The sequence below is a fragment of the Coptis chinensis genome, chromosome 9, assembly GCF_015680905.1.
Source record: "Coptis chinensis isolate HL-2020 chromosome 9, ASM1568090v1, whole genome shotgun sequence".
In the NCBI taxonomy this organism is placed as follows: domain Eukaryota; kingdom Viridiplantae; phylum Streptophyta; class Magnoliopsida; order Ranunculales; family Ranunculaceae; genus Coptis; species Coptis chinensis.
Window position 1 is genome coordinate 40,606,436 of NC_141464.1, and position 72,089 is coordinate 40,678,524.

At 37.9% G+C, this 72,089-nt stretch overlaps 1 protein-coding gene and 1 long non-coding RNA gene across 3 annotated transcripts; one reads left to right on the plus strand and one right to left on the minus strand.

The window, feature by feature from the left end:
• Window positions 1-26,185: 26,185 nt before the first annotated feature.
• Window positions 26,186-29,105, minus strand: LOC147475992 (uncharacterized). 2 transcript variants are annotated; one of them, XR_015208528.1, is made up of 4 exons: window positions 28,056-29,105; window positions 27,623-27,969; window positions 27,381-27,545; window positions 26,186-26,353 (listed from the first exon to the last, which is right to left on the minus strand). It is a non-coding gene; the product is annotated as an uncharacterized LOC147475992 (long non-coding RNA). The 2 variants fall into 2 exon arrangements; XR_015208527.1 differs by having other exon boundaries at window positions 27,623-27,979.
• Window positions 29,106-29,552: 447 nt separating this feature from the next.
• On the plus strand, window positions 29,553-30,008 carry LOC147475993 (uncharacterized). The gene is made up of 2 exons (XM_086585599.1): window positions 29,553-29,892; window positions 29,947-30,008. Exons 1-2 carry the CDS (start codon window positions 29,553-29,555, stop codon window positions 30,006-30,008), a joined length of 402 nt encoding a protein of 133 aa, XP_086441725.1.
• The last annotated feature ends 42,081 nt before the right edge of the window (window positions 30,009-72,089 follow it).

Below are 72,089 nucleotides of genomic sequence, written 5' to 3' on the forward strand. Positions count from 1 at the left end.
ATGTAACTTTATCAAATAATAAATACGAGAAATCGGAAACTGGATGCAAATGTATTAAACTAATCTAACATAATAATTAACGGGAAATCAGAAACTGGATGCAAATGCATTGAACTGACCTCAAAGAACAATTAATAAAAAATTGGGAATTTGATGCAAATGTATTGAACTAACCGGAAAGAATAATTAACGGAAAATCAGAAACTGGATGCAACTGCATTGAACTGATCTCAAAAAATAAATAACGAAAATTAAAAATTGGATGCAACTGCATTGAACTAACCTTAAAATATAAATAACGAAAAATCAGAAACTAGATGCAAATGCATTAAAGTAACCTCAAAATATAGTTGGGTTATATGTTATAGGAATGTCTCGATAAGTATAGTTTTGCATTTAAAATGATGTTTATCTTATCTCTCAAGTAGCTTCAATATATATGAACTTCGCCTTATTAGGCAATCTCACAAAACTTCAATCAAATTTCTATTATTAAACAAAAAAAATGAAGTTGAAGGATTTTATCAATGGTGAGTTTTTTTTTTTATGGAGAGTGAGGTTTTCATGTTATAAGAAATTTGGTTAAGTGATCAATATAATATTAATATATAATAGTTATGCATATTTGCAAATATTTTTTAGAATAATTAATATAACAACACCTGTTCGTAGATAATTTTGAAGATTCCACATAGTGAGTCATGCATAATTTAAAGAATAATTATCGAAAAATCAGAAACTGGATAATTTTCGATGATCCCACATAGTAAATTAAGCATAATTTACTTTTTATGTCATGTTTGCAAGGACACTACAAATGGATCAGTAGAAGTTGGTATTACACACCACATTGGATAATTATAAGGAAATCGGAAACTGGATTCAAATACATAACTGAGATCAAGGAGTAATTAACGGGAAATCATAAATTTTATGCAAATTGCATTAAACTAACGACAGAGAGTAACTAACGGAAAATTAGAAATTGAATGCAAATCCTTAAAAAATATTTAACGAAAAATCGGAAACGGTATGCAAATACATCAAACAAACCTCAAATAATAATTAATGGAAAACCGAAACCTGGATACAAATGCATTGAACTTAACTCAAAAAAATAATTAACATAAAATCAAAACCGAATGCAACCGCATTGAACTAACCTCATAGAATAATTGGTGGGAAATCGAAAACTAATTGCAAATGCATTGAAATAACCTCAAAGAATAGTTAACGGAAAATCGAAACCGATATAATTATATCGAACTAACCTCAAAGCATAAATAATCGAAACTAGATGCGGATGTATTAAACTAACCTTAAAGAGTTATTAACGGAAATCGAAACCGATCCAAATGCAATGAACTAATCTCAAAGACTAATTAATGAAACATTAAAAAATGGATGAAACTACACTGAACTAACATAAATGAATAATTAACGGGAAATTATAAATTTGATGTAACTGCATTGAACTGACCTCAAAAAATAATTAATGGAAAATCAGAAACTTGATGCAAATGCATTGAACTAACCTCAAAGAACAATTAACATAAAATCAAAAATTATATGCAACTGCATTGAACTAACCTCAAAGAATAATTAACGGAAAACCAAAAATTGGATGCAATTGTATTAAACTAAAATCAGAGATTAACTAACGGGAAATCAGAAATTGGATGCAAATGCATTGAAATAACATAAAAAAATGGTTAACTAGAAATCGGAAGTCAGATGTAATCGCATCATCGCGACCGACCTCAAAACATAAATATCCACTTTTTTAGCCTTCTCATATGAGTAATTACAAGTAATTAAGAACCCAAAACGAAAGTGAGTTTATACAAACAAACTCTTACATGTATACAAACTGTATAGAAATTGTAAACTATCGAACTAACCTAGAAAAATAATTAATGGAAAATCAAAAATTGGATGCAAATATATTGAACTAACCTCAAAGAGTAATTAACGGGAGATTGGAATCTGGATGCAAATGCAATGAACTAATCTCAAAGACTAATTAACAAAACATCGAAAACTGGGTGCAACTATACGTACTGAATTAACCTTAATGAATAACTAACGGGAAATCATAAAGTGGATGTAATTGCACTGAACTAACCTCAAATAATAATTAACGGGAAATCGGAAACTTGATGAAACTGCATTGTACTAACTTCAAAGAATAATTAATGAGAAATTGGAAACAGGATGCAACGTACTACATTAAACTAACCTCAAAGAATAATTAATGGAAAATCAGAAACTTGATGCAAATGCATTGAACTAATAACTCGAAAACATATTTGTATTTTATGTATGGGGAATAAATGTCTCGACAAATATAGTTTTACATTTTAAGTAGTGTTTATTATAATTCTTTTTATTGTGATTGGGAATACCTTGTTATTTAAGTAGCTTCAATATTATCTTCGCCACATTGGGCATTCTCACAAAACTTCAATCAAACTTCTATTATTAAACTTAACAATTAAAAAAAAAAAAAAGTCGATTAGTTTTATCAAGGTTTGGTGCTTCCTTTTTATAGAGAGTGGTGCAAGAAATTTAAATGAGTAATTAATATAATTTTCATATCTCATAACTATGCATAGTTGCTAATATTTTTTAGAATAATTTAATATAACGACACCCGTTTTTAGGACACGTGCATATGATAAATCTTTTCAAGTGGGAGTAGTGTATTCTTTGAGGATATAGAAACAATCAATCTGTTTTAGTGATTTGTACACATTAGTACGTAAGCCGAACGATGATGATTTACCGCTAAATCACCATAAATCTAATAAAACTATTATACAAGCTAGATCGAGTTTAAAATAATTCCATCTAAAAATTACAGATTAATATTCTAAACCACAAAGTGAATAGGCTATCTCAATTTGATCCCTTAGTTTCCAAGTACTTATGCACCATAATCGCTACTCATTAACGTATTTCGGTTTATTTTCAATAAAAATATATTCTGATTCAAAAATTTGCCGCTAAATCACCATAAATCTAATAAAACTATTATACAAGCTAGATCGAGTTTAATATAATTCTATTTGAAAATTATGGAGTAATATCCTAAACCACAAAGTGAATGGGCTATCTCAATTTGATCAATTAGTTTCCAAGTACTTATGCACCATAATCATTGCTCATTAACGATTTTTTAGTTTATTTTTAATAAAAATATATTCTGATTCGAAAATTTGCCGCTAAATCACCATAAATATAATAAAACTATTATATAAGCTAGATCGAGTTTAAGATAATTCTATTTGAAAATTACGGATTAATATCCTAAACCACAAAGTGAAGAGGCTATCCCAATTTGATTCCTTAATTAGTTTCCAAGTACTTATGTACCATAATCATTGGTTATTAACGTATTTCGGTTTATTTTCAATAAAAATATATTCTGATTCGAAAATTTGTGTGAGACATTTTGTAAAGCATTTTCAGCACACAAAATATTTAATAGATTTCGGGCCTATGTCCGGTCCAAAATCTAGTATATTACTGAAAGAAGAGTTGTTAAACTTCGAATCAATTAAGTGAGGCGTCTATAAGCCAAGTACAACGTGCAGCACGCCCAATAATTAATACGTACTAGATTGATGCACTCACAAAGTGCGATTTGCTTATACCATAGAAGAGTAATATCGTCAATTGACTAAAAAACAGGAAGAGATTTAGAATTACATTAAAAAAAAATACTATTTCTATAACTGTAGCTCAGGTCGCGATCTTTATAATAGTTTAGATTCTCACAACTACTTTTCCTACCCGAAAACGTAAGTATTATATATGTACTATTAATTCACGTGGCAACTTGAAGTTAATTATTTAAAACTCAATTCAGACCTGGGAAGACTTTTGTTTAAAATCGGAAAAGCTAGACTACGTCACTATATATTTACTCTTAGTTTCACAGTTTTTAGATGAATCTGATTTTGACAATGAGTTAAAGACATTTTATCCGATTTTGTTTTCCATAGTGTGTGCGGGTTCCAAAAACCGTATCAGCTGTCGATTTGCATTGGTCGATATAAGCATTTTGGTATATATATATATATATATGAATATGTAAATATGTAATTTTATTTTATGAAATTAATAAGACATTACACCAATAATTTAAGACTTAGCTCTAGTTTGGATAAAAGAAAGATATGGTTTTGGTTGGTGGAAATGGCTGCTCTTTGTGAATAAGAAGATGCATACGTATTCAGCACTGTATGTGAAAGTAAAATCAATAGTGTTGGAGTGAAGTCAACGTAGTTCTGAGGGTGGTTTTTATAGACATTGAAAGTGTACATCTAATATAACAAGTGTGATGGTCTGGATAGATGTGCGGTTAAAATGAGCCCGTGTGTAGTAGTTTTAGATGTTAGGTTGTTTGAATTGGCATAAAACGTAATGATAGTAAGAACATTGTAATTATGGTAAATGGTTGTAATAAATTGATTACGGCGGGTGGAGACCTAATGTTAATGCTAGCAATGATGAAAAAAGTAGGTCGGGTGATAATGTTACGAGATAGAGTCGAGTGACGAGTCATCAGTATAATCAATATTGATGTAATATCGATCGAGTCATTGATACTTCGAAGATTGAGCGAGTACGCGTGTTTTTGGAGTCCATTTTGTGGAAACGTTGTGTGTGGACCAGGTGCACATTACGTATTTGACAGGTCCTACATAATCCTTTTGGGATAGGTGGACATCAAATTTTGAGACAGTAAACCTGACTTGCATTTTAACAGGACTAAAAGTTCTTAAAACAAATAAATCCCAACTTTCAACACAGCTAGCCTAAATACTCATTGACATATAATTAGTCTTCTTTAGTGGCTCTACATGACCAACCGACAAAATATCAGAAGTCCGTGAGGCATGATCACTCAATAAATTAGTTAACCCATAAGAATATATTATTAAAACTAGCTGCAGTTAATTTTTTTCCAAAGGTAGGTGTAAATGCACATGCACTGATTTGGATACCACGCCAAATCGATATGGTGTATAATTTTTATTATATTCTGGAAACGTTTACGAGGATAGCCATAAGCGACGCGTACGGAGTCCACATGGTGACAGATTTGAAACATTATTTTTCTCGTACCTGTAAATCTGTAATGCAAATTGTCGATATTTAACTACTCTTTATTTTTTGAGATTGAATATAAATCGACTATGGTGTTACCTAAACAACTAGATGGCGAATATGTAATGCCAAGTTCATATGTAATCTCATATAGCATTTGTCAGTTGTTGCGTGAAGCAGTGTCTGTAGATGTTAGTTAGTTTACTGGACAACGACCTGATCATTTGTGTGATAGGGAATGGATGCACTCTTCTTAGGATAAGAGTTGCCTACGTATCAAGTTTCTTGGGATAAACTTGAATCAAGTCTTACGTAGTTTATCTCTCTCTATTTATAGATGTTTGAGCTGACCTTCCTTATTTGCTCCAGACCGTTATGAAGTGTAGATCCACCTTGTGTGATATCTTGGAGATTCGTCATTATTCTGATGTTACAAAGTAAATGTCTCATTGATTGTTGCATTGACTGAGCTCCAGGATTACACTAGCTAATTTGCTTCTATAAATGGCTGTAACTGATGTTGGGGACGTTCTGGGTTTGGGTTACTGGTACGCTCTGATGAATTGGTACGAGCTGATGGATTACGACCTGGTGTGTGGACACGTGTACTGTAGTGTAGAACGGAGGGTGTGTGGACACGTGTGCTTTTTCCACCATGTGTACTGTTGTAAAGCGACCTGGGTTTGGGTCGCTGGTACGCCCTTTATTTTATATGTTCTGTGTACAGTCGTGGTGGAAAAAGTATGGGTAAAATAAAACTTGTCAGACAGCTGGTTATTTTAATCGGGTTTTGAAAAATTTGCGGAAACTATTAAGCTAGATTTGTCGACCCAAAATCGTGGCGGTTTGTGGTCGAGTCATGATTGCAATTGTGGGAATACAAAAAGGTTTGTTTTTCTTCAAGGTTTTGCGCTGTCAAAGGGTTTTGTTGTGTTGGAAAGGTCATTTGTGTCTTCATTCTACCAGTTCAACGAAGAAAAGGCAGAGAGAAAGAAAAAAAAATACTCAACAACCCTTCTTTGCTCATTCATTTTCCAGGTGCGTTCTTTGAAAAAACTTGATCTTTGTTTCTTTTTGCTTTCATAATGTCTATGACCAGTGATAGTTTAAGTGGTGAAGTTGAGATAGATGAGTGGAGAGAGAGAACAGTAAGTGCTAAAGAAGTTGAAGCTATGGTTTGTAGTGGTGATGAGGCTTCATCGTCTTCATCGTTGGAGACGATGGTTGATGATGCGAGGAGGCCTAGGTCGGAGGATTGTTATGCTTCTTTGAGGGAGGAGTTTGGTTGGGTGGAGGCCGACCTGGCCATGTACGACCTGAGTAGGGAGAGGAACTTGTATAGTAGTGACTATGTTCCTTGGGGTGGAGGGGTAGTGGTTTGTTATGGAAAGTTGAAGGCTGAGATGAGATTGCCTTTTTCCCGTCTTACTGTGGAGGTATTGAATTTTTTGGGAAAAACCCCTTGTCAGTTCGTAGGGAACAGTTGGAGGATTTTTCAAGTGTTGGATTTGTTGAATGAGAGAGACTATAACATCTACTTATCAGATGTGTTGGAGCATTTCACTGTGAAGAGGTCGGTTGCTCTGAACTTCAGTTTTCAAGTCGGGAAGGGGAAGTCTCCTGTTATTGTGGGAGTGAGTAATGAGAATTGGGGGCGTAGGCCGTTGTTGGTTGTGGGTAGATATTGTCCTTCTCGTTGGGAGTTGAACACTCGTGTTGTATAGTTGGATGGTAGGTCGTTTGTTCTAGGTCGTATTGTGTGTATTATATTATACTTTGGACGTTCTGACTTATTTGTTTTGTTTGTGCAGTGGTTCATATTCTTGATCGTACTGAGACCGGTGCTATAAAAGGTTTGCTTGTTTGAGCTTAGAGGAGAAATGAGCTTTGTTGGGGGAGGTTGTGCATTATTTTAAGAGGAGTGGAGGATAGAAAATCAACCGTAAAAAACTGGAGCAAAAGAGGAGGGCTCACAAGGTTGTTGTTGATATCTCTGATTCTAGCTCGGATCCTACAATAGAGAGGGAGAGCCAAAGGAAGACACCTATTTCTGAAGGGAGAATGGCTGGAGGGGCAGCTAATAGCTATTCTGCTTCAATAGGGACGGCTGGAGGAGCTGCTGAAAGTCGTTCTGCATCCAAACGCTCTGAGGTGGGTTATGGAAGTGATGGTGGTAGTGTTGGTGGAAATGCTAGTAGAAGTGCTGGTGGTAGTGCTGGTGGAAATGCTGGTGGAAGTGCTAGTGGAAGTGCTGGTGGAGGTGGTGATGCTCCCACTTCGTTCCTGGGGCCTAATCTGAAGAGGCGCTCCGAAGTGGTTGAGACGATAGGGGCAAAGAGGTCTCATACTGAGTATGAAGAATGACCTGGTGCTTGTGAAAGTCGTACTTCTTCAGGTCGGGTACCTTTGAAGAGGATGAACTTGAGTGATTTGGATGTTAATGCTGGGGTGGGTGGCTGAGGCTCATGGTAAAAGAAAGTTGGGGATTCTGAGCTAGCTACCCAAAAATGTCAGGGGTTGGGGAGTGCGGCCCCAGGTAGCAAGAGTGGAGATGACGTTCTGAGTAGGTTTGTCATGTATAAGGACCCTGCGAGTGGGCTGAGAAAGTTTGTGAAGAATGGGGACTGTAGTTTTAAGTCCTCATTGGTGGCTGGAGGGTTGCTGGAGAGCGTTGTTCTTGATGGAGATAGGCGTAAGTTGGATTCTGGGAAAGGTTTGGATGTGCACCTGAAAGAGATGAATCGGTCGTTGTGCTTTGTGAGTGCTCTGCTGATCTGAGCTTGTTTTCTTTATGCTTTGTAAGTATTGCTGATCTACATATTTTGTTGTTTGTTAGGTTCTGGCCATGTACAGGAAGTTGAGGGATATGGCAACCATCTCTGACCTGTACAAAAAGGAGTTGGATGCCGCCAAGGAGGCCTATGACAAGCTGGTGGTTGTGCAACAAGTGGAGAGGGCTGAGGTTGTTGGGCTGAGGGCTCAAGTGCACGATCTGGCTGGGAATGTGGCCTTGTTGCGACCTACTCTTGATGTTTCAAAGCTAGAGACTCAGCACTGGGCTGGTGAGTTCAAAAAGGCACAGGTCGTTGGTGAAAAGGCTGAGGCTGAGTATAATGACCTGGTTGATTTGGTGGAGAGTAGGGTTGAGTATGTTCTGATAGATGATTTTATGGAGCTGGATCGTAAGTACAATGCCCTGAAAAGATCTGTCGAAAGTGGGGCTACAGTGGTAACTAGTGAAAGTACCGCTGCAGATGCTAGTAGACGATCTGATCTGCCTTTCGACCTAGGTGTTGTTCCAGTTGCCTCTCCTGATAATGTTGTCGTAGATGTGTTGAAAGTGGTTGATGATCCGGCTAGTAGCTCTACTGCTGTAGAGGGCTGCGAGTTGGATCCTTTGAATGTAGAGCAAATTTCCCGTGTTGTGTAGTATTGAGCTTCTCTGGTTTGAGTTTTTGTTTGCAGGTTCTTTGAACAATATTTAAACATTTGTGTTTTTGCTACTGATAAACTATATTTTTAATGATTGGGATACTGAGGTCGGTTTCCCGGGATAATCTGGGGGCCTCTAGTATTTATCCAAATTTGTATTTAAGTAGCAATATTTAAATTACTTACTTGCTAAGATTGTGTTTGATGTTTGTGTGCATATGATTGCTTTTGCTGTTTTTGATTTGTTGTATAACGACCTGTGTTCAGAATTGATGAACTGTTGGACTTTGATAGATTGTCTGGTTGTAACAGGTCAGAGCATTCGTGTATGACCTGATATTTTTGCATAGTTGACACCTAGGCTTTCTCATGCCCTTAAGTGTGTGTGCTGAGTCGTTCCTTCTTAGGGGAACTTCTTATTGATATAATTAGTCTTTGAACGGCCATTATAGTTGAGTCTAACTTAAACCATGTCGGGGTCGTAAGCTGGCTTGGGGTCCTTTTGGAGGACCCCTGGATTGTATTTGTCTGATAATTGGCATTTGAGTGGCAATTACAGTTGAGTCATACTTAACCCTGACGTTGGTGTAAAGTTGATTTAGGGTCCTTTTGGGGGACCTTGGGTTGAATTGATTGATAGTTAACCACTGTGTGGTTATTGTAGTTGAGTCGTTCTTGACTCCGCCTTTGATGTACAACCTAACATTGTGATGTCCGAGGTCGGGTTGTGTAGTGCAAGATGCCTGGTACTCATGTAAAGCAAAAAGATGACATATGTACTCGAAACGTTGATGAAAATTTATTCATATCGACTAATATATCTGGAAAAAAAAACTTATTGATAAAATCGCTTGAGGAGAGTTGTATTCCAAGGTCGAGGATAGCATATCACCAAGCTGAGTTTTGATCCAGTATGCGCTATTTCCAATGACTTTGTCAATAATGTACGGGCCTTCCCATGTTGGGTCGAGCTTGGCAGGAGCGAGTTTCTTTTTGAGAATTAGGTCATCAGCTTGAAAAGATCTTGGATCGACCTTCTTGTTGTAAGATCATTGGATTGTTTGGTAGTATCGAGCTAGGGATATTGCACCTGTTTCCCTTCGTTCTTCTAGGAGATCGACCTCTTTTTCCAAGATGCTATCATTTTCTCCTGATTCGACAATGTCAGAACATGTGGTTGTGATTGTGAGTTCTGATAGTATGACTGCTTCTGCTCTGAAACAAAGTGTGAAAGGAGATTCATTGGTACTAGCTCTGGTTGTTATTCTGTATGCCCATAGAATGTTCTTGAGTTGTTCCGGCCATTGGCTTTTCTTGCTTTCCAACTTCTTTTGGAGATTCTCCTTGATTGCTTTGTTAGTAGCTTCTACTTGGCCATTGCTTTGTGCATATCTAGGTGTAGAAAATGCTTGAATGATGCGCCAATTTTGTATAAATGCCTTAACTTGCGAGCCAACAAATTTGGTTCCATTGTCCATGAGAAAGGTGTGGGGGAAACCAAATCTTGTGATGATATTGGTCCATATGAAGCTGATGACGTGGACTTCTTTGACTTGAACTAGAGGGATTGCTTCTACCCATTTGGTGAAGTAATATGTGGCTGCTAGGACGTATTTGAGTCCTGTTTTCTTTTGTGGGATGAATGGTCCCATGATGTCTATCCCCCACATGTGGAAAGGCCAAGGGCTGGCTATGTTGACCAACTCCCATGCTGGGCTTAGGTGGTTGTGGCCAAATGTTTGACATTGGTGATATTTGAGAACGTACATTTTTGCTTTGATATGCATGCCTGACCAGTAGTACCCTTGGGCTATTGTTTTATGTGCCAGGGATCTTGCTCCTACATGGTTGCCACATTCGCCCTTGTGAATTTTGTCGAAGATGAGTTGGCTTTCGCGTAGAGGGATACACCTGAGGTGGGGTCTGCCTGCGGATTTACGGAACAAGCGTCCATTGATTATGGTGTTTTCTTTTGTGGGATGAATGGTCCCATGATGTCTAGCCCCCACATGTGGAAAGGCCAAGGGCTGGCTATGTTGACCAACTCCCATGCTGGGCTTAGGTGGTTGTGGCCAAATGTTTGACATTGGTGACATTTGAGAACGTACATTTTTGCTTCGATATGCATGCCTGGCCAGTAGTACCCTTGGGCTATTGTTTTATGTGCCAGGGATCTTGCTCCTGCATGGTTGCCACATTCGCCCTTGTGAATTTTGTCGAAGATGAGTTGGCTTTCGGCGTGGGGATACACCCGGAGGTGGGGTCCACACTGGATTTTCTGGAACAAAGCGTCCATTGATTACGGTGTTTTCTTTTGTGGGATGAATGGTCCCATGATGTCTAGCCCCCATATGTGGAAAGGCTAAGGGCTGGCTATGTTGACCAACTCCCATGCTGGGCTTAGGTGGCTGTGGCCAAATGTTTGACATTGGTGACATTTGAGAACGTACATTTTTGCTTCGATATGCATGCCTGGCCAGTAGTACCCTTGGGCTATTGTTTTATGTGCAAGGGATCTTGCTCTGCATGGTTGCCACATTAAGCTTTGTGAATTTTGTCGAAGATGAGTTGGCTTTTCGTGTAGGGGATACACCCGGGTGGGTCTCGCACTGCGGATTTATTCTGGAACAAAGCGTCCATTAATTATGGTGTATCTGGGAGCTCAGAATTGTATGGCACGAGCATTCTTTGTCTCTGATGGGAGCTCACAATGTAAGATGAACTTGACAAATGGGCTTATCCAAGATTGACTGATTTCTTCTTCGGATGAAGGCTGGAAATCTATGAGGCTGTTGACGCTTTCTTGTTGGTAGGCGGGCCTCTCAAAATGTCAATGTAGATTGTGCTGGGGCACTCCTTTTGTGCCTTTGAGGCTAAGAAAGCTAGACTGTCTGCATGTCTGTTATCTTCCCTGGGAATATGATCTAATGAGAATGTTTTGAACGATCTGATGAGGTTACTGACGACCTGATCATACTTTGCAAGGTTTGCTCTGTTCGTGACATATTCCTTGGTGATCTGCTTGATTATTAGCTGTGAGTCGCTGTAAGCTTTAAGTTTTGGGACTTGTAGTTGTTGTGCCATGCGGAGGCCCGTGATCACTGCTTCGTACTCCGCTTCATTGTTGGACGTTGCAAAATCGATCTTGATTGATTTTTGTAGTTGGGTGCCTTTTGGTGAAGTTAACACAGCCCCCAGTCCACTGCCGTTGTTGTTGCACACTCCATTTACCTAGAGGTGCCATGTGTCTGGGGTTGCTAGTTGATGGAGTGAAGTGATGGGCTCGGATTTCTAGTTGTCGTCTTCAACGGGGAAATCCGCAAGGAAGTCAGTAACGACCTGTCCTTTACGAGACGTTCTGGGAACGAACTCGATGTGGTGCTCTCCGAGCTCTTTAGCCTATTTGGCCATTCGAGCCGTTTTGTTGTTGGAACTCAAAACTTGCTTGATGGGTACATCGCTTATTACCTTAATGTTGTGGGCCTGAAAGTAAGGACGGAATTTCCGAGCTGAGTATAACAGAGACAACATTGTTTTCTCCATTGCCGAGTAATGTTTCTGCGATCGCCAATGTCTTGCTCGTGAAGTAGACAGACTTTTCGATTCCATCATTTTCGTGAAAGAGGACTGAGCTGATTGCAAAGTCGGTAGTTGCAAGATAAAGTCCTAGTGTTTCTCCTTCTTCTGGTTTGGACAGGACGGGTGGAGTTGATAAATAAGCTTTCAGGTCGTTGAAAACTTTTCGGCATTCGTCTGTCCATGTTAATGCTGAACCTTTTTTGAGTATTTGCAAGAATGGTCTACATTTATCAGATGCTCATGAGATGAATCTATTGAGGGCTGAAACCATTCCAGATAACTTGTAGATTTGTTTCTTTGTAGTTGGCTCTGGCATGTCAAAGAGAGCTCGTTTCTGTTCTGGGTTTGCTTTAATGTGTCTTTGTTAAACGAGGTAACCTAAGAACTTCCCTGAGGCTACTCCGAATACGCACTTGGCTGGGTTGAGTTTCATCTTGTTTTGGCGTAACCTTTCAAAAGCTTCTTGTAGGTGAGAAATGTGATCACCCGCCTTCTTGCTTTTAACCACCATATCGTCTATTTAGACTTCCATGGTGTCGCCTAGCAAGTCTTTGAATAATTTGGTGACCAGTCTTTGGTAGGTCACACCTGCGTTCTTCAAGCCGAATGGTAGGATGTTGTAACAGAACGTTCCTTGCTCGGTTATGAAGGACGTCTTTTCCTGATCTTCCTCTACAAGCGGTATCTGATTATATCCATTGTATGCATCCATAAATGATAAAAGCTCATGACCGCAGGTTTGATCTACCAGTATGTCGATTCTTGGTAGGGAGAAGCTATCCTTTGGGCAGTGCTTGTTGACGTTGGTGAAGTCTATGCAAAGTCGCACCTGACCATTCTTCTTTGGAACGACTACAATGTTGGCTAGCCAGATATCCGACCTCTCTGATGAATCCCACATTTTTTAGCTTTTCTATCTCTTCATTGATGGCCTTTTGAAATTTGAGTGCTAGTTTCCTAGGTCGTTGTTTGATAGGCTTGACAGTTGGATCTACATTTAACTTGTGGCAAGCAACCTGAGAGTCGATTCCTGACATACGGATATACGACCAAGCAAAAACATCTTTATTGAGAGATAGGAATTTGACAAGCTGCTCCTTGAGCTTGGGGTCTAAAGCAGCCCCTACATAAACAAAATTTGGGTCATCATCTGTGCCCAGATTAACTTTTTCTCCTGGTTCTATTTGAGCTTGTCTCTTGCAGTTGCTGGAGGGCTGGATGCTTGAGGATCTTGCTTATTTGGGATGTATTTATCTTCGACGACCTGAGGCTTGGGTAAGGTCGTTGTGCTGTCGTGATTGCATCGGTGAGCTTCTAATTGGTTGCTTCTGAGCTCCATGATGCCTCGGGGTCCGAGGAACCGTAGGACTTGGTGCAATGTTGATGGAATTGCTTGGATCTTGTGAATCCATCTGCATCCTAGGATGGCAGTGTAGGATGACTTGACATCGATTACACTGAAGTGTGTTGAAGTTTTCACCATGTCCTCTCTTTCCCCAATAGAGACTGGTAGGATGACGTTTCCAATGGCATCAGTGCGGTCTCCATTAAACCCATAGAGTGGTGCATTTGATTCTATCATCACTAAGTCTGGCAGGTGCATGTCCTTGTAAGTTTGATAGAAAAGTATGTCGCACGAGTTGCCTGGATCGATGAAGACTCTTTTGACTGTCCACCCGTTGATTTTGACGTGCACTACTAGGGTATCATTGTGGGGTAGGCACACCTTGTCTAGATCCTCCTCAGTGAATAAAATTTCTATTGTTGTTTGAGGGTTGGTGGGATTGATCATCTCAGCTTTGTGGGAGAGGTGATAGATTTCTTGAAGCGCTCTAACTCTTCGACGCTTTTCCCGACCCGAGGTTTCGTCATTGGAGGTGTCTGTAATCATGTTGATTACCTTTTCCTCATCATGGTCGGAGGAATGTTGTTTCCTGTTATGCCTCAACCGACCTGGTGATTTAGATCGTCGGGCCGTTCGGCTCCTGCTTCTATTGTTGGCAGCTCGTTCATGGCTACGGCTCCTGTTTCTGTGTCGCTTGGCATCCAGCTTATGTCTGAGGTCGTTGTCTGGCAGGAACTCCTTCAATTTGCCTTCCTCCACTAAGTCTTGGAGGTAGTGCTTGAGGCTCCAACATTCATTAGTGTCATGATGATGGAGCTTGTGAAAATGGCAGTATGGACGTTCAGGTATGGCGATCACTTTGTTGATGTTGGGCTTGAAGTATGGTGATGTATATATCTTCTTCAGGATTTGGCAGGGTGTCCTAGAGAAGTTGGAGAATTCCCTTTTTGTGTAAGAGAGCTTGTTGGAGTTATAGCCCTTGTTGTAATTGTTGGTGTTGTTGTTGTTGCTATTGTTGCCTGAATAGTGGTTGTTTTCTTTGGGTCCTCGCTTGTCGCTTACTGCGAGGACTTCTTTTCCTTTGCGCTGGGCAAGCCATTCTTCGTACTTGATGTACTTGTCAATTCTATAGTACAGGTCGTCTAAGCGTTCTAGTTTGTTGTGCATCAGAGATCCTGCTAGGTTGGAGTCCTCTAAGAGAGCATTGGTGAATGCTGAAGTTGCAAAACTGTCCTTTAGGCCTGGCTCCATTGAGAGGAGTTCCTTCTTGAAACGTCCTAGGAAGACACGGATCATTTCGCCATGAGCTTGCTTGAGCTGAAACAAAGAGTCCAGGTCGACTTGCTTCTTTCTGTTGTGGACGAACTCTGCTGCAAACGTCTTAGCTAGCTTGTCGAAGTTGCTAATTGAATCAGGAGTTAGTATGTAGAACCATTCCAAAGCTCCGTCCTTCAGGCTGGCTGGGAAGAGCTTGCACTTCAGGTAGTCGTACTCCGGAACGCTGTAGAGTCTGAGAGTTTGGCTGAAACGAGCTACGTGCTAGCCTGGACACGAGCTACCGTCGTCTTGGGGAACTTTGGTTGGATGAAATCTGAGGGTGGCTGATTGTCCCTGAATTTCAGTAGTGAATGGTGACGCCTTGTACGTCTGGAGTATCTTCTGAGCAACTGGAGTGCGCTAGCCTTGTCATTTGGCTTCTCCAACCTTTGTGCGAAGTCTTCTAGCCTTTGATTGGTGGTGTTGGTGAGGGCTGTGACGGCGTTGTTCTCCACTATTTCTGGAGCGCCGTTGTTGGTGTTGGAGGTGGTGTGCTCGCGCATCATCTGGTTCTCTTGTTGAAGTGTTATGAATGACTCCTGTAGCGTCTTCATCTGATCTGCTAATGCTTGTAGCTGTGCTTCCATGGTGGCTTGTTGTGACCAGTGATATTAACTTTTTTGCCTTTTACTTTGTTAGAGATTTTAATCTCTTCTTTGGCGAAAGTGTGAATTCAAAGATTTTCCTTACTCACGATCTTCGTATTCATATAGTTTGCAGTAAGGATTTGAACCAACCTAAATTCTAGGACCACTTACAACTTGGTTTTTTACTCTTTTAGGGAACTAGTGAGTAAGTTTAAATATGATTATATTAATACTAAATATTTGGTTTCTTTACTATACAAAAATTAAAAACATTAAGTTACGAAATCATGCAACTAAGACACAATAAAATTTTACTAAAACAAAAGTGGAGAGTTAATTCTCCTCATGTGAAGATTACTTTTGTTATTTGATTTTTATAAGTGCATTAAAATCGACCTAGAACTCATAGACAAGTTCTACTAAAAGAAAACTTTATCCCCAACAAATATGACTAATCTCTAAGCTCATACATGCTAGCATGTGGAACCAAGCAATGACTTATTTCTAAGCTCATCACTTGATCCCTAACTAGACTCTACACCAACTATCATTTTAGGATAAGATATAGGCCTAGTTGTTCTTCCTAAACACTTACTAAACCAAATAACAAGACTTTTCCCTCACATGAGTGTTATTAACTCCCCACAAAGGAAAGGTTTAGCTCATGATCCTTGGGCTAAAACTAAAACAAGTGTGGAATGTAAAAAAGAGAGAGAACTAAAAGAAGAAGAAAATATATATTTATAAACTCACTTGCATGAAGAAGTGAGAATTTTTCAAGAGGAACACAAGGTTTCCTCCATTAAAACTATTACAAGCTTTTGTTTTCCAAACCAAAAACTAAATAAAAACTAAAGCTGAGGAACTAAAATAATACATGGTAAAGGAAAAGAAGTCAAGGGAGTAAATGGATTATCCCCCCTTGTTTTGTTTTCTTCTCCATTTGAAAGAAATCTCATTTCCTCCCACGTGAAACACCAAACCACATTTACTTCATTTTTATCCACCACATTAAAACAAAGTGACACCTTGCCTTTTTTTTCACTATTAACACCTAATCTAATTAATTACATGCAAGGTGTCAACTTTGCACCAATAATTTGGCATTTTTGTCTTGACATGCTCCATAATTGATGACTCATCAAATCTTATAGGCCCGTATAATGGGTCCACGTGCAGTCTAGTGGCGGTCTGGTCTTTTGGTAATTTTATAACTTTCCGCCTATGCGTAGAGTTCATCGCTCTGATTGTCTGAGCAGCTCACTTGTCGCATTCGGAGTCCTAGTTCAAAAGGTAGGAGCTTTGAAAGTTTGATGCTTCTGTGCGGATTTGTTGGGTTTTACATGGCTGATTTGGAAGAATTCATATATACGTCGTTCCCCGTGCTTTAACGCAGGTTTAACCAATATTTTCATGTTTACTGCGAATACCTGCAAAAGTACAAAAATATATTTATTTCATGATTATTAAACACATAATTAACCAAATTTATATGTCTCAATGGGGTTTCATATTACAGTTTTGGGTGCTTATCAACTAGCTTCATGGGCTTGAGAAAATGGTATCTATGTTTTCTCAAGAGAACGAACCGGCAGACGGTGCCAATGTAGATGTTTGTTAGTTTACTAGACAACGACCCGATGATTTGTGTGATAGGGAATGGCTGCACTCTTCTTAGAATAAGAGTTGCCTACGTATCAAGTTTCTTAGGATAAACTTGAATAAAGTCTTACGTAGTTCATCTCTCTCTATTTATAGATATTTGAGTTGACCTTCCTTATTTGCGCTAGGCCGTTATGAAGTGTAGATCCACCTTGTGTGCTATCTTGGAGACTTGCCATTACTTTGATGTTACAAAGTAAATGTCTCCTTGATTGTTGCATTGACTGAGCTATAGGATTGCGCTAGCTGATTTACTTCCATAAATGGTCAGAATCGATGTTGGGGGCGTTAAGGTTTGGGGTTTGGGTCACCGGGTACGCCTCGATGAATTGGTACAAGCTGATGGATTACGACCTAGTGTGTGGACACGTATACTGTACTGTAGAACGGAAGGTACTTACAATGTCCAAGATCTCAATAGCCAATAGTCAATACAATACATTTGAGTGAAGAACCTATTTGTTTAGTACATTCAACGACTTAGCAAGCAAAAAGATAATAGCAGTTCTAGAGTACTCAGGCTGCATCGGTACACATAAATCTGAGTTTTTGTACAGTATTTCGTGATGCAATATATTTGTACTTTTTGGTATGATGAGTAGTCTACATTAACTACACCACTCTCTCCTGCGCACACTAGATTTTCTAAAAAAAATAATTATGTCCGTAGACAAGCATTCTGTTCTGAATTTCAGTGTTTCTCCATAAATTTGCGGGTTTCAAAGAATTTGGTAAGCAAGATTTTGAAAATTACAACTTTAAACTAACAAGAAACAGGTTAAATCTGTTGGAATTTGTTTACATTTTGATTTTCAACTTCGCCAAATGTTCAAGCATATCAATTCGAAATGAGTAAATAACTTTTGCTCGCCGTTCTGGGTTAACGTGCGAGTGTGAGGCTATATTCAGTTTTCTAATTAAATAGAGTCAATCAACCATATCTTAATGTAGATATATCAAGGTTTTACCACATGTATGACCATTTACCTGACAAGACCCTTATAAAAAAAAAAAAAAAAAAAAAAAAAAAAAAAACTGACAAGACCCTTAGTGAGGTTGTTCAAAGATGTCGCGATTTCGAGCTAATACATGGCTCAATGAGTGACTATTATTGGTGTGGATTGTAAAGGAGTGTTTTGGTTTTCCTTAGTGTTTGCGAAGGGAGAGGGAAGAGAGTTGAGATTTTCTGGAGGGACCGAAGTTAAACATGAGCGAAGCCCCCTCGTATCCTCTTTTGGTTTTTCCTTTTCAGGGGAGAGAGGAATCAGGTCCGACGTAGTTCAAATAGGTGGTATTTATAGGCTTGAGGAAATTTCAATCCGGGAGACACGTGTGTCTCTTGCACACGTGTAAGGTGGAGATCGTGAATGAGTGTTGGGCTGGTTATATTATAAGTCGTGTGCTGATTGGGAGTTGGCGCGGTTGCCCCTATTTCCCGGTGGTGGGAAGTACAAGTAAGATTTTGGTAATGATTACCCCTGGTGGTGACCTTATCCGAGGCGTTCTGTCTCTGGCCATGCATTCGTACCGAGACATCTTTGTTCGTACCACCTACCTGAAAGGAGCTACTCACAGATCGGTATTGGAGGTCGATGTCCTGAGCTCGCCATGCGTGTTCTCGAGGGAGCTGCTCACAGGTCGGTCTTGGAGGTCGATGTCCTGAGTTCGCTTATGTTCCACGCGTGCATGATAACTTTATGAGGATATCACTCCCCTACATGGATGTTGGAAATTAAAGGAAACTGAAATCTGAAATATAAAAAGATTAGAGTGAAAAGTGAGAATACTATCTTATCTATCTATCTACCCTACCCTATAATGAGGCGTATGCGGGCGGGGCAAATCCGTTCGCCACCACTTCAGATGGTTTTGTCTCCAGTTTTCACGCACTCTATACTTCTTCATTCCCAGTGTGGCCTGATATATTCATACTAGTCTCTGTGCACGTTATCTCTACACTATATCATAGCAGGGTTTTGAGAAACCCACTCTCCACTATGGAGTAGGCAAATTGAAATCTCCCTATTTACTCAATTTATAAACACCTCCCTCACAAAAATTATAAACCCCCCTTTATTAATAATTTAGAAGAACCCCCTAATGTAACTTAAATTATATAATTATTTTCTATTTTTCTTCCTGAATTTAGAACAAGCCCTCTTTTATTAATAATTTAAAAAAAAAACTCTCTAATGTCACTTAAATAACATAATTATCTCTTATATTAAATTAGATGTGCCTCCCCTATGTAATTACAATTAGAATAAGAAACCGTGCTAATTATCGATCTCGAATGACGGGTTTCAAGATTTCAGGAAAAAAAAAGATCGATGCGTAGCACGGTTTGCATACTTGCTTCCAAATAGGGCCCCTACCAAAACACAAAAATTAGAAACCCATCATCCTAAGCATAGCTCCATCTGTTCTACCAAAAGACTATAATACCCCTATCTCAAAATTGATTTCCATCTTTTACGAAGATTATTGATGGGGTTTAAAACTTTCACTGGGGGCAGAATTGTCATAAAAAATGACCAAGCAGAAGAGGGACATTGCTGTTGTAACTGAGTCTGGGATTGTTTAAATAGTGAAGATATTCTGCATTAGAGCATTCCCAATGCAAGTCACATATATTCACCTCCACGTAGGCAATATTTCCCCTATTTTCCACCGTTTTGGTGAAAAGCAAGGTGATGCTGCCCAATACAAAGGTGAAAAATAATCTCGGACAGATGTTGGATTCCGTCTGGAAGATTTTTTATCGAGATGGAATGTAACATCCCGTCTGGTATTTTATAACGAGACGGAATGAAACATCCCGTCTGGTGAGTCTAATATCAACAGATGCAAAACAGCCCACTTTCACCTTCTTCCAGCGCTTCCATTGCGATTTTAGAAACCTCCATTGCCAAAAAAAAAATTGATTTCTTCAATTCCTAATGACTTCTCCACCCCCCCCCCCCCTGCCTCACCACCTAAAGAGCGTGGTAGATAGTTTGGAAATTTCAAAATATCAAAAAAAAAGGACAAAAAGGATTGTTGTCAAGAACTCAAAATGTGGGCGTGGAGGATGAAATTGAACTTGGGTTTAATTTTCCACCGCGTTGTGAAATCGAGGAACACCCACCATTAGCGTCAACATCGGTCTAACACGTAGCAAATAGAGTGACGGCGTCTCAAATAAGTTTTAGATTTTTTTTATGTTAATTATTATTATTTATGTTAGTTTATATCAAGTTTTTGTTGTCTAATTAGTTTGAATTTGTTTCATTACGATAAAAAAATTTGAGTTGAAATTATATCGTGTTGAATAGTTTGTTGTATTGCGTGTAATATAGGCAATACACCTATGGAAAGTACGTTGTGCACTTTCAAATGTTGTGTTAGGGTGGCGTTGTTTGAAATCAAAAACGGATTCTAATTTTATCACGGTTACCAACATTATAGCCACCACACCATTTGGGAATTTTTTTTAATTCAAATTTGGGACAAAATGATCAAGCATTGTTGTTTGGGATAATTGAAAGGTGGTGAAAATCTACCCACACATTCCATTTCCCATGGGGTGAGCTTGGGATTACCCCTCTTAATTTCACAATGCTCATGGGTATCCCAATTGGTTATGGAGATGCCGTTCCTTTTGATGAAAATTTGGAGATTTTTTTTACGGCAATGAGTTTCTTTGAAGGTTTTGATTTGGTAGAAGATGATAAGGAAGACGGGTTCTTGAGATTATCGATTGAGCAGTTTAAGGGAGGAGCTATAAATATGAGTTGGCTTACTTCGAGATACTTGAATAGGCTAAAGGAGGAGCTATAAATATGAGTTGGTTTACTTCGAGATACTTTAATAGGCTAAAGGAGAAGCCGAAAGACTATCATATTGGAGAGGATGTGGGATTATGACTGGGGTCAATCCATCTTGGCGTACCTTTACCGTTAGCTAGACCTCGCAGTTGAGACGAAAGATGCTAAAGGTAATTTGTGCGGCTTTGTTTGGAGTATACCGGTAAGTCTTATTTATTAAGTTATTGTTTCATCTCATTTATTTATCTAGTTATTAATGTTGACATATATATATATATATATATATATATATATATATATATATATATATATATATATATATATATATATATTATATTGATATTGTATTTTATCTATTGATTTAGTATTGGTGATACAAATATTTTCGTGTAATGCATCATGTGTTGAAGACGTTGGAAGAGAATGAGACTCATAACCTGATTCCACGTATTCAAGCATGGGGGCTTCATCGTAGGCAGAGGGGGTATGGGGATCTATCGCATAATATTCATAGCACTCGTTAATAGATTAAGCTTTTAGGAGCTACCCGAATTTTGTGGCAACCCTGGGCCTCTTCCTTCATATTTCAGACCCCTTATGCGGATATTCCAGATGTTTCAGAGAACACTGAGAACCGTAGACTATCCTATATGTGTCATAGAGCAATGTTTCTTTCTCAGTGGCGAGTGATACTTGTAAAGTCAGTAACTGCATGGTACCTTGGGGATAGATGTTAGCATCAAGTACCTTACCCACCACCCATAGATATGACAGCCTCTAATATTCTTCCTACAACTCTTGTGCACTATAAAGCAAACCCAAATGATTTGCCAGACGCATCAGCTTTCATTTTTACTTGAGACTGTGACTTGTATTGGAAGAGGGTTGGTCGAGGTCTCTTGCTAGGTGCGTTATACCGGGGCACCAATTTTGAAGGGGTTACTTCTGAAGCATTGATGCCTGACATTCATTTCCCAGAAGGAGTGGAGTTGCCACAGTCACAGCCCAAGGTGTTTCATGATATTGAGATGCCGCAAAAAACTCCACAGATATTTGATGAGTCTAACCTTTGGCACTGGAGCATGATTAATTCTCAGGGGCAAGAGATGAGCATACCTATTCCACCAGCAAATGCCGCATTGGTCACAAATTTGTTAGAATAGTTTGAGCAGTTAGCCGTGGTTAGTATGATTTAAATTTATTCATGATTTGTTATTATTATTATTCACTATAACATGTAACATGCATTTGTTTTGTTAAACAGGAGGAAGTAAGTTCGGAGCTCCTTAACTACAGCTCTCTCAGTTATGCCATGCGTGCGTTGTCCATGGAGTCCTCTCGTCAAAGTTGTGAGTACTTACAACAAGAGCGAAATCGAACTTTGCAGCTTCAGAGACGTGTACAAGAGTTGGAGAATGCTGGAAGTGCCACACCTCAAGCTCAAGCTCAAGCTCAAGCTCAACCTCAACCTCAACCAGAGAGGTGACAACGACGTAGGGGGAGAGCTCTTCGACCGAGCCTTCTCATAGGGGGAGGAGGTCTCAGTAGATATTTTCTTCTAGTTTGTAATAATTGTGCGCCATTACTTGTAATATGGCGTTTGGAATTGTTGTTTGTAATGACTTCTTTATTAGCAGGTTTATATTAATGAGTTTTGGATATGAATATGTCAATAAAACAAAGGAGGTTATGGAAAAAAAAAAAAAAACAGGAATTATAAGTTAGTTTTTTTTACAGAGTTTCTATGTTAGACTTGGGTGCTTTTTTGGATTGTTGTTTGTCTTATTTATTATTTCCAAAGTATATTAGCAGGTTTTGGATATGAATATGTCAATAAAACAAATAAGGTTATAGCAAAAAAACTTTCAGGAATTATAAGTTACTAGTCAAAAGTATACTGTATAATTTTTTCAGGAATTATAAGTGCATTTTACTAATTTTTCAGGCTTGGTTATGACAAAAAATTTTATAGGAATTATAAGTTGCATTTCACTCATTTCCTATGTCTTGGTTCTGACAGAAATTTTTTCAGGAATTTCATTCATTTTTTCAAGCTTGAATCTGACAGGAATACTGTATGGTGTAGACTGAGACGGAATGTAACATCGTCTGGTCATTTAAACTGAGACGGAATGAAACATCTCGTCTAGTAACAAAAATCCATGCCTTTACGCCTTTCTCTCATTCCATACATTAGAATTATTGATGGTGGACCATACATTGGAATTATTAAGGGTACGTGTTGATCACAATGGTACATTTTGATAGAATGTGTTGTCACTTGGAGAATGAACAAAAATCTTATAAAATGTGTTGTCAATTGGAGAGTGGACCAAAATCTAACTATCACATGTGACCTTATCACATGTGACCGTACCTTACATATTTTGTTTTACTCTTCTTTCTTTTAAATCAAACAAACAACCATCTTCTTCCCCACAACCAAGCTAAAAAATTAAAAAAATGTCTAGAGAAGATAGAATTGCATTAATATTCAACCAAAGTTTATGGGGAGGATCTAGTAGTAATAGTTCGTCTTCTGGTTTTACCGGGTCTTTTTCTGGTACTTCCGCTGAAGATGACTACATGGAAAAAATTAAGAGATGAGCATAATGATATGATGAGGCGAAAGAGGAGGAAGAGGTAGCAGTTATACACTACTGGGGCATTAATGACCAATACACCAGAAAAAGGGTTTACTAACGGTTATATCCGTTAATTATATTTTTACTAACGGTTATATCCGTTAGCTCTGAGGCGTCACTCTCACTTAGGCCAAATTTAGTAACGGATATATCCGTTACTAAAATTATTTGTAACAGATAGCCAACAACCCATAGCCTGATTAAATTTATCATTTGTAACGGATATATCCGTTAGTAATGGATGTGGTCACTTATTTACTAACTATTGTTTGTAATGGATATATCCATTAGTAATGGACGTGGTCACTTGTTTACTAATTAATTGTTTCTAACGGATATCCATTAGTAAACTGTATCCACTAAAAAAAAAAAAAAAAAAAAGGTCACATCTAGTCCACCATGCAATCTTTGCTACTCATCCCATTTACCATTTGGAAGGTCAGTGTCACCCAATGTTCCACAACCTCATTGTACTTGTTAGCTTCAAGCTTCAATTCACAAGTGAAGTAACCACAGATCGCAACCAAATGTATTGAATACAGATGAATTCCAAAAATGCTAGCAGATATTGTACAAGAAGCACAAACAGATGACACAAAAATAAGAAATATAATAAGGAACAGTTGACAAAAAAATATAGAATAGGTTTCTATAGTGCATCTACAATTAAAATGAAAAAAGACCATGAAAAAGTAGTGCACTTTTTAACTTAGATCAACTTACATGTATAGTCACTTTAATTAAGTAGACCACAACAAAACTGCCACTTCATAACACTCATAGTAATTGAAAATATCATCTTCAATTCATGGTGGCAAATCACCATTAGTGGAAACTACTCGTCAAGATACAAATGATAGCATCTTATGTACTTACAGTGCTTCATTTCGCTACGAAGCCAACCATTTACTAGAATGAGTATCCGTGTGTAAAGATCCACATCCACTGTTCTCAATTGTCATTTTCAGTGAAATCGACGCCTTGTAAAACTTGAACCTCACAAGCTTGGCAAAAGTACGGACTTCATAAATGAAGCTGTTCCATTATTGGAAGCGCCTTGTATCTTCAAAACTGAAGTAACCATATTGTTCAACGAGGCATGGGCTTATTTCTAAGAAAGATTTAAACAGTATATAAGCATGTTGAGGGCAATGAAGGGGAACCTCGTGACCTGCTCCCTCTATTGCAACAAAGGTCAGTCCAGCATATACTTGACTCCAGCCACCAATCTAGATCACAAAGAAGAGAAAAGAAAAATGTTAGGCAAAAGATAATTAAAAGTTTCTTGTGTTTAACAATTGAAAAACCAAAGTTTCTCTGTTATTAGACTAATCTTCCCGTTGTCATACCAAGGATACCATTTGCTAAGGGTTGGCAGCTCAAGAGCTCATATTCAAGCCACTTCACAGAACTAACAACCTGCAGGGGACATTTTAAATTGCAAACTCAGATCTGGAACCAATCGACCATGACGAACTGCATGACCATATAAAAGGGGGAAGGCCTAGATTCTAGAGCTGCCTGATCATATAAACTTACAAAGCATCCAATAGACAAACAGAGAGTAAAAAGATGCAGTTCTTCTAAGAGTTGACTCTAGGAAACTTCTAACAATTGGACTCGACAGGAGCTACGATATCAGATGAATACTTCTGCTCCAACTTACAAGGGGTGGGGTTCCTTGAGCAATAAGCTGAATAGCTACAGACCATGGAGTATTCCACATGTAGGGTCCAACCACAACTTGAAAAGTTGTTCCACTCATGCTGCCCGCACTATTCAGTATTGTGGAAAACTTTGTTAGAAGCACAACTTTCTGTATTGGCAGCGCCAAGCCAAAGAGAGCAACATAAAACCACAAGTTGCGAAACAATTTTAAAAGTGAAGGCGCCACAACTGCAGTGGGATCAAAATCCGAACAAATTTCTGCAATGGCAGGAAGTAGAGGCCCTAAAAAATTAGCTCCACTTCTGCAGGATAGTATCCGTGGGATCAACAGCATAACAAATTAAGAATGTCACTCTTGCCCCCAAAATCAAACATATATTAACATATGAAAAAGGAATAGCTAGCAAATTAAGAAGCCTCCTCCCTAATGCATAAATTAGTGGAATATACACTATGTAGTTGATGAACCAGATTAAGAACGTCGTTATATTTCTCAACAAAGAACAAATTTCTCCAAAATTGGAATTTCAAGTATTTTTCTTTAATCAGTTATCTCGATTGAAGTAGTAGACCATAAATTAAAGAAGAACTCTCCAGCTTATTTTATAAAAAGTTATTTTATATAGAGAGCCAGTGTATCCTATTGACAAGATTTTCACCTTCCACTTTTGGACTCTGCAGCTAACCCTAAATCTAAGCATAAAGAGAGCAAACGATGGCGATAGTCCAACCGCAATTTAGAACTTGAAAGACCACTTGCGATCAGAAGAAATCCTAGAGGAAGAGTCTAGAATGTGATTGAACCAATGAGCATCCATTGTAAAAAGAATAGGTAAGCACAGGAACAATACATGCAAGGTTGAAGTTTGTGAAAAAAACACTCCTAGATTAAATACAAACCTCCACACGTTCTGTAGTCGCTTCTGCTGTAAACATATGGAAACGAAAAATGAAGTCTCAGAGACAAACTTCAAACTATCAATAAGATTTCTTAATTATCAAAAAAATATGAGACAAACCGCATACTTGAAGGCGCAATAAACTAGGAGCTGAAGCGTCACCCTCTTCTAAGCTTTCAATAAATAATGGCAATACCATGTCTACCATTTCAGATTTATTAATAGAAACATTCAAATCAGCTAACAAGCGTATTATGCTGAGTTGCACAACAGGAATAGTCTGTTTCTCTTTCTTGTCCTGAAATAGCATAAAAGTGCATAAGAACACATTGATGTGAAATCAGTCAATAAATGCAGACATACAATAGTTGAAAGCCACAAGCATATATAGATAGTATAACAACCTTAATCCAAAACCAGCATGTACAAACTTGCACTAACACCTAAACAATATGAAATACGAGATAGCTAGCATTTTCTGGCAAAAATATGAGGATTTAAGCGATATTTGTTAGAAGGCCAGCTCAAGTTAAAGCATAATGTAAGAACTTATACAGTTTAGAGTAGTTTATGTGCTAGAGCATAAGGTTTAGTCCCACATATGTCAAGTAAGTTAACTTTTTATGCTTTTGGTTTTTTTGTAGGCATCGTGATTATGTTTAGCTCCCAACACTAGGTGGAGACATGAACTATGGGACCCACACCCATCAAGCCGTACCAACACTCCCCAGAGACCGGAGGGACTCAAACCTGAGACCACCCTGAGCTGTGGTGTAATCCAAACTAGTTGACTCTTCATTCTCCTCCATAGATACAAAGAGAATGATGATAAAAGTTTTGAAGAGACCAACTTCCAGTACAAATATATAAGAGGAAGTCAATTTGAGAGCTCCACTGCAGACTTTGAGGAGACTAACTTTCTAATAATAGCTTTCCTTATACTTTTGGCCCAAGTGAGAGGAACTTGAGCACATTCCTAATTCCTTCAACTCAGTTTTGGTGTGCTAATGTATTGTGTATAATTGTGGGATAGCATATGAGGACAGGAGTCAGTGGAGAACCGTCATGTCAATTGTCGACCATCTAGTCCTACATATTTTCGATTGATTTACTTTATTAAGAAATCCCTCACAGGTCCCTAAATAAGTTCTATATAAGATTTGCAAAGCCTAAGATTGTCCTCCATTCCCCATCACTTGGGGTTCATTCCAGTTAATGCAGTTAATGGGGTGCGATCATAAATATAGTACACAAGTACACAACAGTATTTTATTCCTATTCACATTTATGAATCGACATAAACAATCAAAAGTCAAAATACTAACCTCTTGTTCCTCATAATCATTCCTTTCACGGATACTTGCAGTTAAACCCATTATCAAAGTCTCTACAGGACCTCGGTCCTTGTTCCAACCATATTCAATTATCTCACAACTCGTCCTTATGACACTTCCAAACATTGACCCTTCGCTGCCACCCCATGTATCTGCCTGTTTCAGTAAGTATGATGAAAGAAAGCTAATGAAAACTTACCACATTATGATTTAGAATCTCGTGTTTTAATTACCTGAGCACAAGCAGCCAACACAAGTGGTTTTAGACAAATAAGGAGAACTCGTAGCAGCTGACCCCCACGAGTGACAACAATCTTTGCTACTCCTTTGAGCAATGAACTAAATAGTATAGCTCTTCACAAACTCTAAGTTTTTGCCACGCCGAGTATAAGCAAAGTTCTGCAACATCTACTAGCAATGCAAGTGTCTCAAGAAGGATCTTCTTTGATGATTTACCATCTAAATCAAAGGAAGCAAGACTTCTAATTTGCACCAAGGCTGCAGCTTGGTATACAGACAACTTAGAAGTGATCGTAGCTTTTAGCATTGCCCCATCCTCTGCCCAGTCACATTTTCTTATCTACCCCAAACTAAAACAAGATACTTAAACTCTAAACTAAACAAGAAAGTTAGCACATCATTCTAATAAACAAACTAACAATGTACCTTTAGAAAAATCAATAACGATTGTAATTGCTTCTTAGAAACCATTCTAACTTGATCAAGCAGCTCATGTTTAATCGGCACTTTATCCACAATATGCCCAATCAATCTCAACGCAATCGCTTGCTTCTCCAAACTATCAAGCCCCTCTTCTTCAAACAAAGCAAGATGTCGTCAAAGCATTGCCACTCCTCCATCACTATTCCCAAAATTACCTCCCACTTGATCTACACTACTCCTCCAACCAATACTCCCATTCAGTGAAGCCTCGCTAGATGACGGTGTCTCCACTTCCCTCAAAACCAAATTACTCGAAGACCATGACACATTACTAATAATCTCATTTCCCCCCGGCGAACTCTGTATCAAAACCGACCCCAGAGGAGATGCCGGCGGCTCCGCCAAGACAACCACACTAATAAAACTAGTCAATAAACACGTAACCAATCTCTCCGCATCTAAACTCCTAAACGGTGGACAATTATTCGACAATGCAATTAAAAACACCCTACCAATACCAATACCAACATCCTCACTACTATTAACAAAATGAACAACATTAATAACAATCTCACATACAAAACCCACAACTTCCTCCACAAAATCACCGGATAATTGACTCGCCTTAACAATATAGCCTAAAAACCCAGCTTCTCTAATCCCTCTCATCTCCCATCAATTAATACTATAGATTGTTGTTGATGTGTTTCAAACTGTTAACCCCAATTAGAAAAATGAATTAAAATCCCCATTAACAGTGAGAGGGAGAACCGACTGAGGAGCTTACCTAATTGAAGTTGTTCCAACTAAGAAACATCTTTCCAAACAACCACGTGAATTGAGAGAGAGAGAAGTGATCTTTCAATGGCAAAAAAGTAACCTTTTTTTTCATCGAGAATCTAAAGTGAGAGATGCAACAGAAATTGAAGAAAAAAGATCGAAACCTTACCTCACTAACGTAACTAGGGTTTTACAGAGATAGAGAAGAAGATGCTTCAGAAAATAGGGTTATTCAAAGAGGGTTTTATGTTTCCTTAATAACGAAAAAGGAGGCAAAACGGAAATTATAAGTGTTAGTCGAAAAATACTGCCCGCTTATGATTTTCTTTTTCTTTTTAAATTTATTTAATTTCATTTGGATCAATTTTCCCATTTGCTCACGGATATAAGTGTTAGCATATCCTAACCCAATCGTGAAACTATTAATAAATATTAATAATGGAATTTAAGTAACGATTGTGGTCATAGGTAACGGATATATCCATTACTTAATGCGTAACAGTTATTTCCGTTACTAACTAAAAATTTGCCCTGTTACAAAATAGCAGTTATGGTGTAGCAGCCATTGAAGATGTGGATACAGACAAACGCGGTGGATCTATGATGGGCAAAGTATAAACATTTAGAGATGGTGGTGATTTACGTAAACAAACTATACTGAGGGATTACTTCACAACACCTTGTAGGTGGCCTCCTCATAAGTTTAGGCGAAGGTACAGGATGCAAAGAGAGCCTTTTACCTATATGTTGAAAACTGTTGTAGCATTCGATGACTACTTCCAAGACAAGATGGATGGATTGGGTCGGCAAGCAACTTCTGGGTTGCAGAAGGGATTAGCTACAGTTGAACAATTAGCAGCTGGTTGCTCATCTGATTCAATGGATCAGTATTTTCAAATTGGAGATTCCACAGCAGCTGCATCTATGAAGCGTTGGTGCGCTGCAATAATCACAGCGTTTGAGGAAAAGTACTTTAGACAACCAAATGAGGCAGACACGGCTAGGATATTAGCTGAAAATGTGGCAAGGGGTTTTCTAGGAATGCTTGGATCAATTGACTGTATGCACTGGGTGTGGAAGAATTGTCCAACTGGATGAGCTGGACAACATGTAGGGTACAAGAAGGAACCAACTTTGGTACTTAAAGCCGTTGCAAACAAACACTGTTGGATCTAGCATTGCTTCTTCGGCTTACCATGTTCGCATAATGACATTAACGTGCTTCATCATTCTCATGTTTTTTAATCATTAGAGCAAGGTGAGGCTCATACTGTTAATTTTAATGTGAATGGTAATGACTACGATATGGGATATTATCTTGCTGATGGTATTTACCCAAAATGGGGCACATTTGTTCAATCCATTCGTTATCCAAGAAATAAGCATGAAAAGATCTTTAGTCAACATCAAGAAGCTGCAAGAATAGATATTGAAAGGATGTTTGGAGTTTTGTAGGCAAGATGGCATATTATTAAGGCTTATGCGCGTTGTCATAGTGTTGTTGTTCTTGGAGACATAGTGAAGGCATGCATTATAATGCATAATATGATTGTTGAGAATGAACGTGCAAGTGGAGTGTGTAATTGGAAAAGTCAAAGGAAAGAAAAAAAACCTGAGCTCTTTCAGGAAGATGATGGTTATCATTTTGTCTATCAAATGATTCAAGCAAAAAATAAAATCAGAAATAAAGTTACACATACTAATCTTAAAAAGGACTTAGTTGAGCATGTGTGGAATTAGACTGGTATGGAAGAAACAACAGTACCAATTTATGATCCAAATTGGTCGGATCCGGAGGGAGAAGGAGGGGAAAATTAAAATGGAAATGAAAGTGAGTGATCTATTCAATTCCAAAGTATGATGTATTTCCTAATGTGAACTATGAAGTTTCAAAGTATTTCCTAATGTGAACTATGAAGTTCCAAAATATTTCCTATGTATTTCCTATTGTGAACTATGAAGTTCCAAAGTATTTCCTATGTATTTCCTATGTAATTCCAAAAGTGAACTATGAAGTTCCTATGTGTTTTATGAGTTGTGTTTTAATAAACTATATTACAATGTATTTTAATTTTATTGGTAATTGTATTTCTATGAAAATAATTATATTGAAAAGAACATACATAGTGCATTAATTAAAAAAACAATGAAATTAAAATACATAGTTCATTAATTAAAAAGACAGTGAAATTAAAATACATAGTGCATTAATTAAAAATACAGTGAAATTAAAATACATAGTGCATTAATTAAAATAAAATATTATATATTACATAAGCTTAGTTAGAGCTAGAACCACCTCTAGCTCTTGTCCATTCAACACGTATTTCAGCTTGTTGTTCCTTGATTATAAAAGCGGTATCGGGATGGAGGATATATACTTGTATTGGTCACTAAAATCTTAGCTTCATTTTGCATCTTTTGAAGCCGAGTTTTTTCCAATTGAACTCGATTTTTTTCCATTTGAACCCAATTTTTTTCTTCTCTTGCCATCACAGTTCTTTGACCATATGCAAGCTCCCTGATAAGTATTAAATTAGTCATTACTCCAACTCACACTTAAATCAATTACCTTACTCTCGATTCATGTTGAAATATAGTTCGAGTAAAGGAATCGTCCCATGCCTAATATTGAAGCACTTGTTCACAACTTAGCTAGACTACTCAAGAGAAATCTTAAATGAGATAAGGCTTTAGGTGGAAGTTTTTACACTACACTTTACTTTTTTTAATTATAAGTTACAAAAGTTACTAATAACAAATTTATTCTAAAATGACTAAAGAAGATAGAAGAGATAGAAGTGTGGAGGATTGATTTACCATGTGCTTCAAACTACTATTAATGAAAGACATATTTTAATTGTTAGTTTTCATATTCACTTTGATTCATAGAAAAATTAAAGTGAATAATTAAACTTTGATCCCTAGGAGAATTTCTAAATCTCTAAAGAGATTCTACTAGCATGAGAGATTAAATTAGCACCCTATCTCTAGAGCACTTTTTCAACCTCTAGTTTGTTTTCCACTTCTAACTATTTTGTAATTGAAGTAAAAAATCAAACTTGTTAAATTTTAGGCAATTGAATTACATCTTCATTAGTAAAGTTATCCTCACATGGGTTTATCTAACCCTCCACAAGGGATGAGTTAGCTCATGGTGAGATAACTACAACTAATGAAAATGAAAATGAAGAAGAAGAAGAAGAGAGTGAAGGGCTACTGATAAGAGCCCAAAACTGTAGTTTTAACCCTATAACAGTCATACTTTTAGACCAATTATGTGAGTAATAATTAAGAGTTAACACTGATTACGTGTTTTTATGCATTTCAGGCTTTAAAGTCCATTATGTGCAGAAATGTGCCACTTTAGCGAGATAAAGGAGCAAAGGTCGGTTACTAAGGAGTTCCGTGATTAAAGGCCAAGATCCAAGAAGACAAAGCCTTTCTAAAGCCCGGTCAAAGCTGAAAAGTCAAAGTCCACGCAGGCAGAAATAGTGCACAAAGTCAACAGAACTTCCGAAGACCATATCTTTGGACTCAGACCTCGGAATTGGGCCTACCTTATGTCAAAACGACCGGCTCGAAAAGCGCTTTCCAATGGTCCAAGCCTTGACCCAATCAGAGGAGCAAAAGAGGATGAAAAGTCTGTGGAAGCCAACTGCAGCTGAAGAGGCCTTTTTGGACTGAAAGAATTGGGTTTTGGGCCTGATTCTCTGGCCCAAAACATGGCTCCAAGCCCATGCACGATTTTTGGATCTGAATGGATAAAAACAAAAGCTTAGCTCTTTGTTAATGGTAGCTAGTTAGACCTAAATTAATATATAGAATTCTAGATCTAGTTTTATTAATTAAATTAAGCTTAGTTCCATTTTCAATTTTTGTTTTAGATTAAGTCTTTGAATCATTGTTCTTGATTGATTAGATAAATAAAATAGTTGTTTTCTCAATTTCGAATTGTGTTATTTCAATTTATAGATCTGATTTTAATTCTTGTTGATTATCATTCCGTAGTTTAAATAGATTGAACCATTGTTAGTTCATTTAGTTAAGTTAGAATTTTAATATGATGTGTAGTTATAATTCAATGGGAAATGATGGTTTGATGACTCCTAAGAAATGAACGATAAAACTCAAAACGTAAGTAAACTAAAACTATTTAAGTGTCTATTTTATCAAAGTTTCTACTCTCAATTCTATCGAAATAGAGTGGAGTAACAAATTCGTTCCTCTCCTAGTGCTCTAGCATGGATGTTTTCTAATCTAATTAGTCGGTCTTAAGTCAATGAGAGCTTTACGAAGGTGATTACTACGATACTTACTGAATTTGATTACTTGACTTTTAAACTACTAATGCTATGGAAATATGATTGTTTTGAATCTAGATAAGTGATTAGAGGGGAATTGAATCCACCTCGAATCCAACTTAATAGCCTAACATAGATTCTTGTATCTCGATTCTTACGTTCTTACGGCAAGAAATTCGAGTTCTAATCCCTAGTGTTCATGGCATTTCTACCGAGTACTAACTAGCATGTGAGGTCGTCCACCCATTCTCATGGCTTAATCACGACCTTCTAGATTGGAATAGATTCTACAATGTTTCTACACTATACCACTAAGTTTTTATCAAGGCTTCATCAACCCCTCTAATGGAGGTTTTAGCCTTGAGTCATCAAACCATCATTTCCCATTTAATTATAACTACACATCATATTAAAATTCTAACTTAACTAAATGAACTAACAATGGTTCAATCTATTTAAACTACGGAATGATAATCAACAAGAATTAAAATTAGATCTATAAATTGAAATAACACAATTCGAAATTGAGAAAACAACTATTTTATTTATCTAATCAATCAAGAACAATGATTCAAAGACTTAATCTAAAACAAGAATTGAAAATGGAACTAAGCTTAATTTAATTAATAAAACTAGATCTAGAATTCTATATATTAATTTAGGTCTAACTAGCTACCATTAACAAAGAGCTAAGCTTTTGTTTTTATACATTCAGATCCAAAAATCGTGCATGGGCTTGGAGCCATGTTTTGGGCCAGAGAATCAGGCCCAAAACCCAATTCTTTCAGTCCAAAAAGGCCTCTTCAGCTGCAGTTGGCTTCTATAGACTTTTCGTCCACTTTTACTCCTTTGATTGGGTCAAGTCTTAGACCATTGGAAAGCTCTTTCCGAGCCGGTCGTTTTGACATAAGGTAGGCCCAATTCCGAGGTCTGAGTCCAAAGATATGGTCTTCGGAAGTTCTGTTGACTTTGTGCATCAAGTCTTTGCGTGGACTTTGACTTTTCAGCTTTGACCGGGCTTTAGAAAGGCTTTGTCTTCTTGGATCTTGGTCTTTAATCACGGAACTCCTTAGTAACCGACCTTTGCTCCTTTATCTCGCTAAAGTGGCACATTTCTGCACATAATGGACTTTGAAGCCTGAAATACATAAAAACACGTAATCAGTGTTAACTCTTAATTATTACTCACATAATTGGTCTAAAAGTATGACTGTTATAGGGTTAAAACTACAGTTTTGGCCTCTTATCAAACCACCCCCAAACAGCATTTTGCTTGTCCTCAAGCAAAGATGAGAAATTAGAATAAGTGACCAAAAATGGAATTCTAACTACTCTCTTTTTTACTTGAGTCGCGATTGCATTGACCATATGCAACAAGGCCTTAAACCACTAGGAATTCCCTAGTAGACGAAGTTATATAGCCTCGCGAGAGTTTTCCAAAGAAGGTACTCACAAACTTCATCTATACTATAACGACTAAGAAATAAAACTATTGTTTCCTTATTCATGCTCCAAACTATCTATACATCTCACTAGCTATGAACAAGAATAACCAAGTCACAAACCTAAGCTAATATATGCATAATACTCAATCATCTATAATAAACATATATACAATGAGTAATACTATGAAATGTCTAGCAGATCCGTTTTGAAACTTCGAATAAGCGCCCTTAAGTAGGTTCTCACAATAATAGTCAAGATACAACACTCTGATTTTTCCACTCAAGTTTCGCTACTCTAGTGCGCAGTGGGCACACTTTACCTTACAATCTCAATGACACACAAGGAAGTCGGAGTCGATCAAACACATCTGCCACTTACTATCACACTAACATATTCCTAATTGAGCTAGAGGTCTTTATTAGGTGTTTCGGGATTAGGAGATGGTTTAAGAAGGAAGGAAATGGATATTTAAAAAGGACAAGTCCGAGATAATAGAGTCTTCATATTATGTAACTAGAGAAAACCTTGTTATTTATACGCTTCTACACTTTGTTTCCATCCTTAGCCATATTTTTCTTTTTCTTTTTTTTTTTTTTTTTTTCTTTGGCTTTTGACTCCCTTTTATTCTATTTTTGGAGTTTTTATTTTATTTCTATTTTTATTTTTCTTTTCCTTGGATGGAAACTTCTTTCCTTTATTTTCTGAAGCAATTAACTAACTTTTGTTTACACAGGTTTTTCTCTTCTTCTTTCTTCCTCATTCTATTCTCAGACTTATTCTAAATTGGGTAGGTTGATTTATTTATTTATTTTTTATTTTGTTTTTGTTTTTGTAACAAGGTAAAGGGATTGTGGTTTATGAAAGGCTAAAGAAAGGCTTAGAGGGGCGACTAGCGGGAAATAATTCCTAGGTTTGAATTTTTGGTTATATCGATCCAAAAAGGGCCTAAATTCTCGCTTAGGATATGGCATAGTGATCAAGAAAGTGGACGTGTGATTTCTCTATCCGGATTTTACTTCTCCCTTGTGTCATTTCTCAAATGTTTCGCCATATAAAGGCTTTAGGCTATATTCTCACAGGATTTGTAGAATAAGTACTCTAGCCTAGATTTCATAAACTTATCGCTAACAACCATAGATACTCATGTAATATATTTATAGATAGATGCAAAGATTATTACCTACATATTAACCTAAGTTTCTAACAATTATTCTGATGCAAAAGCTACGTGAGACTTCTAGATTGTTAAGAGCATAGAGAAAGAAAACAATACCAATATTCCTAAGTGTATAGCATAAACTTATTTATTTATATTTTTGAAATTTTTAACTTAAAAACAAATGCATATTATACATATCTATCCTAACAGATGCCTTAATTACACGTGTTTCTATGCCCCCCCAAACAAGAAGCATGCTTTGTCCTCAAAGTATTGTAAATAAAGAGGGTAGGAAAAAATACCATTGAAACGTGTGAAATTCAGGAATATCTGCAAAACAAAGTTAGAATGTACTAATATAGGAATAAAACTGACGCAACTCTAACCGAATTAAATTGCTTGGTACATAAGCAGACACTAACAAAACTAAAAACTTACCTTATCTCCCTTTTAAGCATCCTCCTCCTCATTAAAGATATGAGGTTCCTTCGCATCCTGCCAATTCATTATAACTTTCCAAGCTTGGCACCATTTATCATCCACTAATGCTAACCCGTTAAATGTTATTGGTAATCCGATGGGATGTAATGGGCGACCAAATGAGGTCGCACCTGCCATCCCAAATAAGTCATTGTTCGCAATGAGCTTAACCACCCTATTGGTGGGTCTCATGACTTCAACCCTTTTCCAATGCCTCATGGTTTGGGCTCTCTTAAGACTAGTGACCAAAACTTCGGGGAATGTCATAAGCGCGACGCGCCCTCGCCTAAAGCGAGGAAAATGTCACCAGCAGATCTTGTTTGCGTAAGTGAACGCCATTCCCCAAAATATTCATCGGGATGAATAACATGGTGGTGCCTACATTTTAAGGAAAGGCTACCAAGGGGCAATGCTATATCGCCTTGGTCCATTACTCGAAAGACCCTCCCCATAAAAATCATGGAAATATGTATAATCATAAAGATATGCATTATCACTATATATACCCATGTGTGAACAGGATCGGTATTGGTATTCCTAAAACTAAGGCGACCAAATTTTTATTGAATTCATGTGTCGTGGTCATCGATTACGACGGAGAATTCTTGATCTCCATCCCGATTATAATAGAATTTGACGTGGTCATAGAAATAAGCAAGAAGTCGGTGAATATGAATCGCCATCACTTACCGATGAGATGACGCCATCCTAATCTGCGGGATTGGTTGTATTCCCTTTGTCCACGCGTATGATCGATGATATCGGAACATCTAGGGAAAGGGAAGGTCACCGATATCGGCCGAATCGCCTCCACATCTTATGGATACTCCAGAGCGGAAGTATGAGTTCTGCATTTTAGAGTTTTGTTGAGCATGATTAGGGGAGTAGGGGAGGATCAAGCCCCTCTCCCTGTGTTGATAACAAAGATCATGCTCAAGTTGAGAGCAACCAGCGACCGATCGGACATACATCACTTCCACCGTAACCCTCGTGATCTATAAGGAGTGTGTCCAACGGGTTTGGAGATTGGCTGAGGATAGAGAGGAAGAAGAAGAGGATGGAGGAGCTGAGAAATGCCGAGGAGGCTGGGGACATCGGGATGCCTCCGGGACTTGGACTTGACCTGCTTTGACGCTGATGCCTTGGAGAGGTCTTTGGGCGATGCGAACGCGTGGATGTGGATCCATCGAGGCATGCGTTAAAACACTATCTGTGAAGACCTCCGGACTCGACAGGCAACGATGCATCACAACTACGAGCTCTGTACCCAGAGAGAGGACGAGAGGTGGGAACAGATGAGCGCCGAGCTAGAAGCTCAGCGCCAGTTCCGGGACGAGATGCTGACTCGATTCCCACCTCACGGGGACTCTCCTTCGAGGACACACCATCCAGCACGAAGCGTCGTCGGGCGATCTAATGGTGCTAGCTCTTCAGGAGCTCAGGAGCAGTCTCCGAAGCATGTTCCCTCCGCCACCAGTTCCGGAGTAGCTAGGGATAGTATAGTTTGAGGTTTTATGTTTTATTTGTAATTTCATTATTGTTATTTATTTTATTGCAAGTTTATTTCCGTAATTTGAATTTTGTAGTGTAATGTACTCCGAATGAAAATTTTAATATAAGGGGTTATTTTCAGTATGCGTGGTTGTTTCATATTGATCCCACCTTCCTAACTTGTTTGGGGGTGGTTTTATCAATTCAAGCATTATTTTTATAACCCTCGTGTTAGAATTTATTATGAGTCAAGGTGAAAATTTGGCCGTTTAGGCATATCTATGATTGAGTATCATTGTAGGATGAAATCTAGATTAAATAGGTACATTCTATCATAAAATCAACCTAAAAGATACTGGGTTTGAATTAGAATCAAGGATATGAGTTGTTTCCGTTTTGGGTTTGGAAATTTTAGGATTTCCTGGAAACTGCCGTAATTAGTTTTGGCAACTTCCGATCCATTTTAGCAACTTTAAACCTATATAAACTTGATACAATCTATCCTCACAACTCACACTACACCTAAACTCCATCACTCACCTTTCACTCCAAATGATTCCCTCGTTTCGCTCATTTTCCGAAGTTTCAGAACTCGAAGCGCTCAAGGCTCGATATATTTTTCTAAGTTTTTGTCGAAATACTTTTCACGCTTCAAGCCGAAGCGACCAGCTCAAACACCGAAATTTCAATTTCTTCAGAGCGCGACCGCGCCCTGACTTCCGTGGACCAGGAAATTTCCTGTTTTTCGCTCGTAGTATCCGGATCATTCACAGCTATTCCAGAGCGTAATTTTGAGATGACATCTCTAACATTGATACCGGAACAATCTTTCGAAGATTTGTTCCAAAGCACTACTTATGGTGCTTGGTTTCGCGAGGCGATCACATTCGTTGGCTGGGAGCCGCTTATGGTAAGATTTGATGCACTTTATTCTCCGACTCTAGCATCTTATTTTTACGATAACTGCATTTTCTTTGAAAGACCAGATGGAGAACAAGTGTTCTCCATCAACATTGATAATGAACCAATAGAAATTACCAGGTTCTTGTTAGCATTTGTTCTTGGACTTGCTATGCCCGCTGAAATACAAGACCCATGGTGCTATTGGGTCGATAATATGTATGTCTACACTTATGAGTTTTTGCATGAGTCGTATGGCGCGGGCATTTTCCGTATTGAGGACCAAGGGGAATATAACGTCGCTTTGGTAGCCCCTGTCCATGAACATAGGAACTGTTATGTTTTGGATCATGCTAAACATTTTAGGGAATGGCATTTTTCTTCTGTGAATGATGCCACTTGCGCCGCTTTCCTTGCTTTAGCCACGGGGCGATGTGTCATGACCTTCCCGAACCTTGATGTCTAGTTTAGCTCGATCCCATAGCATGAGGCATAAAGTACCTTCTTATGCCCGCTCTAGTTTCCCGTGTATTATGCTATGTTTTCTTTCCTGCTTTTTGTACACGCTTCATGGATTGGATTACGGCCGACAATATCACGACCCACCAATAGTATTATTCGATCTTTCCGCGCAATGACTTGGCAAGGGTGGAGGATACAACCTCATCCGGTTGCACCTTACACCCGTCCGACCAAGTGGCTCTTAATAGGTTAGCAATCATAGATGATAAATGGCGGGAAGCCCGGCAAATTATCATGGCATGGTAAGACGCGAAGGAACCTCACTTCTTTATGGAAGAAGAGGATGAGTAAGATGATGAGTAATGCGGGGATAAGGTAAGTTTTCATTCGAAGTTAGTGTCGCTTATGTCCCAAGCAATTTCATTTTTGTTAACCCCATAATGGGTAGAACTCGTGATAGAGTTGTGTCGTTTTATTTCCTATATTAGTACGTTCTAACCTTGTTTTTTGTGATGTTCCTGAATTTCACGCTTCATGGTATTTTTCCTACCCTCTTTATTTAAATGCTTTGAGGACAAAGCATGCTTTTATTTGGGGCATAGAAACACGCGTAATTAAGGCATCCTGTTAGGATTAGATAGATATAATATGCATTTGTTTTCTAGTTAAAATTTAAAAAAAAAAAAAAAATCAAAAATATAAATAAATAAGTTATGCTATACACTTAGGAATATTGGTATTGTTTTCTTTCTCCATGCTCTTAACAATCTAGAAGTCTCACCTAGCTTTTGCATCGTAATAATTGTTAGAAATTTAGGTTAATATATAAGTAATAATCTTTGCATCTATCTATAAATATATTACATGAGTATCTATGATTGTTAGCAAAGTTTCAAATCTAGGCTAGAGTACTTATTCTACAAATCTCGTGAGAATATAGCCTAAAGCCTTTATATGAAATAAACATTTGAGAAATGACACAAGGGAGAAGTAAAATCCAGATAGAGATATCACACGTCCACTTGCTTGATCACTAAACCATATCCTAAGGGAGAATTTAGGCCCTTTTTGGATCGATATAGCCAGAAATTCAAACCTATGAATTATTTTCCGCTAGTCGCCCCTCTGAGCCTTTCTTTAGCCTTCCATAAACCACAAATCCTTTACCCTGTTACAAAAACAAAAAAAAAATAAAAAAATAATAATAAATCAACCTACCCAATTTAGAATAAGTCTGAGAATAGAATGAGGAAGAAAGAAGAAGAGAAAAACCTGTGTAAACAAAAGTTAGTTAATTGCTTCAGAAAATAAAGAAAAGAAGTTTCCATCCAAGGAAAAGAAAAATAGAAATAGAAATAAAATAAAACTCCAAAAATAGAATAAAAGGAGAAAGCCAAAAAAAAAAAAAAAAAATATATATATATATATATATATATATATATATATATATATAAGGATGGAAACAAAGTGTAGAAGCAAAAGTAAATAACAAGGTTTTCTCTAATTACATAATATGAAGACTCTATTATCTCGGACTTGTCCTTTTGAATATCCATTTCCTTCCTTCTTAAACCATCTCCTAATCCCCGCAACACCTAATAAAGACCTCTAGCTCAATTAGGAATAGGCTAGTGTGATAGTAAGTGGCAGATGTGTTTGATCGACTCCGACTTCCTTGTTGTCATTGAGATTGTAAGGTAAAGTGTGCCCACTCAAGACTAGAGTAGCTAAACTTGAGTGGAAAAATCAGAGTGTCAGATCTTGACTATTATTGTGAGAACCTACTTAAGGACGCTTATTCCGAAGTTTTAGAAACGGATCTGCTAGACATTTCATAGTATTACTCATTGTATATATGTTTATTATAGATGATTGATTATTATGCATATATTAGCTTAGGTTTTTGACTTGGTTATTCTTGTTCATAGCTAGTGAGATGTATAGATAGTTTGGAGCATGAATAAGGAAACAATAGTTTTATTTCTTAGTCGTTATATAGTATAGATGAAGTTTGTGAGTACCTTCACTGGAAAACTCTCACGAGGGTATAACTTCGTCCACTAGGGAATTCCTAGTGGTTTAAGGCCTTGTCGCATATGGTTAATGCAATCGCACTCAAATAAAACGAGTAGATATAACTCCATTTTTGTCACTTATTCTAATTTCTCATCTTTGTTTGAGGACAAGCAAAATGTTGTTTGGGGGTGGTTTGATAAGAGCCCAAAAACTGTAGTTTTAACCCTCTGTAATACCATACTTTTAGACCAATTATGTGAGTAATAATTAAGAGTTAACACCGATTACGTGTTTTTATGCATTTCGTGCTTCAAAGTCCATTATGTGCAAAATGTGCCACTTTTAGCGAGATAAAGGAGCAAAGGTCGGTTACTAAAGAGTTCCGTGATTAAAGGCCAAGATCCAAGAAGACAAAGCCTTTCTAAAGCCCGATCAAAAGCTGAAAAGTCGACGCGGGCCGAAAATAAGACACAAAAGTCGCCAGAACTTCCGGCGACATATCTTTTTGGACTCAGACCTCGGAATGGGGCCTACCTTATGTCAAAACGACCGGCTCGAAAAGAGCTTTCCAATTGTCTAAGCCTTGACCCAATCAGAGGAGCAGAAGTAGACGGAAAGTCTGTTGAAGCCAACTGCAGCTGAAGAGGCCTTTTTGGACTGAAAGAATTGGGTTTTGGGCCTGATTCTCTGGCCCAAAACATGGCTCCAAGCCCATGCACGATTTTTGGATCTGAATGTATAAAAACAAAAGCTTAGCTCTTTGTTAATGGTAAAAAATTAGGTAAAGAATAGTAGATAGTTAGACCTAGAAATAGATTAGATTAGTTAGCCTCCATTAATGAATTCTAGATCTAGTTTTTCATGTAGATTAATTAAGTTTAGTTCCATTTCAATTATTGTATTAGATTAAACCTTTGAATCTTGTTCTTCATTTTGATTAGATCAATAAAGTAGTATTTTTTATCAATTTCGATTTTGTCATTTCCATTCCTAGATCTAATTTCAATTCCTTCTTTATTTCATTTGAGTCATTAAATTAGATTTCATTATTGTTTAATTAAGTAAATTTCAATTCTTTATATCATGTTTAGTTTAAATGTAATTGAAAATGATTAATAATGATTCTCGGCTAAACCTCCATTAGAGGGGGTTGAGAAGCCTTGATGAAAGCTTGATTCGAATATCGTAGAATCGCCGTAATTTCCTTTCCACTCTAGAAACGCGATTAGTTCACCATAAGAATGGGTTTAATCGCTCACATGCTAGTTATGAATTGGTAGGAATGCCATGTGTAATTAGGGATTAGGAAGAACCAATCGTTCTGCTGCGATTCAATTCGATTACTTAACGATTAAATCGTTAATAGGATTAAGTCGAAGTTAAGGTGGAATCAATCCCCTCTAACTCCTTATCATAGAATCAACGTAGCATTCCCTTAGTTATTCCCATCGTCGACTAGTTGCATTTCATGGGTAGTTGCAGCGTAGTCTAGTTGCCTCATTCGTAAATCTCTTATTGACTTTAAGTAGAGTACTTACACGTGAGAACATAGCATACGGAAGGACTAGGAGTGGAACGAATCACTCTACTCCACTATATCTCATAGGATTGAGAGTAGAATCTTTGATAAATATAGGAACATAAGATAGTTTTAGTTTACTTACGTTTTGAGTTTTATCGTTCATTTCGTAGGTAAACTATTCATTTTATATTTTATCAAATGGCGCCGCTGCCGGGGATTTCAGCGATAGGCACATCCTAATTTTACCTACGATTCATCACTTACAGGCGGGCATACCTTTTATTGATGAAAACTTAGTGGTTAGTATAGAATTGGTTGTAGAATCTATTCCACTCTAGAAGGTCGTGTTTCGCCATGAGAATGGGTAGACGACCTCACATGCTAGTTAGTATTCGGTAGAAATGCCACGAACACTAGGGATTAGAACTCGAAATTCTCGCCGTGAGAACGTGAGAATTGAGATACAACATTCTACGCTAGGTTGTTAAGTTGGATTCGAGGTGGATTCAATTCCCCTCTAATTTCTTTATCTAGATTCAAACAATCGTATTTCCATAGCATTCGTAGTTAAAAGTCAAGTAATCAAATTCAGTACGTATCGTAGTAATCACCTTCGTAAAGCTCTCATTGACTTAAAAACGACTAATTAGATTAGAAAACAATCCATGCTAGAGCACTAGGAGTGGAACGAATTTGTTACTCCACTCTATTTCGATAGAATTGAGAGTTGAAACTTTGATAAAATAGACACATAATTAGATTAGTTTTACTTGCGTTTGTAAGTTTCATCGCTTTATTTCGTAGGTAAAACTATTCATTTTTATGTTTTATCAAATGGCGCCGCTGCCATCTTAGTTGCACTTTAGCATTGTTTTCATAGTAGAATTAGTCATTTTTAAGTCCCATTAAACCCACCCACCCTTGTTTGATTCATACTGTGGTTATCCATTTCAGAGTTGAAAAATTCGGTAAAATTACATCGAAGCCGAATCTACAAGGCCTCCTTGACCGCCCTAACTTAACTCATCGACATAAAGCGACCAGCCCATGTGGAGCTTAGCGACCAGCGCTTAAAAACACTGTAATTTGAAAATTACTTTCGGAGCGACCAGCGCCTATTCGGCGTGCGGAGCTACGTGTTAAATTTTTCGATTTCGGCGGTTTGACTCGAACTTTGCTCTTTCATATTTTTCAGTTGTTCTAACCTCGCTATATACAACAACAAGCGTAAACAAAGACGCTTATTCATAAGCGAAAGCAAGGACGCTTGTCGTGTATTCCTTTCTTCCATACCTCGCATCTCCAGTTAGAGGTTCATACTAATATATCAAGATTGTTTGGGTTGTTTTCGTGTTTAGACTTAGACTTGCATGAGATTAAGGTCTGGTCGGAGAAAAACACCGAACGTAATTAACCGTCAACAAACAAACATATCGAGTATACCAATCATAACACCTCTAACTACTATTCCACCAACCATACCTGACATAATGGGTGAAGAAAGAGAGACTCCTCTCTCCGACTTCTACAAAGCTTTGAGCGATAGCCCTAAATCTTGCATCGTTCTAGCAGACCCAGTGGGGGATTTTTGAATCCCCCCAAACATATTTAATTTGTTACCCGTTTTCCATGGTTTAGGCCATGAAAAACCTTACCAACACATGCGTAGGATTGAACAAGTCCTTACAACATTCCATCATCCTACGGTTGGTGCGGAACAAATTAAACTGAGGGTATTTCCCTTCACCTTAGCCAATAAGGCGTGACTTGGTTAATCGCCTGCGCTAACTCAGGACTCGTGGGCTAAACTTGTTCACTATTTATGGAACATTTTTACCCACCCCTAAAGACGGATGAAATGCTTTCCAAGATTCATTTCTTCCGATGAGTAACCCTCATGAATCATTTTCTCGAGGCTTGGAATCGTTCACCGATCCGCTAATAGAGTGTCCACACCATAACCTAGCAAAGACACGTTAGTTCGTGCCTTTTTCAAAGGACTTCAACATCACCATAAAGAAGTCCTTGACATAATGAATGGGGTAGTTTCCTAAGTAAAGGAGCCTCGGAGGTTATAAATTTTTAAGAAGAACAAACTAAACGCAAATAACAATTTGGGGAGTGATGATATCCCCCGCCTGCTAGTTCTTCTTCAACAGCTAAGGCCAGCGGTATGTTTGAGATGAAACCCGACCCGAACTTAAAAAAGTAATCGAATCTCTAACTAAAAAGTAGAGGCTATTTCTATTCAACAAAAGCCTATTCCCCGCCATGAATGTCAACTCCAACCCATGTAATTTCTGTTTGAGTCCCGAAAGCACCCCGACTCTATTGTCCTCGCCTATGAACAACAACAATCGAGCAAGATAATGTTTGCTCCATTAATAACTATCCTATTCCTAATGCCCCATGGAGACAACATCCCAACTTTAGTTGGCTTAAACAATCAACATGTTACAACTCCGTGGTTTAATAACCAAAATGCTAGGCAAACAAACAACTATAATCAAGCTCCACCTAGGCAAGGACGGGGACAAGGTCGGGAAATTATAATAATTATAACAACCAAAGCCGCTTACCACGACAAGGTGTAGCACAAGGTCGAGAATAATTATAATAATTATAATACCAATAGAGGTATCGTTCGGTTAACAATAGTAACTATCAAAACCCACCCATAAATAATCAACGTGAGATAGTTCGGTCGTACCACCCGCGGACTACTACACCTACACAACCGGACCGTATCGACGCCTTTATACAGGTTACCCAACAACTTTTCCAATCAATGACTCAATCAAACCAACAGATATTACAATCCATAAATCAGGGCATACAACAGTTAGCCCAAGAGAAAGCCCAACCAAAAGGCTTGTTTCCAGGACAAGCGATACAAAACCCTAAAACAACAAACACAGCCTTTGAGGTAAACGGTAATACTAGTACGGAAACGACTATAGTAGGTGACCTGAATGCCATCACCACTCTCCGCTCTTGAAAGGTGGTTGATAACAAAGTAACTATGTCTATAGTTATTCTTTGATCAAGATTCTCCTACACCGGATATCGAACTAGATACCGACATAGAAACCAAGAACCTACCACCGTAGAGGTACCCGTTAAACCACAACCTAAGAAACGAAAAGCCAAGGTTACACATCAAGTCGAGCCATACGCTAAATATAGAGCTTAAACCACCATTCCCTCAAAAATTAGCCATGCTAACCAGGGGATACCAACTTCGAGGAGATTAGGAACGTTTTCAAAATCTAACGATAAACCTTCCTTTTCACGGCTATTAAAAAGCTACCTAATCACGCTAAGTTTCTTAAAGAGTTGTGCACTACTAGGCGTAAGACCAACATACCGAAGACGCTTTTAACCTAACAATTCCCAACTTTATCCGAAAATAATGGAATTGTTAAGTACAAGGACCCCCGGTCGTCCTATCAGAAATGCACCTTAGAGATTCCCACACGACGACGCTTTTTATTAGACCTCGGGGCGAGTGTTAACTTACTCCCCGTGATTACTTGTATAAACAAATAGGTCTACAGAAATGCAACCTACAAAAATAACGCTGCAATTAGCGGACGTGTCTATTAAGTATCCTAAGGGTGTAGTGGAAAACGTGCTTGTTAAGGTTCGTGAGTTCTACTATCCTGCTGATTTTGTTATCCTCGATACGTAAGTCGCTAATGACTCAGTACCGATCATCTTAGGGCGCCCTTTTTTAGCAACCGCCAATGCACTTATTAATTGCGCTGATGGTAAGATGTCCTTATCTTTTGGCCATCTCACAGTTGAGGTAAATGTTTTAAAATGATGAAACAGCTTACCATTTCGCCTATAGATGGGGAGGTTAGCATGATCGAGAGCTTAGCTCAAGATTATTTTAACAACACGCTTCCTGAAAACAATATGTACAAATTCTTTCTTTTGGAAAGTCAGATTTTGTAAATGACTCCTACTTAGAGGAAGTCAACACCATCATTGAGTCCACACCAATTGTAGACACTTCGGTTTGCTCCACATATTGAGTATGAAGACTTGCTACCCAAGCAAGTATTCATTATGCAAAATGAGGACCCCGATTTAAACATCTATTGATTTTCCTTCCACCCCAGCTTTAAACCCCTTCCCCTGCAATTAAAATATATACAACTTGATCCGGATGGTAATCATCCGGTAATTATATCTTCTCTGTTATCTAAGAATGAAGAGACAAGTTTAATCCGGGTGATTAGGGAACATTGTTCAGCGATTGGTTGGTCCCTAGCTGACATTAAGGGAATTGACCCTAATGTTTGCACTCATCGTACCCATTTGGAGGATAACGCGAAGACTTCGCTCGAACCTCAGCGTCGCTTGAACCCCGCCATGAAAGAGGTGGTTAGGGAAGAAGTCTTACAATTACTCGATGCGGGTATCATATACCCAATCTCTGATAGCGAATGGGTCAGCCCCATTCATGTAGTTCCTAAGAAATCGGGAGTTACCATGGTACGTAACGAGAATGGTGACTATGTTGTCACACAAGGTCCCATGAAATGGAGGATCTGTATTGATTACAAATGGTTAAATGCTATGACACGAAAGGATCACTTCCCTTTACCCTTTATAGATCAAATGCTCGAACGCCTAGCTGGTCATGCTTTTTATTGTTTTCTGGATGGCTACTCAGGCTATTTTTAGATTATCATTGATATTAATGACCAAGAAAAGACCACCTTCACATGTCCCTTTGGAACGATGCCTATAAACGAATGCCTTTTGGCCTTTGTAATGCTCCCCCGTACCTTCCAAATGTATGCTTCATATATTTAGTGACATGGTAGAGCACTTTATGAAAGTTTTCATGGATGCTTTTTCTATCTATGGAGACTCCTTCACGATTTGTTTTTGTCTAACCTGTCTAAGGTTTTGACACGGTGTGAAGAAAAGAGCCTCGTTTTAAACTGGGAAAAGTGTCATTTCATGGTGAAAAAGGGCATAGTACTAGGTCACATTGTATCTAGTGATGGCATCGAAGTAGATAAGGCCAAACTAGATAAGATAGCGACTCTACCTAAACCACGGACTGTCCGTGATATTAGAGCCTTTCTAGGCCATGCAGGTTTTTATAGGCGATTTATCAAAGACTTCTCGAAAATAGCTAGGCCTTTAACTAATCTGCTTTTGAAAGATGCAATCTTTGATTTTAATTTTAACTGTACGCAGGCTTTTGAAACTTTAAAAGCCGCCCTAACCACTGCACCCATTATACAACCTCCCGATTGGTCTAAACCTTCCGAACTCATGTGTGATGCTAGTGACTATGCAGTTGGTGCAGTCTTGGGACAAAAACTAGATAATAAGTCCACCGTTATTTATTATGCTAGCAAAACCTTAAACGATGCTCAACGGAATTATTCAACTACCGAAAAAGAATTCTTAGCTGTCATTTATGCTTTAGATAAGTTTAGTCCTTATTTGGTTGGTTCTAAAACTTTAGTTTACACGACCATGCAGCCCTTAAGTACCTTCTTGCAAAGAAGGATGCTAAGCGAGATTAATCCGATGGATCCTTCTCCCCGCAAGAGTTCACATTAGAAATAAAGGACAAAAAGAGGGTCGAAAACGTAGTTGCCGACCACTTATCTAGACTCACAAACAACGATCGGACTTATTCGAGTCCATACCGGACTCTTTTCCGATGAGCATCAGATGCCATTTTTTCAAGACCATGGTATCTTTGACATTGTCAATTATTTAGCGGCCGATGTTATGCCTTATAATTGGTCAAGAAATGAACGTAAGAAGTTCTTGGCCGAGTTAAGTTAAGTTACTACCCGGATGAGCCCTATCTTTTTAAGTATTGTGCGGATCAGTTATTAGTCGTTGTATTCCCGGTGGGAATACAATGAAGTTCTATCGTTCTGCCATGACAAAGAGTGTGGTGGCCATTTTAGTGGGATGAAAACAGCCGCTAAAAAGTTCTTCAATGTGGATTTTATTGGCCTACCCTTTTAAGGATGCCCAAGTGCATTGCAAGACGTGTATTCGCTTGCCAACAACTTGGGAGAATCACAAAACGTAATATGATGCCATTAAATCCAATCTTAATAGTAGAAATTTTTGATGTTTGGGGCATTGATTTCATGGGTCCTTTCCCCAGTTTCCCACCGTTTCATTTATATTCTAGTTGTCGAGACTACGGTCAAAATGGATCGAGGCCCTAGCTTGCCATAGCAATGACCATAAGACCGTTGTATTTTTATTAAAGAATATATTTTCTCATATCGGTTTGGCATTCCTAAAGCCATCATTAGTGATGGTGGAACACATTTTTGCAATGAGTGGTTGCATCCCTAGTGAAAAAGTATGGAGTTACACACAAAGTAGCAACTCCTTATCATCCACAACTAGCGGACAAGTAGAAGTTTCTAATAGGGAAATCAAAAAGATTTTAGAAACAACTGTAAACCCTGATAGGAAAGACTGGTCAAAGCGTCTATCGGATGCCTTATGGGCGTATCGAACTGCTTTCAAAACTCTTATCGGTATGTCTCCCTTTAGACTTGTATTTGGGAAACCATGTTATTTGCCCGTTGAATTAGAGCACCGTGCTCTGTGGGCTATAAAAAGCCTTAACTTCAATATTGATGAGGCAGGTGTCAAACGCAAGTTGCAATTGAATGAGCTTGAAGAAATCCGTGAGCGATTCGCATTTATCTCGCTGGGATTATAAAGCTAACATGAAACGTGTTCATGATAAGCATATCTTTGCGCAAAGAGTTTGTGGTCGGACAAAAGGTTTTGCTTTACAACTCCCCGCCTACATGTTTTCCCAAGCAAACTAAAACCCGTTGGTCCGGCCCTTTCGTTATCAAGTCACCCCTTACGGGCAATCACCTTGGTAAATCCAAATGACAACAGTACCTTTCAAGTTAATGGTCAACGGTTAAAACATTTTCATGAACTTCGTCCCTCGATGTAGGGAAGTCCTTTTACAGGGACCACCTATGAGGATCGACCCTTGTCAATTGGTGTACTTACTTTCATTTCCATATACTTGATAAGTACACCATTCAGTAACCGGCCCTCCCTATGGAGTGTGTGGTCTGTAAGTACCGGATCCTAAGTCCACAGTTCACATAATTCACGTTTTCCACTTTTGCATGTTTTCTCGTTTTGAGTCATGTTCCTCTATGGAGTGAATTATGTATTTATCGCTTTTTAGTGTTTCTTATAATAAACAAATAAAAATAAAATTAAAATTCCTAAAATCATAGAAATAGCAATCCAACAAGTCTTGGGAATCGACAAGAACGACCCGACGTTGTAAACAAATTTTGTGTTTAAAAATTTGTTTGGGGTGGGCAGTCGATCTTTCCATCAGGGATTGCTCGAACTTTCCATTGGTTTTGTTTAGGCCCATTAGTTCAATTGGGTTGACGTAATCTAAACTTGGATTTCCTTCATTCGCATAACTTACGTCACACACGCACTTTGAGGCGTCCTTCCACCCTCTTATACGTCACCCATGGTTGGAATTGAGTGTTTTATGGATCATTGGTTTGGAAATTCTCTACTGATCATTTCCATAACTCATTCGCAAAAATCGGACCGGTAACGAAGCGGGAAATTTAGTTTGAATTGGGCTTGCGCCCAACTCGCGCGCACCTACAGCGCGCCCGCGCCTCCCTTTCCACAAACACAATCGCGACTTCATCTTCTCAAACCGCTTTTCACAAATTTAAATTAAACACTAGCAACCAAAATAAAAAATAAAAAAATAAATAGAATATATCAAAATAGAAACACCACCCACACCCATTGTGTAACACCAACACCAATCTCCCACACAATCTCCAACCGTTTCCATCAAGCAAACACCCAACAATTCAAGTCTCCAACCTCCACCATACCCACCACCATCGTTTTTTAGGAATTTTTCATCAAACTCGTCTCCTCCACCTTATACAAACCTGAAAACAGAAACTTCATGGCGCTACGACGTAGAATTTTGCCGGAAAACGCGTTTGCTCGATGATTCGCGCCATTTTATGACGCCGAGATGTTCAAGAGACATTGGAACGCCCTGTGGTACTTTCACCGAGGAGTTCTATCACTATGATTTGGTAGAACAGTTTTATAAAAAGCGAGAATTGGAAGGGGATAGGATTTTCATAAAGTTAGGAGGAACGCGGAGAGAAGTAACGCGCCAGTTGTTAGCTAAACTGTTAGGAATTACGCTTGAAAGCAACCTAGTAACGACAATTCAGGAACCCCAAAGATACCGAGTTCCCGCTTTGATGAAGGATACTGTCGTGGAAGGTGAATACAATCCGACATCCCATTGCGTCCGCCAGACCACCCTGAGAACCAATCAACTGGCTGTAGCTCAGTGGATTGGTAGGAATGTCCTCGGAAAAGACAAAGTCAGTGATATCGGCCTGCAATGTCTGCACGTTCTCTGGATATTGCAAACAAAGAAGTATAATTTCTGTATCCTCGATTTAATGTTTAATGTGATTCGAGGAGTGGGGAAGAGTTTAGCGCCTCTTCCCGTATTGATCACTAAGATCATGCTCTCCTTTAGAGCTGTCGCAAGATCTGCTCCTATTAAGATCAAATTGCATTCTAATGCAAGTATCTATACGGATTGCATCCAAGAGACTTGGCCGTTGTCTAAAGAAAAAATAGATGAGTCGGAGGATGAAAGGGAAGATATGACATGGATGGATGAAGATGCATTAGAGAAGTGTAATTCTAATGTAGAACGCATGCAAGTGTTGCAAACTACCTTGCGGTGCGTTTATGGTATTTGTGGAGATATCCGAAATAGACAGATAGTAGTTCAAAAGAAGCAAGGGAACCTTCAGAGGAGATTTGAAATACTCGAAGGGGTTCTGGACAATATCTTGTATAACATGGAGACTATCCACCAGCAACAACAAACCCAGTATGCAGTACTCGGTACTGAGATGGAAGCCCAACGCTTGTTCCGAATAGAGATGCTACGACGCATGCCACCCGTGGAGGACTCTGTTTCAGCCGAGTCCGACAGCATGAGCGTCGTCGCCGCCGGCGACGATGGTTCAAGCCATTCTCCATCCCGAGCCAATCTCCATCTCGGGGTCCATCATCATCACAAAACTAGGTGCTCACCCCAGTTGGAGTTCGCTGTTATTTCATAATTTCATTTTATTAGAAGGATTTTAATTCAGTAGTTAAATTTAAATACTAATGTGTTTATTTAATGTTGTTTGGATTTATATTTTATTTTATTTTTAATATAATTGGTTATTTTTGAGTACTGCTTGTTTTATCATTTATCCCACCTTCCCGACTTGTTTGAGGGTGGAAATATTTAGACCAAGCATAAGTCATTATATGATCATATATATGTTAAGTTGTCTTGGAGGAAAGGTTGATAATTTGGCCGATATCGGCATATCTAGGTCTTGTGTGGTGGTAGCATGAAATCTATGGAGAGTTTAGAAGTTCCTATTCTAAATCCAGTATGAAAGATACCAGGATTTTTAGGAAATCATGAAAACGGCTTGTTTCCGTTTACGGTTTTGGGAATTTTCCTATTTCCGGAAATTGCCTTCAAACAAATAGGGAACTTCCCGATTCGTTTTGGAAGCTCCTAACCTATTTAAACTCCATCCTTTCTACACTAACAAACCACAATACATCCCACCATCATCCCGCACCTTCCACTCCAAGTTTTCTTTCTTTTTGCTCTAAACTCCGGTTTCAGCCCTTCAGGCGCTGCGCCCGTCGAGCCAGCGCTGCGCTTTCACATTTTCGAAAATTTTGTCGAGCGCGACCAGCCCCATACCAAAGCGCGTCATAACACTATGTCGCATTTACACAATAAAGACCGACCGCCCTACACAGCCTTGTAGCGCCTGGTTTCTCGTGGAAGCGGAAATTTCCAATTTTCAGACGGTCATTCCAGGATATTTGTGAAACTGTTCAAAGAGTTATTGTGATGACATCTCCTATAGTCATACCTGAACAGTCTTTCAAAGATGTGTTGGGCACCGAGACCTATGGACATTGGTTCCGACAAAGAATCCTGCAGTTAGGATGGCGTCATCTATCGGTAAGTGATGACGATTCATATTCACCACGACTTCTTGCTTATTTCTATGACCACGTCAAATTCTATTGTAATCGGGATGGAGATCAAGAATTCTCCGTCGTGTCGATGACACGACACATGAATTCAATAAAAATTTGGTCGCCTTAGTTTTAGGAATACCAATACGATCCTGTTCACATATGGGCATATATGACCGATAATGCATATCTTTATGATTATACATATTTCCATGATTTTTATGGGGAGGGTCTTTTCGAGTAATGGACCAAGGGCGATATAGCATTGCCCTTGGTAGCCTTTCCTTAAACGTAGGCACCACCATGTTATTCATCCCGATGAATATTTTGGGGAATGGCGGTTCACTTCAAAACAAGATTACTCGGTGACATTTTCCTCGCTTTAGGTGGGGGCGTCGCCGCTATGACATTCCCCGAAGTTTTGGTCACTAGTCTTAAGAGAGCCCAAACCATGAGGCGTAAATATCTTCTTATGCCCGTGTTGGTAAGCCGCATCATGCGTAGTTGTTTACTGTATTACGTGCACAATTCACAGTTGGAAAAGGGTTGAAGTCATGAGACCCACCAATAGGGTGGTTCGCTCATTGCGAACAATGACTTGGCTGGGATGGCAAGTGCAGCCTCATTTGGTCGCCCCGTACATCCCATCAGACACAATAACACTAAATAGGTTAGCATTAGTGGATGATAAATGGTGCCAAGCTTGGCAAGTTATAATGAATTGGCGGGGATCTTGAAGGAACCTCATATCTTTAATGAGGAGGAGGATGCTTAAAAGGGAGATAAGGTAAGTTTTTAGTTTTGTTAGTGTCCGCTTATGTACCAAGCAATTTAATTCGGTTAGAGTTAAGGCGGGTTTATTCCTATATTAGTACATTCTAACTTTGTTTTGCGGATATTCCGAATTTCACACGTTTCAATGGTATTTTTCCTACCCTCTTTATTTACAATACTTTGAGGACAAAGCATGCTTCTTGTTTGGGGGCATAGAAACACGTGTAATTAAGGCATCTGTTAGGATAGATATGTATAATATGCATTTGTTTTCAAGTTAAAATTTCAAAAATATAAATAAATAAGTTTATGCTATACACTTAGGAATATTGGTATTGTTTTCTTTCTCTATGCTCTTAACAATCTAGAAGTCTCAATGAGCTTTTGCATCGAGAATAATTGTTAGAAACTTAGGTTAATATGTAGGTAATAATCTTTGCATCTATCTATAAATATATTACATGAGTATCTATGGTTGTTAGCGATGAAGTTTCTGAAATCTAGGCTAAAATACTTATTCTACAAATCCTGTGAGAATATAGCCTAAAGCCTTATATGAAGCGAAACATTTGAGAAATGACACAAGGGAGAAGTAAAATCCGGATAGAGAAATCACACGTCCACTTGCTTGATCACTATGCCATATCCTAAGCGAGAATTTAGGCCCTTTTTGGATCGATATAGCCAAAAATTCAAACCTAGGAATTATTTCCCGCTAGTCACCCCTCTGAGCCTTTCTTTAGCCTTTCATAAACCACAATCCATTTACCCTGTTACAAAAACAAAAACAAAATAATAAATAAATAAATAAATCAACCTACCCAATTTAGAATAAGTCTGAGAATAGAATGAGGAAGAAAGAAGAAGAGAAAAACCTGTGTAAACAAAAGTTGGTTAATTGCTTCAGAAAATAAAGGAAAGAAGTTTCCATCCAAGGAAAAGAAAAATAAAAATAGAAATAAAATAAAAACTCCAAAAATAGAATAAAATGGAGTCAAAAGCCAAAGAAAAAAAAAAAAAAAAAAAAAAAAAAATATGGCTAAGGATGGAAACAAAGTGTAGAAGCGTATAAATAACAAGGTTTTCTCTAATTACATAATATGAAGACTCTATTATCTCAGACTTGTCCTTTTTGAATATCCATTTCCTTCCTTCTTAAACCATCTCCTAATCCCGAAACACCTAATAAAGACCTCTAGCTCAATTAGGAATATGTTAGTGTGATAGTAAGTGGCGGATGTGTTTGATCGACCGACTTCCTTGTGTGTCATTGAGATTGTAAGGTAAAGTGTGCCCACTCATTTCAAGCACTAGAGTAGCTAAACTTGAGTGGAAAAATCAGTGTTGTTGTATCTTGACTATTATTGTGAGAACCTACTTAAGGACGCTATTCCGAAGTTTGAAACGGATCTCTAGACATTTCATAGTATTACTCATTGTATATATGTTTATTATAGATGATTAAGTATTATGCATATATTAGCTTAGGTTTGTGACTTGGTTATTCTTGTTCATAGCTAGTGAGATGTATAGATAGTTTGGAGCATGAATAAGGAAACAATAGTTTTATTTCTTAGTCGTTGTAGCATAGATGAAGTTTGTGAGTACCTTCACTGGAAAACTCTCATGAGGCTATAACTCGTCCACTAGGGAATTCCTAGTGGTTTAAGGCCTTGTTGCATATGGTCAATGAAATCGCACTCAGCGAAACGAGAGTAGTTAGAACTCCATTTTTGGTCACTTATTCTAATTTCTCATCTTTGCTTGAGGACAAGCAAAATGCTGTTTGGGGGTGGTTTGATAAGAGCCCAAAACTGTAGTTTTAACCCTGTAACAGTCATACTTTTAGACCAATTATGTGAGTAATAATTAAGAGTTAACACTGATTACGTGTTTTTATGCATTTCAGGCTTCAAAGTCCATTATGTGCAGAAATGTGCCACTTTAGCGAGATAAAGGAGCAAAGGTCGGTTACTAAGGAGTTCCGTGATTAAAGGCCAAGATCCAAGAAGACAAAGCCTTTCTAAAGCCCGGTCAAAGCTGAAAACTCAAAGTCCACGCAGGCAGAAACAGTGCACAAAGTTAACAGAACTTTCGAAGACCATATCTTTGGACTTAGACCTCGGAATTGGGCCTACCTTATGTCAAAACGACCGTCTCGGAAAGAGCTTTCCAATGGTTCAAGCCTTGACCCAATCAGAGGAGCAGAAGTGGACGAAAAGTCTGTGGAAACCAACTGCAGCTGAAGAGGCCTTTTTGGACTGAAAGAATTGGGTTTTGGGCCTGATTCTCTGGCCCAAAACATGGCTCCAAGCCCATGCACGATTTTTGGATCTGAATGGATAAAAACAAAAGCTTAACTCTTTGTTAATGGTAGATAGTTAGGTTAGAAAATAAATTAGGTTAGGATAAGAAAAGTAGCCATTAAACCTTAGTTCTAGATCTAGTTTTAAATTAATTAATTAGTTTTTATTCTTGCCTTAAATTTAGTATTAAATTATTGTTATTGTTATTCATTAGATAAATAAAGTTAATTAGTTCTCCATAATCTAGTTTCATTTTCATTTATTTATTAGCTTAAATCCTTAGATTTACTTATTTGTCATTATTAGTTTAATTCAATTATTGCATGAGTAGTTTCGAATTTAGTTTAAACAAGTAAAGTTCAAATCTTTATATTATGTCTTGTTTAGATTCCATGAGAAATGATAGTTTAATGACTCTAGGCTAACCCTCCATTAGAGGGGTTGAGGAAGCCTCAAGAAAACTTGATTTTGTTAGCTTAGAATTTGTCCCCGATAATCTATTCAATTCTAGAAGTAATTAGTTCACCATGAGAATGGGTTTAATGCTTCACATGCTAGTTATTACTTGGTAGAGATTGCCATGAATAGTTAGGGATTAGATTTACCAATTGTTATCACGATAGCATTTCAATTTGGAGTGTGACATTCTTGGTTAGTAGATTAAGTAGAGTTAAAGCTTTAATCAATCCCCCTAATTCCTTATCATAGAGTCCAGTTAGTATTTCAGTAGTTGAATTATCGTATCTTGTTAGTATAAATTGAATCCGTAGTATAATCATAGAATAGATATTTCATATAATACATTACTCTCACCATTGTTCTTTGTGTTTGTTTAATTGAATTTGTTTAAGTCTTGAGAGTTAAGAGTGGAACGATTCCGTACTCTATATATTGCATGAATATATATATGTGAGAGTAGGAAATAAATTATTGATACCGTAAGAATAAGGTTAGAGTAATCTAATTGAGTTTTTTCGGGTTATCAGCTACAAAACCACAAATCACAAGTAAATTGGCCAATTTATTTATAGCACCACCCCTCCTATTTTTAGTTTCAAAGGAGTGAAATGGGTGGCCAAGATTATATCTTACATTTTCAATCCAAATGTTACAAATTAATCTACTTTTATAATAGAATTTATTTAATCTTAAGTGGAGAAAGTGGGTGAATAGTAATTCCCATTACAAGATAAATAATTAGGAATGGTTTGTGTATGTATTAAGTGGAGAAAGTGGGTGATTACATAAGCTTCCACTTAATAACATCATGATGAATAGTAATAGGATTTTTACTTTGTCTTGGTTCAGACCTGTTTTAATTCCCAGTCTAGTAAATTGATAGAACCTATATACCATTGTGTAGAGTTTGTCGTGACTGATCATTTTGACTGGTCACACGTCCAAAACGGAGTTTGGAGTCAAACAATATGATTTTTTGAATTTTCGTTGACTTTTCTGCAAGACTTGACCAGGGTTGACCCGGAATTGACTATTTTGACCAGGCTTCATGGGCTTGATTTAAGCTTCCAATGGGCTTCTTTTGGACTTGATAAAAAGGCTTTGTTTTCAATTAGCATATTCACCTTGTTTCCATGCTAAAATACCGATTTTGTTGAAATTTCATCGTTTACGTGTCGAAACCTGCAAAAGCATGAAAATACAATTAATTTGCATTTATTACACACATAATTAACTAATATGTAATGTCTCTACAGGGTTTATATTATAGTTTTGGGTGCTTATCACCCCCCCCCCCCCCCACCCCCCAAACAACATTTTGCTTGTCCTCATGCAAAGAAGAGACACTAAACAGATAAGTGGCCAAAAATGTGTAGTCTAAGCTAATTCTCATTTCGCATAGTGCAATTGTATTGACCGTATGCAACAAGGCCTTAAACCACTAGGAGTTCCCTAGTGGACGAGTTATAGCCTCGTGAGAGTTTTCTAGAGAAAATATTCACAAACTTTATTTATACTATAACGACTCAGTAACAAAGACTTATTCCCTTAATTAATCTCAGATATCTATACATCTCATTAATGGGGAACAAGAACTAATTCCATTGAAACTTGAGTTAATGAATTCACAATAATTAAAACATCTATATATGATCATGCATGCAGTGAATTTTTACAATGAACTGTACAAGCAAGGCCATTTCTGGATCCTTTGGAGAGCGTCCTTAAGTAGGTTCTCACAGGTATGTGTCGAAATACAAATTCTCTCACAATTTTTCCACTCAAGTTTCGCTAACTCTAGTGTGTAGTGGGCACACGTTTCCTCACATACTCAATGACATTCAGAAGAGCCGAGGTCGATCGATCGATCACAACTACTACTTATTATCACACTACCCTATTCCTAGTTGAGCTGGAGGTGTTTATTAGGTATTATAGGGCTTAGGTGCGTGGTAGTGTAGAAGAAAATGGAATGGAAACTCAAAAAAATTAACACTAAAGAAATCCTTTGTTTGCTGCTTCTAAAATATATTTTCCATGCTTAGCCCTTTTTGGCTTATTGACTCCTTTTGATTTGATTTTTGTGAATTCTAACTATAACTTTTTTATTTCAATTTTTCTTTTCTTTTCCTTTCTGAAGCAAGTAACTGATTTTTGTTTGGACAAGTCTTTCTCTTCACTTTTCTGCATTCATCCTATTTCTCATACTTATCAAATAGGTGGGTTTATTTTATTTTGGGGTTAATAGATGGGTAAGGAAATGTTGGTGAAAAATGAAAATGGCTAAATGAAAGGTTCAATGGGGCGACTAGTGGTAAAATTTGTATAGATATGTATTTATGGCTATATCGATCCAAAGAAAGCCTAAATTCTCTTCTAGGATTCGGATGGTGATCAAGTAACTAGACATGTGATTTCTCTACTAGAAATAACTACTATTCTGTGTCATTACTCATAAATCACTCATGTTGAGGCTTTTAGGCTAGATTCTCACTAGATTTAAAATTAAGTAGTCTAACTATGGGTCCCAAAAACTTACTGCTAAGTACAATCAATGATACTCATTGCATGAATGTTCATGAAAAGATGTAAAAACTATTGCCTATGTATTAACCTAAGTTTCAAGGAACAAAGTCTCATCATAGTGATAAGATGAGATTTCTAGACAATTTTCATCACAGAAAAGGAAACAAGACTTTGTCACTAAATACGTTGAAAAGAAAAGAAAGTAAAACTATAAACAAGCTAATAATACGCTAATTTTTTGCAAAAAAAGGTTCTAACTACCCCCAAACAGAAGGACACTTTGTCCTCAAAGTGTAAGAGAGAGAAAGAAGATACCTGAGAAGCTTGAGCAAAGATTTAGCGAACAAATTACAACAAAATGTTATTCGAACACAATATACAATATACCAAAAGAAAACTGAAAATATCATACTAAGCAAAGAAAACAAATAACATACAAAGAAACAACAAATTTCACACCACAAAAAGGGAATATCACACCAAATACATATATATACAGCCCAACATGTAAATTCATGGCACATCCAATTGAGGATCATCATGTGTGAAGTGTCACTCTTTATCATCACGCCAGTTAATAATGGTCTGCCATAGTTTGCTCCATTTTGTAGCTCCAGATCGGTCCAAGTGTTGCAGCATTTTATTGTCATTTGGGTAGCAAGGACCGTTCTTCAGGTACCTTGAACAACGTCGCCATACCCGAAACCGTAAAGAACGAATTATTTTATTTGCAGGACACATGGAATCTACTATAACCCAATCAGTAAAACCGGCCGAAAATTATGGGAAGAAGACCCTCATTAAGCGGCTGGCGGTGACGAGTAAAAGTAAATAACGGTGTCAAAAGTCCCGAGCTCATTTCAAATTCCGAACTACATAGTGAGTGATGTTGAAAAATGTATGCTGCTGAGCAAGTGCATTGAAGATGATGCAGGAAAACTCATTGGCAGTAGAAAAATGTCAATTGCCCATGATGTTTAGAAGGATAAATAACATTGCATTCCCTACGTTCATCGTCATGCTTGCAAAGGGAATGTTTTGGTCAGGCCAATGTCCAGGTGCAGCTTCATTCTTCCTACAGAGACCAGCATCGTAAGAGTAATGAAAGGTAGGCCAAGAGAAGGAATTGTAAGTGTTTTGAGAGATGTAGGGCCGAGTGGCGGTTGGCTCTTGATAAGGTAGGTCCAAATAAGCCATAGTTATCAGAGGTTTAGGAAAAACATGGTGTGTATCGCTAAGTCGGACTGTGAAGCCATCAAGGAAGAAACCATGTGCACGGTTGAAAGCAGTTGTGTCTTCCATATGAGCATAAAAGTATGCAGCCAAACTTGGAGAATAAGTTTGCTCGGGTTGAAAAACGAGGGAAGACCAACCAATGTCGGCAATGAAGTCACGAAAATGAAGACATCCTGAGAGAAAAGGATGGAACTTGTAAGAGAGGGAGTTTAAGACAATTATGCAACAAAAACTGAGCTTAGAAAGTGAAGATTAATTCTATTTGAGTGAAGAAAGGGATGAAATATGAGATCTATGATGTGCAATTTATAACAGTTAAGCCCGATAGACTAGTAATCAGTTTGATTAAAAGTCAAAAGGTAGTTACATTGGCTTAAGCACCGAATTGTCCACTCCTTAAAACTCGTGATTATGTTCTTTACTTAAGAGTAAACATATATCATCCTTGAGGCACACAGTGGATGGAATAGGGAAAGCAAGAAAAGTTGGAATCCAAGAATTACATTAATGATGAAAGAAGATGGATGATAGTTAGATTGTACTCCCAAGAAGAATTATACATAAAGGGAGTAAAATGGGATGTAGGAACAGAATATTATTATAAAACTAATATACTTAATTACAACCTAAAAAACGCACCAAACTGAACTATCACTCAAAAACACTCCAAATAACACATAAAACAAAAGAGATGGACCTAGAAAGAAAAATCAAGTAAACAACCCAGAAACAAAGTCTAGTGGCAAGCACAATGAGAAGAGGGAGGCCCTTGTTGATGAGTAGGAAAAGTATAAGGTTAAACGAAACTTGTCACAAGATAGTGAAGTTCATCAACTTGCCCGAGGACTTGCTGCTGCAGAATTGCCCTGGTTCTCAAAAATCTCAGTAATATGCTCCAAGTTAAGGGTATGATCTCCTAAGAACTGGGTGTGGGCTTACATTAACTCTTTATAGTCCTCGTTGTGCACGGTCTGATGTTCTTGTAGGTCTAGCAATGTCCCGATGAGGATGTTTTGACTATTATGGAGGGCCCTTAGACCTTGGTGAAGAAATCGAATACCCTCCATAGGGTTAAGTATGTGGGCAAGGGCATCCTCAGCGAAGAAATTCCCAAAAGAGAGAGTGTTGTTAGCTTGGTCATTGACCTGGTTCATTGCTGTAGATGGTGTCCAATAACCGTCCAAGCAGTTGGAGTGAATTGTTATATTGCGAGCCATTTTAAGAGTGATTAGAGGATATTCAACGTAGAAATCCCACTTCATCATGATTCGTGTGACTATGGTAGGCAAAGGGGTTGCTCCACTTCTGGTACGAGTAATCGAATTCCAGAGATACCGGATTATGCAAAAATCATCTCGTTTAGTCTGTAACACCCAGAGTAGGTGGAGAAGAGTTTTGTTTATTTCAGATGTTTTGGCATTGCCAACGACATTGTTTGCCAACCAGTGGACCACAACTAGTTGATTTTTTTGTAAGGACTTGTGACCAACAATATGAAGTTTGTCGTGGAATTCACCATACCGAATTGTTGCAAGCATGACTTGTCGCACAGTTTCAAAAGGGGTTTCTTGAAGATGAACTTCAGGATTTGTCATGGGAATTTGAACGACCTCATAAATGAGTTTCCGAGTTAATTCATGCTGCCTTCCATTCCTTAGGAAAAAGAATTTACTGTTGTGGAAGTTGCTATGTTCGTAGAACATCATAACCAACTCTCGGGAAAACGTGATTTGCGAATGATACAAAAGAGGCACCCAACCTCGACGTATGATTTCAGTGTCGAAAAAGGGATGAAATAGTCCTTCAATAAAATTTCTTTCAAAATCTTGCTCGGGCACTATTACTTGCCTATTAGCCATGGAAAGTAGAAAAGAAATAAAAGGATGGATATGATGGAATGAAAAGGAGGTGGTTGTAAGAAAGAGTCTTGCAGCCAAGATATAAGTAGACGTGGATGAGGATGGGAGTGAGTTGTGAGATCCAGATTATGTGGGGAAGGTCAAGACGAAAAGCAAATGATACATGTGTTTTTGTCTAAATACTCTGACGTGGCATTCACGTGAAAGTGAGTGGTTTTCAAAGTGGGTCTTTTAATGTCAGATTCCCAAGACGAAGAACAAGTTGTGCAAAAATATTAGAAAATACGGAGGAAGGTGTCGCAATGAAGTTAGACCAACACATATTTTCTGCCTTGGATCTCAGAAAATAGGTCGTTTAACATCAGATCCCTAAGACGGTGATCGAAGCTTTCTTACTGAGGTAGAACATATGGAGGAAGGTTTCACTGGGTAGTTAAACCAACACATATATTCTGAAAAGATGTATTGAACCCCGAAATTGAAAGTTGTGGAGAGCTGAAAGAGTCGCGCGCGCTATTGAAATAGTGGCGCACACAACTTGAGTTGAGGAATATCGTAGAATTTTTATTTTTATTTTTTTTATAGGTTTTTGAGTTTTTGATTTTTTTTATTTTTAATGAGGTTATTTGATTTTTTTTTGTTTATGAGCAGGAAAAAATACAACTAATACACACACAAGAATATATACATTGATAACATCTCAAAATAATTCGTACCTCATACAAATTATTGAGGAATTATTACAAACATCACACATATGTACAACAAGAGAAAAAGAAAGAAAATTACATGGATCTAGAGTTCATTAACTAGAACGTGACACAAGAGTAACAACATGACACAAACGAAAATAGTGAACCAGAAAACAATTTTTGCATCTTCAATGTCTTGTTTATACATCCGCTCCAATGGATCCATAAGATATAACTGGGAATATGAATGAAGATGAGGAGGAAGTATTTATGGTGGAAAATCCTAAATTTATAGGAGGGAAGAGAGAGACGTTGGGGTGTCCGTTTTCAGACCGTTAAGACGACCGTTGAGATATGAACGTAGCAGACGGACGTTAACTAACGATCATTAACGTTTTTTTTTTTCAACAGTACAAGGGAAGATTAACGTGTTACCATCACTGTTACAGCTATTGAACTCTTTTTCAATCGAGATGATCCTAAACAACTTTCATGTCAGCTCATAAACAAACCCAATCCAGCCAGACAGTGGCTTCACCTTTATGTTTTGGGGGATTTACTGCTCAGGACAATACCGTCCTAGACCTTGCGAGGAGCGTGGCGGACTAAGCTACCCTTATTACATAAGGCTTATCCTCAAACTGCCTCTAGAAGAATGGAGATTGCGTACTTCCAGGGGTTGGTCTGGGTGGAATCCATCGCTCGTGTCCCTAGTAGGTAAACATATGACGGCCTACATGAAATCTTTTTATGCATAGCAATAGCGCAAAGGTGAATTGTAAAAGACACGAGCATATATAATAGGAGTCTTTTAACGTCAGATCCTCAAGCCGAATCCCATCCTGTGGGAGCAATGGCGCGGTGACGAAGTTGATCCCGTTCTACTGGAGTGAGGCAAGTGTACACCTTGTACTGGCAAGCATCTCCTAGTGGTTGAAAACCGGGGCAGGAAGGCGTTTGACAACGCATACACCACCCCATCCTTCGCGCACGTCGTTTACGAGCAAAAGAGCTACGACCTTGACCTATCCAAGATGGATGAGATTTACACCAAATGATGAGCTGAATGTCAGTTGGAAGAGAGTAGAAAATAGTGGAGAAGGAAGGAAGGAAATTTTTGGGTACCCATCTTGTACCAGAATTCATGTTTGCTCGATTATCAGAAGAGATTTATACTCAGTTCTAAAATAGAGTTGTTGTGGACTAAAGCTCCGGCGCTTGCAACCACACTCCAAGATAATTTTAAGAGAAGAAAAGAAAGGGAGCCCGGGTACCAAAATGGTGCACTCCCTTTATATAAGAGTCGAATGGAGTACACTGAAGAAAAAGATGAGTCGTTTAAAGTTAGATTCTCGAGACTTTAATTCAACATGTGGGGTCCTCAAAAATCAATACACAGCTTATCATATATTAACAACCAAAAAAGTTGTGGGTATGTCCAACTAACACGGTTTTCAACCCCAAACAGATTCAGACACCATGATTTATTACTTCGAGGTTTAGTAGACCGAGAACCTAAACGAGCGTGCACTTTAGTTTTTCTTAAACGCAATGGGATCCATGTAGTTGATGGTGAGAAAAAAAATGGTCGAAAAGAACATGCAGGAGGTAGATATTTTTGATAAGGTGGAGACGAAAAGAATGAGACAGTGGGTTTAGCTCTAAATTCATTAAAGGAGTGGATCTCTACAGCTATTTCACTTTTGAAAATGAAATGCTCCGGTGGTTCGTTCTTGGGTAATGCGTTCTCGCTAGAAGGATTGAAAAACTCGTGAAGTACCGGAGAGGCGAGAAAGTCGACTGCAAATGCAACGTTCTTTTTAAACGGCGGAGGATGTAAAACCTTGGTGGTAGAAAACTTAAGGGTTTCTAGAGATGGTAATGTGTTGGAATCGTGTTTAGCTAGTTCCTGGAGTTCTATATCCGTAGAAATTAATAGATACTCGATGCAGTTTTCAATTGGTGGATCAGAAGGATCAATTGGATAGAAGTTTAGAAATTCCTCCTTTGTCATGTCTTCATAAAAATTGTGATCCTTATTTTCTTCCACCATTGGTGTTGAAACCAATGAGGAAGGTATGACATCATTCAAACTGTCAATCATGTTTATCTCTTCATCCAATGATTGGTTTATCTTAAAGACGTTAATTTCAATAGATTGATTCCCAAAAGACAATATTATGGATCCATCACAACAGTTGATGATGGCTTTTGCAGTTGCGAGGAAGGGGTGCCCTAAGATGATAGGAATGGAATCGGAAGCAACTTCAGTGTCCAAAATGACAAAATCAACCGAGTAAGAAAATTCTTGGACCTTGACAAGGACGTTGTTCACAATGCTTTTAGGGTATTTGATGGAGTGATCTGCTAACTGCAATTTTATGGTAGTAGGTTTGAGATCATGAAGACCTAACTGTTGGAACATATAATAAGGAAGTAAGTTGACACTTGCTCCTAGATCTAAAAGTGCAGTAGTGGTATACTTGTTTCCCAAAGTACATGGAATGATGTATCTTCCAGGGTCCTTTTCAGATATAGGTACAGTTTCTTTCTCAGCTTCAGGTGGGTGAATATCTGGCATAAGGATTTGATTGTCTATTATTCTGTCAGATGTAAGAGTGTAGACTGCGTTCACTTCACCGTGGTTTTGATTACTGGTACCTAGTGCATTGTTGAGTTCAAAGGCTGTGTTGGTGGGTTTTGGATTAGGAACCGCTTGTCCAGGAAACACGCCTTTCGGAGTTTTGTCTTGGGCTAATAGCTAAAGGGATTGTTGAATGGATGTCAGTATTTTAGATTGTTGTTGCATGTAAGCTAGAAAAGTCTCGCTTGTCTTGTCTATTGAAGGATGCACAGGTGGTGGTGCAAGAACGAGGTCATGATAGTTGTTGATGGGTAGTTGATCTGAGAAATTGGGATTTACGGGCACAAGGCTGCGGTTGAAATTAGAGTTAGAAGAACTTGGAAATTGGGTTTATCCCTGCTAGAATTGCTAATTATATCCTTACTGATATGAATTGAAGTTTGGAGGTGGCCTAACTGGTGGATTGGCGGAGGTCCTTGTTGTTGTTGGTTGTTATGCCAAGAAAAATTTGGATGTTGTCGCCACGGTGCATTAGGAATGTTGAAGGCACAAACTTCTTCAGGTTGATACGGCGTGGATTCAAAAAGCAACGGACAAGAGAGTTCAGTATGGTTTAGGCTCTGACAAAGATAACATAGGGAACTGCTGACGTTCATGACTTGTTGCGGTTTTGTATCATTCACTTGCACGGAAAGAGCATCTACCTTCTTGGTTAGGGACTCGATCAAAGTTTTTAATTCTGGATTAGGTTTGACTTCAAACATGGATGTGGCTTTTGAAGGAGTGACATGCAATGAGCGGGAAGAATCAGTTCTTCCCCAAGAGGTACTTCTTGATGCTTGTTTTTCCAAAAATTGGAATGCTTCAGTAGCGCCTTTATCTTGGAAATACCCGCCGTTCATGATGTTGAGTGTTTCTTGTTGATGTTCGGATAAACCGTTAAAGAAAGAATGGACAAGGACACCAGTGTCGAGTTAGTGATGGGGACATTCGAGAAGAAGATCATTGAATCTTTCCCAGGCTTCCGTAAAGGATTCCTGAGGATGTTGACGAAAGAATTGAATCTTCTGAAGTATCTCTTTGGTTTTCTTCTGAGTGTAGAATTTAATCTGAATGATTGTACTAATTTTTCCCATGTGTCGTAAGAATGAGGTGGTTCGCCTGCTAGCCAGACCGAAGCTTTATCGGCTAGGGTGAAAGGAAACAACCGTAGCAAGACTTGTTCGTCGGAACGTTGGGATGATGGAAAGTATTTAGGACTGTTTGGATCCGATGAAGATGATTATATGGTTTCTCATGTTCCAACCCATGGTAAACGGGTAACAAATTGAAGACGTTTGGCGGGATTCGAAAGTCCACATTAAGATCTGCAAGTTTGATACAGGAAGAAGGTCCTTCCTTTAAAGCAGTGTAGAAGTTTGAAAGGGGCTTCTCGACTATAGTAGTCATTTCAGCCATAACTAGAGGAGTTAATAGCGACGGATTCGCTTTTTAAGGTTTAGTGTCAGAGGAAGAGCTTGTTTGAGGTGATAATTTACGTAATTGTTTATCGTATTTTCTTCTACGATATGTGTGTTCAAGTTCCTTATTAGTACCAGACCTTAATCTCATGCAAGCATAAAATTAGCTAAAACATACAAGGAATGAATTTTTACGTGATTAATTCAATTACGTGAGGATGAAGATGGACAACTTAAGCTTGAGCCTCTACTAATGATAACAGTTGACCAAGGATTACGTTGGCATAGACAAATAGCCAGGTCACTTGACATATTGAGAACCTCAATTTTTGCAAGCTTCCTAGACACTGTTTGAATATGAAATATTTCATGATTTTTTTTTACGTAGTTTTTTACTATTCACAAATTATACCAACAAATATGGCAATACAACACAAACTAATCCACAATTTATACAAGGTACAAAAATACGTAGCATGCAAACAAATTTCAATCAACAAATTTTAACATGCGACGAAAAAACAAATCTCATATTACGAATATGCTTAGACAACTCAAATTATAAACATGCTATATACGACAACTCACGAAACATGCATCTGTTTACACAATATATACGACGCTAGTTAACGCATGTTTTGTATAAAAATTCAATTTCGTCAATACTCATTGAGATTGTTAATGTCATATAGAGAGTAGCTTTGCCCCGAAGGGCTTAGAAACAATTTACCCAACTCGGATTTTAACTCTTGTTGGAATGTTCTCCTCTTTCTTGACAAAATCGAATACTTATACAAAACATCCAAACCATACATACATACATATATACGAAACAATCCAAATCATGTATACAAATACTATAATACACAGTATTATACATATACAAGGTCTAAACAGGTTATATCATGCAAGAAATTACTCCTCTAGCAAGTGAGTCGAGGAGTGGTAGAAAACGGAACCTGGAAAGCGTCCCGCAACTCTACCTTATAGATATAAAAATGATTTCGGAACTTCCTCGCAAAATATGGAACACTAATATCCCCTCCAGGAACAAGTTTCACTGCCTCAGGTAGGCAGTGATATCATATGAATTTTGGAGGACTTGACATTCAAACGTGGGAATCTAATTCCCCAGAACAGTAGCAGGCGCGATTCAAAAACAACTACTACAAGTCGCGTGCCGACACTGTTAAACTGGGGGATTCGCGCACGCCACATTTTAGTCGCGTCCCGCGACTGGAATATAGTGCTAGATAAGAAAACATGTGACCAAAAAAAAACAAAAGTTAAAAAAATAACAGTAGACAAAAATAAATTAAAAAAAAAATAAAGAGAAAAAAAAGGAAGGGAGAGAAGAGGGGGGATTCCCCGTGACGTAAACGAGCTCCGTTGTCGCGCTTCGGTAGATGTTAGGATGGTAGCGGCGCCATTTGATAAGTATTCACGAGAAGAGGCTTTAGGTCATTGTAGTATAGTGGTGAGTATTCCCGCTTGTCACGCGGGTGACCCGGGTTCGTTCCCCAGTAGCGGCACCATTTGATAAGTATTAAATTAGACGTTACTCCAACTCACACTTAAATCAATTACCTTATTCTCGATTCATGTTGAAATATAGTTCGAGTAAAGAAATCATCCTATGCCTAACATCGAAGCACTTGTTCACAACTTAGCTAGACTACTCAAGAGAAATTTTAAATGAGAGAAGAGTTTAGGTGGAAGTTTTTACACTACACTTTACTTTTTTTAATTATAATTTACAAAAGTTACTAATAACAAAATTATTCTAAAATGACTAAAGAAAATAGAAGAGAGAGAAGTGTGGAGGATTGATTTCTCATGTGCTTCAAACTACTATTAATGAAAGACATATTTCAATTGTTAGTTTTCATATTCACTTTGATTCATAGACAAATCAAAGTGAATAATTAAACTTTGATCCCTAAGAGAATTTCTAAATCTCTAAAGAGATTCTACTAGCATGAAATATTAAATTAGCACCCTATCTCTAGAGCACTTCTTCAACCTCTAGTTTTTTTCCACTTCTAACTATTTTGTAATTGAAGTAAAAATAAAACTTGTTAAATTTTAAGTTCAACCTCTAGTTTGTTTTCCACTTCTAACTATTTTGTAATTGAAGTAAAAAACAAACTTGTTAAATTTTAAGCAATTGAATTACATCTTCATTAATAGAGTTATCCTCACATGGGTTTATCTAACCCACCACAAGGGATGAGTTAACTCATGGTGAGATAACTACAACTAATGAAAATGAAGAAGAAGAAGAAAAAGAAAAAGATAGTGAAGGGCTACAAGACCACAAATCACAAGTAAATTGGCCAGTTTATTTAGAGCACCACCCCTCCTCTTTATAGTTTCAAAATAGTGAAATAGGTGGCCAAGATTACATCTTACATTTTCAATCCAAAGGTTACAAATTAATCTACTTTTATAATAGAATTTATTTAATCTAAGTTGAGAAAGTGGGTGAATAGTAATTTCCATTACAAGATAAATAATTAGGAATGGTTTGTGTATGTATTAAGTGGAGAAAGTGGGTGATTACATAAGCTTCCACTTAATGACATCATGATAAATAGTAATTAGATTTTTACTTTGTCTTGGTTCAGACCTGTTTTAATTCTTAGTCTAGTAAATTGATAGAACCTATATACCATTGTGTAGAGCTTGTCGTGCTGATCATTTTGACAGGTCACACGTTCAAAACGGAGTTCGGAGTCAAAATATATGATTTTCTAAAGTTTTATTGACTTTTCTGTAAAACTTGACCAGGGTTGACCCGGAATTGACTATTTTGACCAGGCTTCATGGGCTTGATTTAAGCTTCCAATGGGCTTCTTTTGGACTTGATAAAAAGGCTTTGTTTCCAATTAGCATATTCACCTTGTTTCCATGCTAAAATGTCGATTTTGTTGAAATTTCATCGTTTTCGTGTCGAAACCTGCAAAAGTATGAAAATACAATTAATTTGCATTTATTACACACATAATTAACCAATATGTAATGTCTCTACAGGGTTTATATTACAGTTTTGGGTGCTTATCACTCCCTTTCCCTAAGTTCTAAGCACATTTGTGTTTCATTTGCATGTTTTACAAATATATCCTCTAAACGTGTAAAGTAACCCTCCAACATACCAACTGATTTTTCTTGGTTCCTCTTGGACTTGTTTTTCTTTGATCTAAGAGGACGCTCCATTTCTTGAGAACCCTCCAATTCAACTCCACCAACACTTGGTGAATTAGAAGTTGAATCTTCACCATCACATTTGTGACCTTTTCCCTTTGTGGGGCGGCTTGATCTTGTCTCAAAAATGCTACTCCACTTTGGATTATCCTTGAGTATAACATAACAATGATCAAGTGAAAAAGACGATTTTTCTTGTTGTTGGTACGCCATCTTTGCCTCAGACAACTAAAAAAAAAATGAAAATAATTAGACTAAGATAATCACTAAGATTAAGATAATTAGACTAAGACTAATTTGTAAATAATAATTAAACTAAGATAATTAGACTAAGACTAAGATGGAAATAATAATTAGACTAAGATAATTAGACTAAAACTAAGATGGAACATAATTAGACTAAGACTAAGATAATCAATAATTGACAAATTAACGAAGTTGTATTTACCCGACTTCGTATTGTTGTACCACTTGCGTGTCTAGCCTCCACCGCATTCACAATTGCAACAAACTTGTTCATCATTTTCGAAATATATTTCCATCTACCACAAATTGAATCGGAAGACATATCCGACCCACATGTTTGATTGAACTCGTTTGTTACACGATTCCAAAATCCTTTTGCATTTTGGAAAGCACCAACAATGGAGTCTTCACTAATTTTTATCCAAGCAAGACATAGAGCTTGATCTTTGGACATGCTAAAGTGAGTTTCTGTTTTTGCTTGAGTGCTGATAAGCACCCAAAACTGTAATATTAAACCCTGAGAGACATAGCATTTTGGTCAATTATGTTATTAATAATCATGTAATAATTATATTTTCGTACTTTTGCAGGTTTCCGTAGTTAACGTGAATATAATGATAAAAATGAATCGAAGTACGGGAATACTAGAATATTTGAAGTCTTCCCACTCAGCCCCAGTGAAGCCCAACAAAACTTGACTAGAGCCGAAGTTTCCAAAGGAACAAAACCAATGCAAAACGGGTCCACATATAAAGAAGCAGCAAACTTCCGAAGCTCACATCTTTCAAACCTGGACGCCGACTTCGGCTAGTGAACTGCCAGAGCAACCAGGGCGACGAACTTTACGCAAAAACATGAAGTTGTACAAATGCCAAAATCGGCGCCGCCACTGGACCCACTCTGCGGGCCCAAAAGGCATGACGAGTCAGCATAGGCAGGTGGCAAGTGATGATCACAATTTTATGCCACCTTGCAATAGGAAAAGACATGTATCAATATTAATTCAATGTTTGAATTGAATTGAAGGTTTTGTTCTGTGAACAAAACTTTGGACCAAATACATATGAGAAAAAGACAAAAAGAAAAGTAAATCAGATGAAGCCAAGACTTTGTATTTCAAAGTTTTGAAGGATTCAAATTGACAAAAGGACGAAACCAAATTAAAGGCTTCACGAGAGACCAGCCTATATATATGTAAAGGGGGTCTTCAATATTTCTCCTTCAGCATTTTATGCTTTAGCCTTGATCAGTAGTTAGTTAGCTTTAATTTATCGTCTGTAGCTTCTTTCCGGTACTTTACATTCTATCATTTTCTCTTCCAACAGTTTCAATACTGTAAGTTATTTCTTCTTAATAAAAGTCATTTCTTTTCAAGTTTAATATATGTCCTGCATTTACTTATTTATTGTATACAGCAAGTTTAATTATTCCTCCAATGACCATGAGCTAATCCCCTCGGGAAGGTTATCTTTGCTTTCGTGTGAGAATTCGGATTGACACTTTAATGTTCTAGAATCACTGCTTAGAAATTAGGTGTAGATTATACATCCGGTCCCAAAATAATTGAGACTGTACAAATTTGGAGTGTTGATGCTCCAGAACAGTCTCATAAGAGACCTAAAATGTCTCGCGTGCGACTCTCTGGTGTCAGACAGCTCTCCAATTTGTCCATCTGATGTAGAATCAAACCAGGAGCTGAAATGATATTCCAGAGATGAAATATTAGTTCAACTCCTTATGCTAGTGCGATTTGACTAAGAAATGTGGGCATTTCGCTAGGGATCAATACTCGACGTTGTCTCAGGTTTGTTTATGAACTCGAAACGAATTAGAGCTGTAGTGATGTGGTAATATAAACTGTTGAAAAATGATTCTTGCATGAGTATGATTAACCCTCTCCCTGTTTCTCTATCTTTGTTTATTTACATCGAAATCACCGTTATTATTTTACGTTATTTGCATTACCGTTAAATTACTTAAACCAACTAAATAACCTAAAATCCTACTTACCAAAA

Coding starts and splice junctions, on each gene's coding strand:
- LOC147475993 (XM_086585599.1), top strand. CDS start 29,553: ATGCAAAGAGAGCCTTTTACCTATATGTTGAAAACTGTTGTAGCATTC. Junction 29,893..29,946: donor AATGCTTGGATCAATTGACT/GTATGCACTGGG, acceptor GACAACATGTAG/GGTACAAGAAGGAACCAACT.